The sequence below is a fragment of the Magnolia sinica genome, chromosome 2 (assembly GCF_029962835.1).
Source record: "Magnolia sinica isolate HGM2019 chromosome 2, MsV1, whole genome shotgun sequence".
Taxonomy (NCBI): Eukaryota; Viridiplantae; Streptophyta; class Magnoliopsida; order Magnoliales; family Magnoliaceae; genus Magnolia; species Magnolia sinica.
In genome coordinates this window covers 6,571,356-6,643,444 of record NC_080574.1, presented here as the reverse complement: position 1 = coordinate 6,643,444, position 72,089 = coordinate 6,571,356, and the positions used below count along the sequence as shown (strand labels likewise).

Sequence of the window (72,089 nt, the reverse complement as noted above, 5' to 3'; positions counted from 1 at the left end):
ATATAAGGCCGTAAGATTAGGCCCATTTAATGCATTCTAAGGCCCACGGTTATGGCTCATTGCAATGCACATAAGGCCTATTGGTGTGGCCCATTGTTGTGGCTCGCTGATGAACATGAGGCCCATATGATACTAGCCCATTTGATGTATCAAGGCCCAATGAGTTATACCTAAGGTTCATTGCAATGTGCGATCCCAATATGATTTATGTAATGATGTTTATGTCGTATGCCTTGGGAGCAATGGTGGTTTCGACGTCCACATTGCAAATATAGTATGGTTAAATGTCCGCATTATGACTTTCCCTGGGCCCATTGTTAGGCTCGTGAGTCTGATGTGTAGGCCGCCTAGGCCCATCTTTGTTATGATTAGCATCCATCCCATATAACATGTTTAATTCCATGATTCATAATCATATGCATCATACGTATGCTTGATATGAGAAATGCCTCGATCATAGCATATGCCTTCGGCAGATTGTTTATGGGCTCCCGTACAGGGGGTGTTGCCTACATGAGCGCACGATACGCGCAGGGTTGCTGCATGACTGGATAAGGTGATTCATGCATTCGCATTATGTGATATGGTTCTTGTATGCCCTAGCGACATCGTGGATGGCAGGCTCCACACACGTATCGTGGTTAGTAGGATTGGATACCAGAAATCTTGTTCTACATGGGGTGCTATGGATATCCCTGGGAGAAAGTTCCTAAACCCTTATGGTACCAAGAAGTTGCTCCAACGTCTAGACTGAGTGGGTGCATGAATGCCGAATGTCGATTACCAGACGGTTGCGCTTTCCACTGTGTCGTGGTCGGTTGGAAGGGGGTGCGGCCTTACCCGCCCGAGAGGAGGGGACAAAGCTAGTGATATTCCAGATTTGAGCCGTATTGACATGTTGACTTAGATGAGGATTTGTATGCTTGACTTGCATTTCTCATTGCATGGCCTTGGTATGGCCGACATCATTCTTTGCACCGCATGGCCTTGGTACGGCTAATGGGATTCTTAGCATTTATCAGCATGTTCCACATTACTCTGATATTGCATAGCTACATTACCACCTTGAGCATACACTTTCACCACCCTCTAAGCTTTCTATAAGCTTATGCACGACCGTTGTGTGCAGGTGACGTTGGACCGTGGGCGCGTAGCTGATCTTTTTTGGAGCTTTTGGTCTATCTTCATTGTATTTCCCTTATGCTTATTGTACTTGTAAAGTTTTTGATTATAGTGAAAATGTGATGGAGTTTTTGGTTGTTGTTTGTGGGTTATGCCTTTGGTTATGCTGATTACTAATGAACTAATGTTGAAAATCCTCCTTGTAGCATCCCAGATCGGAACTCGCGAATGGGCGCTGGGAGCCGAGAATGGGGTTTACGGAGGTTTGGCGCCGGATTCGGGGATCGGGAATTTTGTGAGCCCGGTTTTGAGTTTGGGGCGTGACAGTACAAAGGGCTCGCCACCAATCAATGCACGCCTTTCATGCCTTTACTACCACAGATCGGCTCGTCACCTCCTTGCGGTATCCAGGTATGCTCGAGGTCACTACAAAGGGCTCGTCACCAATCAATGTAGCCGACAGAGCACGAATATAGTGTCCCATACCACCATAATCGGCTCACGAGTTTAGTTGCTCACCGGTCACTACGGGGAGGCTCGTCACCCCACCGCCCGCTCAGCAGATGAGAGCTGATCTGAGATGTTCTTATTGTGGGAAGGTGGGGCACTTGGACCGTTTCTGTTTTTTCCGTATGCGAGCCGGTGGTTTTACTCCACCGAAGAGGGTTAGTCGTCCGATGCCTCCGGTGATTTCTCCTCCTCCTCTTCGATCGGCGCCAGCTCATCCATCCTTCAGACTGAGTCCTGGTTTCAGGCCACCTCATCGGCCCATGGTTCCTCCGCCGAATCGTCGAGCAGGCTCGTGTTCATGCGCTTTCAACTATGTCTGACTTGGTGCCGAGGTCCTTTGTGGTGACAACGCATATTAAAGGTATTCCCGTTCTGTGTTAGTGGATACAGGTCCACTACTTCTCTTATCTATTCGTGTTTTGGCTTAATCTATTCCATGTTTTATGTACTAATACCAACATACATTCATCATTAAATATGTTGCATAAGTGATGTTTTGGAACTCGGGAGCCGAGTTATGCTCGACCCCCGAATTTCGAAGTGAATAGGAATGATGCAGGACGAGATTAACTCTTTATACAAGAATGAGACATGGTTGCTGGTGAAGCTTTTCGTTAGGCGTAAAACAATCAGATGTAAGTAGATCTATCGGAAGAAATATGATATATATAAGGCCAGACTGGTTGCGAATGGTTACGCATAGAAAAAGGGTATCGATTTCAATGACATATTTACATATGTGGTCAACCATGTATCTATCAGATTTATTTTGGCGCTAGTTATCAAATACAATATGAAACTGGAATAAATGGATGTGAATACTAATTTCCTATATGAGGAACTGAAAGAGCAAATGTACATCAAGTAACTAGAGGGACTCGAGATACATGGGTTACAAAATAAGATTTGAAGGTTTAAGAGGTTGTTGTATGGACTGAAACAGTTGCCTGGGCAATGGTATAAAAGATTTAATTCTTTCCTAGTGAGTCAACAGTTTACCAAAAGTAAATATGATCATTGTGTTGACTTCAATACACTGAGTGTGAGGCCCGTATCCTAGTCCGTACTATTCCGTAGGCTTCCACGGTCCTCCTGGTCGAATTTCGGTAACCTGCAATGCGTAGACAGCAGTTGCGCACAATCCTAATTCGTATCCCATATATCTGAGTCGGCTTAATCTAAGACTTGTATTATTGCGACCGCACCGTCGCCGCAGTTCGAACATCGCGTCTTACATACCGATCTGATACCCTGGCTAAGAGATATGGGACAACGTTTAGTTCGAAGAAAACACCGTGCGTTTGCAATCCGAAGAGAATCTTTACAACATATCTCATCAATCAATCAATCAATCACATCATGTCAAGTACAAGAGCAACCCCAAGGTCAACTATCTCCCTCTCTCTCTCTTACACACCCATACATGTCAAGCTTATGCACGATAGATGCGTGCAGGTGATGTTAAGTTGCACTAACGTGGAGCTTGGAGCATATAGCTGACTTTTGGAGCTTGATTTTGACATATGTTTTTTTCCTTTCAGCATTATATTCAAATGTTTATATTAGTGGATATTGATGATGATGTTGCCTTTATAATTTGGGTAAACTTGTGGTTATACTTATTACAAGATAAATGTACGTTGGAAAATTCTCCTTGTAGGATCCAAGGATCGGAATCTGGTGTATGCGCGCTGGGAGCCGAGAATGGGATACTACCAAGGCTGTCGACAAAGGATTCAGCGATCGAAAATTTTTTGAGTCCGATTTCTTGGTTTGGGGCGTGACACTGAGTGATAGAGAATTCATTATACTGGTATTATATGTTGATGACATGCTTATCGCTAGACATAACATTAGCATGTCTGAGATCAATTTCTTAAAGATTTAGTTACTAAGGACATTTAAAATGAAAGATTTGGAGATTGTAAAGAGAATTCTCAGCATTGATATACACATAAATAGGGAGATGAGTATATTACAGTTGTCTCAAGCAGAATACCTTGAGAAGGTATTGGTAAGTTTGGGATGAAGAAGGCTAAACAGGTTAGCACACCCCATATTGTTTACTTTTAGCTTTCTTCATAGCAGTATTCTATTATAAATGAAAAAAATAGTTTATGTCCCACATTCCCTACTCGAGCATAATTGGCAGTTTGATATGCATCATGGTCTCTATCATACCGGATATTTCACTTGCAGTTGATGTTGTAAGCAGATACATGTTAAACCCTGACAAGTAACATTGGGAGATAGTGAAATAGCTGCTTCGATATCTATGAGATACGAAGTGTTACGTCTTGAGGAAAGCTTTATTACTCTTGAAAAGATCCACACGAGCGTTAATCAGATAAATAAACTTACAAAGGTGATTCCCGTAGAGAAGTTCAACTGATTTTGTTTTACTTCTCTGAGCTTGGCAAATGTTTGATGAAGATGGAGTGTGCATGAAATGTGACAACGATGTTGATGTTATGATGGAGACAGTTAGAGATGGAGGATAAAGTTGGAGCTGCAGATCATGATGATTGAAGCTATGATGTAGATTGTTATCTAGATGTCTTTAGTCTATACATTAACAAGAAATTTCGAACAATTGAATAGACTGCTCGATCAATCGAGTGAACCCAGATTAAATATATTATTCTCTGGACAGTTTTAGATAGGTTCGATCAATCGACCTTGGAAGTTTGAGCAATCAAGATAATTTGAAAAAATCTTATTGACTATTTGAACACTTTTGAACATGTTTGATGAGCCAATTCGATTAATCAAATATAGGGGCTCAATTAACGTTAATTGATCGATGGTTAGATCAACAACGCACGCAGTTTTATGTAATCGTGTGATTTATTTCCTATTCTAGGTGTAACACTATATATATATATGTAAAATGGAATTAGGATAAAACAAGGAGAACAAAATCATTTTTAGAGTTTTTGGAAGGAAAATTTTTAAGATTTTAATATTTATAAGTTCATTTAATATCTTATACTTTTGTTTTCACGATGGATTGTTTGTCGCTTTATGCTATAGTTTTTTTTTTTCTTTTTCTTTTTCTTTTTCTGTAAGGACATTTTTCAAATAAATTCATATATTTTCTGATTTGCTTTGTTTGTGATTATCTTTCATTTTTGTGATTTGATTCAAGATTTGCTTTCAAGGCTCCCAACACTAGCATAAGACCCTCCCTAGTGGGGCTTACTGGATGAACGGCTTTCAACATAGAACATGGACACAACCTAGCTAGGCTAGTTCAATGGTTTACCACAACGTGTCAAACAATGTGCTCGCCTTAAAAAAGCTATTGTATGGAAATCATGGATATTCAATCCACTGCAAGTGGGAACAAACATCCTAATCAGATGACAGCCACCCGACCTATAGGATCGAGCCAGGCTCCAAGACAACGAACAGTCATCTGGAATTGCTCCTGCTCGGCAAGCTTTCCTTCAGATGTTTGCTCGTCATGCCGATCGATAGATGACTCATCTGGGCCCACCATCCTAGTGCTTCAATCCAGTAGAGAATTATAGGGAGCCGTGGATCAGTATAATGTCCTGGTTGGGTCAGTCCGTATCAATCGGGTCGATTTCGTCGTTCTTCTAGACCGTTAACATGATGCAACTCTCACGTGCCCCAGAAGTTCTTCCAGAGTGGAATATCCTAGCAAGTCAATATTCAGGCCTTTTACGTATCTCTCCATCGCCTTTTTAGGCCGCTGATCAAAGGTTAGGATCTTCAGATCGACGGTCTGGATCAGTAAAGCATCAGGACAATTCTCGTCCTGATTGCATCAAGCTTCAAGCCTATGATTTCTCCTCGATTAAATATCCAGGGTCTAGACGCTATATTCGGCCCGGTTTATTGATGTCGGTATCTCGTCGATTATTTCAATTTCTCGTAACGAGTCAGCAGATAAACGGAAAACTGCCACCAGACCTGAGGGGCTGGGCGTGGGCCCCAGACAACGAACGCTCGTGTCGAGGAGCCACGCTCTCCGGCCTCATTTTCCTTTGATGTTGACCGGTCATGTTTCCAGATGACTCATCATGGCCCACCATTGTAAGTGCTCTACACGAAACCGAGATCTTCCCCAACCTGGAAAGGACGCGGATTGGGTACTACCCTCGACTGTTCCCAGCTCGGAACATGCTGGGGTTCTGAGGGCCCACTGTAATGTATGAGTTTATCCATACCGTTAATCCATTTTTTTAATATTATTTTCATGTTTAAATCCAAAAATTATGCATATCCAATTCTCAAATGGACCACACATTGGAGATTAATCTATCACCATTAAAAACTTTCTGGGAGCCACAAAAGTTTTGGATCAAGCTGATGTTTGTTTTTTCCCTTCATCAGGGTATTTTTGACCTTATGAACAGGTTGGATGTAAAATAAACATCATGGCCGGCCTTAAGAATGTTTCAACGGTGGACATCTTTATCAACGCTGTTTCATGTGTTGGGGTTCACCTGAGCTTGGAACTGTCTTATTTTTTGGTTTTTTTACCATAAAATAATATAGAAAAATGTATGGACAGTGTGGATAAACCCATACATCACGGTGGGCCCCTCGTAGCCACAGCCTGTTCCGAGGTTTGAACAGGCGGAGTTAGTACCCGATCCGCGTCCACCTTGAAAAGGCATTCATATTTTGGGAGTTATTTGATATACTCAGACAGAGTAAGGCGCTTGATACGCAGGCACCTAGGATTTGCGCACGTGGCGTACACTACCTCAAATTAAATTGGATAAATTGTGGAATTACTGTGGCCTAAAATGAGATTGTTCGAACTTCTGTTTAGTGGTTGATTGTTTGTTGAAATAGGGCCAATGGATTTTTTTCATCTCTAACCGTCCAATAAATGTCCATAAATCCGACCTTCAGATGATAAATTAACCTTAATTTTTTGTTCATAAGACATGTAAGCTGAGAACAATAATTCGGACAGTTTATTTTGAATAATTTTTATAACGTATATGCAATTTCTGAGTGCCTGCTTATCATCCATCAACCTCTGCCAGAGTATCTAAGTTTTACAGTTCAGTATGGACGTATGGTCCGTGAACTTTCAGTGCAATGCTTAAAAGAAGAGAGACTGCAAGGTCCTGATGAATTAGAACATCAAGTGACTTGGCTCCGTAATCAGAACCATTGATCTGGTAGCCTTAGTCATCGCGATGGTTGGTGGACACCCATAAAATGTCTAAATCATCAAAATCCTTGCCGTTTTTCTGGACCATTTATGTATATATTCTGGCTTCACGGTCTATTTGTAGGACTCTGATATAAAAAAAAAAAAAAAAAAAGTATCTTCAGATTAGGATAATTTTTGCACGGAAATCATCCACAAAGGCATCAATCAGATCAACGGTTCAGATCACATAAAAATGGGTCCTAATCATACAAAGAGGCACATCAGTATAGTGTTCGCTTTATAAGCGTAAGGTTTCTCGTATAAAAATAAAAGGAAAAGGACTAGTAGTTTGCAGGACCACTATCCCTCGTGCATGGGACCCACGTTCCATTAACCGAAATGTAGGTCCTGTAGATTCCAATCCGCCCATGATGTGAAATCCCACTCATTCAATGATCCAGAAGGTTTAAGCATGGGAAAAAAACTACTTAAAAAGCCACTACTTCACATTCTATGTGCCAAAGGCCCAAAGTCCTTTTAACTGGATTGACAGATCATCCAACCGTTGAAATTTTAGCACACCGTTGAAGAGTCATTAGATGAATTGTTCCGATTACCGAGGACAGGACCCGAGTAAATGAATAATACAATTTAGACTATTAAACCAATCATCCATGTAAAAAGTAATAGAGATTGAGAAAGGGAAGAATATCTGACGCGGATTGCCTGCGACCCTGACCGCATAAACTTACTGTGGTCGAAGCTGTATGGGGCTAACCGTAATGTTTGTGAGGAATCTACCCCATCCATACGTTTTTCCAGATCATATTAGACAATGATTCAAAAAATGAGGTAGATCCAAAACGCAAGTGGGTCACACGATAGGAAAAGGTGTGGAGGGAAATGCATGTCGTTGAAACCTTCCTGGGATACACCGTAATGTTAGTATGCCATCCAAACCGTTCATAAGGTCATTCCCGCTGGGATGATCTGAAAACACAAATATTTTACTGATACAAAACTTCTATGACCGCACAAATGTTTCAACGGCAGGAATTTACCTTTTCACTTTTTCCTTATCGTGTGGCCCAGTTGAGTGTTGGATCTATCTCATTTTTATGTGCAGTATCTAAAATGAACTGGAAAAATGGAAGGACCGGGTGGATTTCTCACAAACATCACGATGGGCCCAACTAGCTTCGGACCAGTGAACTTTGGTGGCCTCAACTTTTTATCCGTCAACTTTTTTTATCACATCGGCCACGTCCGTTACTTTTCTTTCGCTGGCTGGACTTGGCTCCTACGATAGATCCCACCACCACCACCACCTGGTGATTCACCTTCCTCCCCTCATGGCACACATTTGCAGTTATCCATACCATCCAAATTGTGGGTCCCATTTTGGAGACCATCTCTTTGACATCTCACTGATCAAACATTCCTAACCAAATAATTGATGGCTATCAGATGGGTTATTAAAATTTAGAGAAAAATCAGGCTATTACTGCCATATTATCAGAGGTTTTTAGCTCATACCCATCCAAAAAATGGTAAGTGATTTGGACGGTTAGGATTGCCATACAACTATGCCATGTGTACAGTTGAAGAGTCACCACCATTTCTTAAATAGTGATAAACGATCATAGGATTCTATCGGTTCTTTCATCGTTCTTTCTTTTTAATATTTTTTAATTTCTTTTACTTTGAACTAAGTTCTACTAATCATGCATCTACAACATGAAATAATATTCTTAGAAATATTATATTCTCCAAAGCATGAAATCTTGCTAAACCAAAATGATTAGCTACCCCCAGTTTCCACTGCTTTTAGAAAGTAGCAAGATAAAATGGGCGGAGGCTTCCTTTTTATCATTTGTATATATAATTGCGAAGAAAACGTGGTTTGATGTAAACCCATATCTAGTTAGCTAATAAGCCAGATCACTACATATTAAGCTAAAGTACATATAATAATGGGTGACACGTAATGCTTGCGAGACTTCGTGTTGTTTTCAGTCTGATACTTTGTCTAGTAGATAAATAACGTAATTAGGGTTGTAAAGTTTCTAGGCCCAAAAGGATGGGACGCAGTGGTGTCGTCAACACCACCTCATCACTATGCAGTGGTGTGTTGATGTGATGGGCGCTGTTGGGCTCAATGTGATGTATGTTCATCTGCTTTTTAAGCTCATTTAAAAACAAAGTAGATCTAAAGCTCACTGCGAATAATGACATCTATCATTGAAATCTTTCTAGGGCCCACGGTAATTTTTATTTGTCATCTAACACATTTATAAGGTGATCATTTAGACTTGGATGAAGGGAAAACACAAATGTCAGCCTGATCTAAAACTTTTGTAGCCATTAATTAAGAAGTTTTTAATGGTACGTGTGGAATTGTCATGGTTCCTTATGATGTGGTTCATTTAATCTTCTAATCTGCTTCATTCAGAAAACACTCTGAATATAAGACACATCACATTGGGCCGCATGATGCCCAATGCATCAACACACCATCACTGCCTCCAAAAGGATATGGGTGGATGAAGTAAGAAAAGATTTAAAGGTTTATGATTTAACTGAGTACATGTTGATTGAAGGAATAAAATGGCATAATAGGTTCATGTACGTAGCAGACTCCAATTGATTTGGATAAGGCTTAGATGATGATGATCATGAAGATCAGCACTAGTACCTTATGACATCTTTTTGAAGCTAGTTTTAAAATTGCTTAGCAAAAGTTCAATGACTAGTTGCTTACTTGGCATTAACTTTCTTTATTTATCTAAGCTCAACATAAACTATGGCATTGCTGTTAGACAAACATTAACCAAACTATAAATCTTAAAAATTAGATTACGACTATGGAATCATAGGTAAGGTGGTTCAAAAAAGTATTCATGCTTAAATAATTTTTAATTTCAAATTTGAATCATAGTTGGTGTGGAATTGGAGAATAACCTCAATTTATTGTGATACATTTGCATGCGTGTATATATAGAAATACTCATGTATATCGAGTACATACATTCGTTGTAAACCTTGTATACATACATTTATATGCATGTATCCGAGCATACTTGCAATGCAAGTATATGAACACCTAACAATAGTCAATGTCTTGGAATACCAACTTACATATATTAGCATTTGACAAATGAAAGTGAATATGATTGCCCCTTGGGTTCCATCTCGATAATGATTTGGGGGGCCGCTTGATGATCTTGGCACTTTATTTAGGCAGATAGACCCACCAAACCCTAATATTAAAAGGATATTCAATGTTCCATATGACTTGATTTCTTCCTAGTTGCAATTAAAATAAAGAAAATGGGAGGAGAGAACTCTTTTGCTCCATACAAGCGAGGCATCTTGAGAAATCAAATCCCCCAAATCTCAGTTGATTGAATGCATATACCCAACCTTTTCTAGTGGCTGCTCTAGAGCGATGAGGTAAGTTATTGAGAAAAGTGCAGCCGCCACCCCATGTGTTTTTTGCATCCAAATGCACCATTAGGGCGAATGAGGCTCGAATCAGATGACAGAATCTATCTTCTTTCTCAACAATTCTCAACGGAAAGTATTGCTAATGAAAGCCCCGGAATTTCACTCTTTGATAGCAAGTCGGCACGGTGGAGTTCCACGTGGCAATATGGAATGACGGTTTTGATTGGCTGGAGCATATCATGTGGTAGGGCCACCATGACTCAAGTTGCCAAGTAAAATCGAATCATCCCCACCTCCCGCATGTAAATAAATAAGAGAACTCACTTCATGCATGCAACCGTACCACAACTTGTGCTACTGTGCCATCTTTCCTGCCAACATGCAACTTGTGTAGGACATCAGTACAATGAAAATGGTACACCCCAACATGTAGATCTCCTTTCTCTAAAATCAAGATGATCCACTCACTAGGTGGGCCATGCCTGTATGTTGAGTCAAACGATCAGTTGTTCATTTATTTCAACGGTCCATTTCAGCTTACGAAAATGGCCCAATTTTTGTCCTAGATAATCTTGATGGTGGGGCCTACTAATTTCATGGTACTGATATCCTACACAAGAGGCATACATGTTGGTAGTAAAGAAAACTCACCATGTACAGGCAAGGTACCGAACTTGGGTCCCATATCATCTTTGCTTCCTGCATGCCCACTTGTATACTATCTTGAAAATAATACTTCCCAGAGGTGAATTTCATCTATAACAAAAAAATAGAAGGGTTCGGTGCATCAAGTGGGCCACGCTTTTAGAACAATTGCCAACCGACTATGATTCAGCATACTTGTTGGCCCACCTTGTGAGCGGATTAGACTGATTCCTGAGAAGGTCGATCTTTGTGGTGGGGCCTACCATTTCATGGTAATGATGTGCTATACAAGTGGCATTTAGAGTGGAAGGTGGTACAGTACCACAAGTGGTGTGACCGGTGCCTTAAGCAATCAATTCTCATATAAATAAAATTACTTCGAATATTTAATTCCAATCTGATCATAAAGTAAGCCATAATTCATTCCTAAAAAGTTCTCTTTCTATCCATATCTGTTCACCCAAATTTTTTTAGAATATTTAGGAAATTTTAGTTTCAACAAGTGGGTCCCAAGGTTGTTTCCAAACCTTTGGTGCCACATTCTTTGGGTGATCAATGAAAACAAGATCTCTTAAATGGGACAATCATAACCTCAGGTGGCCTAACTGATAAACAGCTAAGAAAGAAACAAAGCTGTTCACACTCATTCAAAGCAAGCACAAGTACCTTATAGATAGGATCTTCCAATCTTGGTGATTTTCGTGCAGTCCACAGGTCTTAACCTATCATAAACAGTATTTAGACCTGATTTATGGGCCTGATCAGTCATGCAAACTGAAATAAGTGCTATAAAGAAGGAAATGGTAATTTAATCATCAAACTCAAAGTATTATTTCAAAATTAGGATCTTTGTTTGGATATATACAAGTGAAAAGTTCAATTTGATTAGACAATAGTTACCTTATTTTTTTTGCTAGAATCTATTACCATGGATAAGTGTAATGATATTATATCATCTAAGTCAGATTTTTTTGTCTATCTAAACAGCTCCCACCATGTTGTCAAGTAAATCCAATTTCTTTTTCCCGTAGATTTCAATTTTCAAAACAAACTTACGGCTTGTTTTGATAATACCTTAAGAAATAAAAAAGAAATAAATAAATAAAACACTTTCTTATCCAAGTCGTTTCAATACATTTGGATATTAAAAGAGTAGTGAATTCTATGCAACAATCATTACACATTTTTAAACCTAACTTCCCTAGCACTGGATACGAGGTGAGCAGTATCTCCTAATAATAATATTTCCACTTAATATTAAAGACCTTTAAAATTGAATTCATGAAAATTCATATTTGAAGCATTCCCAGGGAGATTGGTATTGTATACGTAGTATATATTATTTTCTCTTCTATAACTATCCAAACAGGTTCTTAATGGAATTTGATTGCATAATTATACAATTACAAGTCTGCACAATTGTATATGAGTTAATATTATTCTAATAAGTGAAGCACATAGCTCATTAATCCATAACAATGTTCTTAAATTGGGTTCATCACGATTTACAGTCAGTTAATGAGAAAAACACATCACTGGTCAGCATTTAACTGAGGAAGCCATGGTATTGATCGTTGGGAAATTTTCAAATTAGGGGCATATTCATCCATGGGTAGATGCAACAGGTCAATGGTTTTGATTACAGAACAATGGGCCTCACATGTTAGAATCAAATACCCACGTAACCCATGCAAGCATAATTCTTTAATTTGATTTCATACCGTTCTTTGTATAGAGAAGAAAGAGGATGAATCACCTGCCACCAGCTGCAAGTTAGCTTCACCTAGACCCATTTTCACAATATTTTTTCTTTAATATGTGATTCTTTTATTCCAATGGGTGATATATTCAAAAGCAATAGTGGAAAAAATTAAAAAAATATATTCAGAAGGTATAAAAATTGTACATACTTTCGGTCGTAGTTGATAAATTCAAACATGTTGTCTCACGTGAATAAGCGTGATAACCAAGATGACACTTTTGAAAAGGTAACGGAAATATAATGGCAGCATTTCTTTGTAGAAATCCACAGTCCATGAACATTGATGGGTAATGTACTTTCAATGATCATAAGGGTATTTTTGACTTTTAGACAAATCCTCGTAACCTACTTTGAAATTGAATAAAATCCACAAATAGAAAAATTGTGTGGACCTCTTTTCTTCCCTTATATTCCTAAAGTATGTTTGATTAAGAGCACTTTTTTTTTTTACAACTTTTTAAGTTCGCCAGCATCAATGTTGTTTGGTGGGATTAGAAATTTCAATGCAAAAGGGCTACGTGTTGTGCAAAGGAGTGGGACCTACCGTGAAAAGGACAAAATGGTCAGTTCACATAGACGGACTGTGTGGTGTGGGCGGTGTTGTACCGATGCGTTGGATACTATGGAGCCCTACGTCATGTATTTGCTTTATTTCCACGCCATTTATCTGTCTTGCCACCCTCATTTTAGTGTAAAGAAGAAAATGAAACGGATCTGAAGCTCAAGCTAACTATATCATAAGAAAAAGTGGTGGTTGAACACCTACCCGTAAAAACTTAGTTTTGAATCAGGCTTATATTTGTGTTTTTCATTCATCCAACAGTCTAATAGCAATACAAACGATGACAAATAAATATTTCAACCGGTCTTAAAAAGGTTTCAACAATGGGTGTTATATATCCCACTATTTCTAATAGTGTGGTCCGCTTGAGCTTTGAATCTGCTTCATTTTTCATGTCCGAAAATGATCTGAAAACACAGATGAGTGGCATAGATATTAAATACACACATTGCATCTGGCCCCACAACACCCAGCACACTCATCTAATTTGCGTAGATTTCGTATAAAATCATTTCAATAGTTGCAGGTGTTACATGTGTGTCACTGTATCCTATCATTCTATTGGGCACATGGCCCACTAATGATGATCAGTACCGTCCAAACATTGTCAATGTAAATCAGCACCGTCCAAACATTGTCCAACGCCGTCCAAACATTGTCCATGTAAACCAATTAAAAATCATTGGTTAGTCACTCAGACATGATCTTGTGCTTGTGGGCCATCCCAGACTTGTAATTTCATCATTTTTGGGCAAAGCATATATTCCAGCCCTTGTGTCAAAAATTACATATCTCACTAATTAGAGATATTAAAGTTGATTCAGTAATTAAATTCAAAACTCTGCAAATATACCATGCATAGGTACTTTCGGATTAAAGTTGATTCACACTCCAGGGTGCCAAACACACTGGGAGGATTACAAATCCAGGGGGTTTCAAATCCAGGGGGTTCCAAATCCACGGTCCTAGACAGGTAGTGGGGCCGAGTCAATCTGACTCAGCTGAGTCGTAGCTTGATTTAGGATCAAACGAGTCAATTGGACTCATAGTCTTAAAAACTTCTCCACACAATAATGTGTGTTAGTACTTGGTAACAATTCACTAAAATTTGACAAGTCTTTCACATCAGCAGTGCGCCGCATTCACCGACCAAGACCTTCCAAATCAGGACCCTCGTTCTAGATGCAGATTCAGACCTAAATCAAATTGATCAGACGGTCCTAAGCATCCAATTGTCAGTGATGAAATGAACAATGGATAATAATACAGCCAGCTGTTAGTCCCTGTTTGGGAGATGTTTAATTATGTAATAGAGATCTTGATCAAGATCTCTACTACATAATTACTGTGTTACATGAACTCATTGTATATTAGTTATCAAGATCTCTATTACATAATTATTATTATTAACTAAAATGAGAGGCGTCTACGGACAAATCAAATGGCTAAGATCATCAAACCAATATGGCTTTTGGGCTGTACTGGGCCGGTTCAACGGGACCCCTTGATTCTTATTTATCAGCCCTAAAATCCAAGCCTGGATCTGTGCATGGACCCATTGTCTGAAAGGCGCCAAACCTGTTCCAAGGCCAAAAGGCCCAATGGATCATCTGGGCCCAATTCAAGCCCGGTCAAGATCCAAAGGAATATCTTCGGGATCTTACCTGAATCATGATAGTTAATGTTCTCTAAAAGTTGTAGTTACATACCTAATGACTAGCACGTGACCACCTGATACAACCCAACCGCCTCCCCAGAAAGGCTTGGGAAAATAATAGAAAAAGGGTAAGTATGCTTTGGTTTGCTTAATGGCGAGGTTAGGAATCTTTTGGAAGCCCATACAGTCAATGAAGGCGTGCTTAAAGGAAGGTGTTTCACCTACTCGATATTGGAGCAAGAGGTAGAAAGTTTCTTTCTAGAAATCTCATGTATCATATTGTTTATTATGTCCTTGCCAAACTTCATTGCCAAATCGTTGTTGTTGTTTGTGCCGGTTTTGGAACACTCTTACGGAAATGTAGATTCAAATGGGACCCATGCTCTCTAGTAGAGTGGTAAATATCAAGTGGTAGTAGAGGAAACGCGTGGTGTGGCCCATGTGCATGATCTGGGCCGTTCATTAAGTAGGCCAGACTCAGTATGTGATGGGTTGGTCTGGTGTTCTAGTGGGTCACTCTTGGACATTGAATCTGGGTTGTTTGTCTCCCTCTCTTATAAGAGGAAGAATGTTTTTAAACCACAAATGTATGTTGAGAACTAATAACAAGTGTCTAAAACCTGTTGTGGACCACTCAGTGTCTGGACTAAGCCAGGTTGCACAATTCAACATTAACTCAGATCGGGCCCTGTCCCAGCATCAGGCCTAGATTTCAGGCATCTGCCGGGCCAATTTTTAGTAGCCCAAGCCATAGTGCGGCACAGCCCATTGCCACCCCTAAATCTTGTGATATTTACAATGTCTGACTGCAGTTTATGTAAAATAGTTATTTTTTTAATTGGTATTGATGAAAATTTTCGATTTGAACACTCTTACTTATGGCCACAAATTGAACAGCTACGATCATCAGCTGAGTGTTATTTTTTGGATCGTGATCTATCTATAGGCCGCTTAATTTTGATGTTTTGAATCGACTAACATATACTCAACATATGAGTCATAGTCTATAGAGAATCAATTCAAGTTTCTTCATTTGTATTTTTCATCCTCTTCTCAACTTCTTACTGTGATTAATTCTCTTTAAAATACATATCTTCTGCATAGAACATCATTCCCCTTTCATTTGCTCTATTACATTCAGACATATCCATGAATGGTCTCTTTGGCATGTAAAATATAATGATGAATGGTGGTGCACAAAAGGATCCATTGCTGGGGAACACCTGAATGATGACAGGAGCAATTACTGTAACCATGTCTAGGGGTGGGCCAGGCCTGGCATGGTCAGCATCAGCCGTTTAGAAATTGGACCTAAAAGTCAGGCCCATGAATGGGCTGTTTAGTACTGGGCCTTTGATATCAGTGTCAAGCCTACTTCATAAATGGGCCTATTCTCGAGCTTGCTTCAGGTAATTTTTTTCATTCATGAATTGGGATTCAAATCCTGGCCGGCCCGTATTATGAGCCCAGTGCCTCACGTCCTTCCAGTATTTGGTAGCAAACCCATGTTTTTTTAAATAGTGGAGTGCATGGTGGATAGAGCATAACATGAAAGTCAAACTGATCAAGCAATGCTAACCATCCACTTGATGGATCATACAGAAGATTAGGAGTAAAATAAGGAGTGGTCCAAATTCAATGGGCCAGTTCAGATGATTAGCGCCTACTGCTCGGTGTATTTTTTGAGAAATTCTCCATCCAAATTCTATGGGTAAGATCAGATGCTTCTAGCTAGGGGTGTCAGTGGGCCATGTTAGGGGGGGCCAAGCTCTGCCGAAGACCAGCCCACATTGTTCAACTTAAGCCCAAACCTCGGACGGGCTAAAATAGTCCAGCCTGGGCGTTGCACGGAATACTTATGTAGGGCCCGAACTGAGCCCAAGCCCAAAAGAAGTTTTGTAAAATGCAGATGCGTTTTGGTGGGCCCCACACCTACCTTTGGCGTGTTTCGATTATGAAATCCAATCCGTGCATTTTGTGGGCCCTGTAGTGTAGAGAGAGAGAGAGGGGAGAACCTTTTGGAATGGCCAAGATGCCGCTGCTGTAGTGGCCGATGGGCCCACAGCTGCAATGTCGGCAAGGGCTTGATCAATTGGATCGCAGAGAGATGAAAAAGGTGGGTTAGAGGTGAGAGATAGACTGAGAAAAATAGGAATGTATGGAGATGGATTGTCTGACAAATTACTTTATTTCAGCATTTGAATATTTCCTTTAATATTCTAGCCGAATATTAAGATTTTGGAATTGGTTCGGTCAGTGTGGTTATTTTTTCGTTGGGTTCATGTTTCCTCAATGCCAGCACAATGACAATGGCCCATGATATGCTCTCTTGGTGCATCCAACAAACCATCCTAGCCATCCAATGAATATGCTTCTTTCTTGTGGAATTGACGTTTTAGTTTCAATTTTGATTTTTATATTTACTAGTTTTCTCTTCATCTTCTTTTTTCTAGGGCTTTCTCACCAAATGCCTCTGGTAAGACTCAATCCCCGCTGCTGAAGGAGAGTGGTATGCTGCCAACTTGGATGACGAAATAGGTGCACTTGGGTTGGGTTTGGGGTCAACTTGAAACAGGCCAAGAACTATAGCCCAAACCCACCCAAAGATATTACAGTTAGCCTAACCGGACCTGACCTATCTAATTGTAATTTACTTGTGTTTTAGAATGATACGTGGGACTGAAGGGATGCCCCACTCCGCCCAATTACTGGATACATATCTACAATGATATATACATCACATATGTATTTATACTTATCATCATATGTTTGAAAATTAGTGGATACATATACAGAATGATATATACATCAGATATATACTTATCATCTATTGTTACTTGTCTGAGGTTTTCGATCAGGTCATATGGCCTGGCCCACGGATAACCATTATGGGTAGGACGGGTTAGGTCGTCTAGGGTTCAACCCGAACTCAACCCATTTACTTAAATGGTCCAGGTTTTGTATACCTCCCTATTTCTCTTGTATTGCAAATAATATAGAAGTCTGAAACTGAGGATATGCACAGTATGCTCAGGTTCCCCATGCAGTGATCCAAACCACTGATCTAGCTAGTGGGCCCAACGTACCATGTACCATGCCCCAAAAATATCCTCAGCATGGCAATCCTAACTAGCAATGAGAATAGAAAAATGTAAAAACGCCAAAGATTGGTTGATAGGAAATTCCAAAGTCATCTAGAAGAGGATCCTACTGTTCCTCCAGGCTAGAAAACAATACCATGCCAACGAAACCACAATGCTCAGCCCAAAATTGCCCACGATCCATTTGGGTCCAGTACTCGTTGCATGTGGAGACCAGTCCACCTTCTTAGTGATCCAGACCATTTCACATTGTGGTAAAGTCCACAGCAAAACAGTCAGTGGACCAAAGTGCATCCGAAAAACCATCCTAGCCATCCAATGAATATGCTCACCTTGATTGTGGTACTGAATCTACTGATGAGCAGCCAGTTGCTTGCAGTTCTTACAGCACTGAATCTAACACCTTATGAGTTAGGCTTGCCACTCCATGCAAAGGAAGTTTCAGCAGATCAATGAAGAAAGTAGCAGCAACGTCAACTAGGAATTGATCTCTATCATTTTATTAATATGATTTCATCCTTTGATTACATACTGCTACCTACCATCTTTTCTTCTTTGACTCTTTGAATGTGCCTTGAGGAATTACACACCATGCTTTACATGTGGGGCCCGTTGCTTTGTGATCCGGACCATTCATCTGAGGGTGCTCATTGTGGATGGAACAGCCCAAAAGATATCTCTAGTTAGTCAATCTTAACAGCATGTGCATCCACTATACAATTATGAACAAAACAAAATTAGTGGGACTTCTTAGATTTGGCGCATCCATTGATTTTTAGTAGTCCAGGTCTTTAGCTGATATTGGCTGCAATTTTTTAGTGGGCCATGTGTGTTTTTTTCTTTTTTCTTGAATGGTTTTTATTTCTAATTTCCATCTCTCCGGTGTTTGTTTGGGGAAAGACGAAATAATTCCCTTCTTAAAAGGATTGGCTTTTCCATTTGATTTAAATAATGGATTCTCTAAACTAGTTTTGCTAATGCCCATTCCATGTCCATCCTGATATCCCACGCCGACAGGTGTGGCGAGCATTAGTGGACCCTACCGTTACATTTCCTGGGAAAAGGGGCAAGTTGGTCCCTTTATCGCATGGGTCCATAGTGTATGAAATAAATTGATGGCTTAAATGTGTTTTCATGTTTCATACACTGGTCCATGCAATGAGTGGATTGACCTGAAATTTGGGAAGGGAATCAAAATGAGAGGTCCACCTGAACGATGGCTCAGATCTTTTGCACATGTGCCAACATGTCATGTGTGTTGGCACTCAATTTGTTTTTGTCACATGTAATGTGTGCGGGTGTTCACTTGTATCCTAAGTCGAGGGTTGCAATGTAATAATAATTTCAGTGAGTTCGAGGCCTAACTCATAGGGACTGGATGCATGTGATATCTTGAGTTACTTTATGATTAGAATCAATAACTAAATTTGAAAATTTAAGAGAATGTTGAAATAAAACTATCAATGTAATGGAAACTAGAGTGCTAAGGATCCACTTGCAGTTATTTTAATATAGCATTGATTCAATCAATGCTTTAACTAGAATCAAAGTTTTAATTTATCCAATTGGATAATAAAGTGGTTAAAACATCATAAACATGCTTAAAATAGATTTTGAACATTCATAACAACAATTTTTCATATGACTGTTTTATTAAATTGATTGTGGAGAGTTTATCTACCATGCCCATAATCAATGATAGATCAAAGAATTTTACAGATCAAACAATCACATGATAGAAAAGAAAACATTTATGAAATTTCTAAGCATCCACTATGTCTAAAATCGACCATAGATCAAATGAGATGCACATCTCACCAACATAGCAGTTTGAGAGAATGCTAAATCCTCCTTACTGAAACTAAGGGCTCAAAATCTAGATGTAACAAAAACAGCTCGAAAAATTACAAGCTCTAGTCTTGTTTTCTGCATCTTGAAACATAATACAGCATGCCCCCTTGGCAAACGGAGCACAAGATATGGATGTGATGAGAATGTCTGTCATTTGTTACCATCACATTCACACTAAGAAAGAAAGACAATGCCAGCTCCCATTTTTTAGTAGATTCAAATAGGCCCTAAATCTCAGCAAACCTACTCTACTTAAAACTTCAACTGAATCCATGCCTAGTCAACCGGACTTAGCCAATTCTCAAGCCAATCAGTGCTATCAATAGCCCAGGTCCAAGCCGAGCAAACCAATAGTTTGAATAGTCCACTTGAGTCAATTTTCTGGGTACTTACCCAGCATCTCAACATATAAAATACATACAGGGTCGACCTAAGAATATCAGAAATATCCGGGTTTTCAGTTTGAACAAGTGGGGCCCCTGGTTTGGTGATACAAACGGTATGTCACATGCCTAAAAATCTCAAAGATGGAGTAATAGGAGAATCCAACCACTTCAATTAGTGGCCAGGAAAAAAAAAAACCTACGATTTCATTTATTTGCCATCTATTCTTAATTGAATATCCTTATTAGTTTAGTGAATTATTGAGCTAACATTAAAAAAGAAAAGAAAAAAGAAAAAAAGTGAGCCACATCACAAGAAATAGTTATGATGAAAACATCACCCATTGAAATCTTCCTATAGTAGACCATGATATTTATATGCCATCCAAACAGTTCGTAAGGTTGTTACCACTCATATAAACCGTTACTACAAATATTATACAAAACTTGTGTGACCCTCACAAAATTTTCGATAATAGGCATTTAATCTCCAACCTTTTATGTGATGCGGCCCACCTGAATTATGGATTTACCTGATTTTTAATTCCTTAAGGAGTAGATTTGACATGGGCATATCTATGGTCCCACATAGCTTCTGACCATGGAAACTTTTGGGGCGCCGATTAGATATGAAAGGGTCAGTAGCCAAATCGCTATTGAAGTGACGTTATTAATCTTTGTGGACCCCACCATGATGCATGTGTTGTATCCATACCGTCCAAACCATTTGTAGAAATAGTTTTATGGCATTACAAAAAGAATGAGATAGATCTAAAGTACAAGTGGACCTACCATAGAAAACTGTGGGAGTAGTCACACTCATCGTTGAAACATTTATAGGGCCCACCGTGATGTGTTTTTGAGATCCAACCTATTCATAAGTCAACATAGAGAAAGATGAAATTAAAACAAAAATATCAGCTTGATCGGAAACTACTGTGGCCCCTAAGAGTTTTGAACGGTGGTTGTCACTGTCCTCATTGGTTTCTATGGTAGGGTCCACTTAAAACTTATGTCTATCTCATTGTTTTTTTAATGCCATAAAATGATCTCTCCAAATGTATGGAGGGTATGGATACAACACATGTATTATGGTGGGGTCCACAGAGCTTGGTGACGTCACTTCAGTAGCGATTTAGCTACTGACCTTGTCAGTATCTAATCCGCGCCCAAACTTCTGTGGCCTGGGTCACAGGCAAGTCGCGTCCCTAACCGAAGGAACTTCCTCCGCTCCCGGCAGAGACACCACCCGGGTAGCATTTAATCCGCTCTCGGCCGAGCTAAGCCAATCTGGACGCAGATCGAGTACTACCCCGCCTGTCACGAGCTCGGCATAGGGAGGGCCTCCGAGGGGCCTACCATGATGTATGGGTTTTATCCACACCGTCCATCACAATTTTCATATCATAAAAATATACAAGCCCAAAAATGAGCCAAATCCACGGCTCAAGTGGACCATACCACAGGAAGCAGTGGTGATAATGATACCACCATTGAAACCTTACTAAGGCCCACCGTAATATTTAATTGTCACCTGTTCACAAGGTCACATAAACCTGGATAAAGGCAAAAGGAAAATATAAGCTTGATCTGAAACTTCTGCTACTCACAGGAAGTTTTTAATGGTGAGTGTTTATTCCTCACTGTATGGTCCACTTAAATCTGCATTTACCTCATTTTTAAACTTATAGATATGCAAAGATAGATGAACGGTGTGGATAAACCCATACATCAGTGTGGGACCTGAGAACCCCAGCCTTTTCCGAGCCAGGGACAAGCGGGAGTAGTACCCAATCCGCGTCCGGCCAAACCCTATCCTCGTGGGATCGGGAGCGGATTGCATGTGACCCTGGGCATAAAGATATCTCTACCCGGGGTTGTCTGGGTCTACGGAGATATCTGTGACAAATGCACTCCGTTCATCTGTTCTGGAAGACCAAAATAGGGCCTGTTTACAAAAATCAGGCAGATTAACACCAACAAAACAGCAGGAACAGCATCGTCCACCGTTGAAACTTTCCTAGAGTTCATATACAAGCCATCCAAACCGTTCATAGGATTATTACCATTCAGATAAACTGTAGGAACAAATATCATCCTGATACAAAACTTTTGTCATCACCAGGCGTTCAATCCCCACTGTTTCGTGTGGTATGGTCACATGCGTTTTGGATCTTTCTGGTTTTTAGAATCTGTCTTCTTGCTAAACAGATGGACGGAGTGGGGCCCACACAGACCCCGGCACAGGGATATCTATGTGCCCGGGGTCACACGCAATCCGCTCCCCGCGGCATATCGGTAGAGACTGTAGAAGGCTAAGCTAAAATAGAAAATATTCAACGGTCTTAATTCAAAAAACAGATGCACACTGATATTAGATTTTAAATTAAGCTGATAAATATTTATTTATTCTGTATAACTTATTTACAGTGAGTCCCTCCCTAGATTTGGACGGGTTGATTTGATTTAAAAGGGAGCCACGTATACAATTTAGTGCGCATGAGTACGAAGAGCGATATTCAGCTAGAGTATCAAACTTCCCCTTTTAATTTGCAATGTTGAGACAGGGGAAGGGAGAGAGGCTGCGGCGACCGAGAATCATCCCTCCTTGTAAGGAGAGAAACCATACAAGGGAAAGGGGAGGAGGTGACGGACGGAAATCCTTCCCTAATTCGCTTGATCAACGAGCGATTAAACTAAAATTGAGAAATCTAAATATCAGGCTTGAAGAAAGAGATCCTCTCCTTCTCTCTCCGTCCGTCAGTTAAGATGGACGGGATCTTCAACAAGTTCCGCAACCTAGATGCGTATCCGAAGGTCAACGAGGATTTCTACAGCCGTACGCTATCCGGAGGTCTCATCACTATCGTTTCCTCCATCTTCATGCTGTTGCTCTTCTTCTCCGAGCTCAGTACGTCACCCTTCCTATTTCCATCTCACGTTTTTTACCATTTTCTTTTTCTTTTGGAAGATTTATTTGATATTTGGGAGAAAAGGGCGTTTTTTTTTTTTTTTTTTTGCTATAAGGTGTCCTTACTCACGTCTCAGTGGTAGACTTGTATTTTCTGCGGATAGAAATTACCACGGAGTGTTTTCCTTGTAATTTTCTAGAAGCTGATGGTGTTTTATATATAGGGTAATAGATTCATCACAGACCAAAACAGGCTGCGTTTGGATTCACTATTGAAATGGATTGCAATAGCTAGTTCAATGTTAGAGGAAATGACCAAATTTTGATTACATTCCTTAGGATTTGTAGCAAGGAAGTAGACATTATGGATTGCAGTTATAGTCGAGCTTGAAAGTAACATAACCGCAATTTGAAGCCTTGTCCATAGGTATGAGTCCTGAGCAGTGTTTGAAAACTGGACAGGGTCATCCCGTATAACCTGTTTCAGTGAGAACCAAAGCACTTTCCAGTTCAGTGACTAAAACCGCGTAAAGACTCAAAAACAATTCAAATCAGATTGAAACACTGGTTGAACTGGCAAGAACCAGTTTGAAACATTGAGTTTCATAGAAAATATGGAATATATTGGTTATGACATGGTGATATTGTCACAGCCAGTCCGAACTGAGGGCTGGACCAGTTTGGCCTGAAACAGCATCTCAGCCAGTTTAATCTCCACTTCATTTTAAAAATGTTGGCAATAAGGGAGGTAATTGCAATTTGGTCATTCTTTTCCAAGAGGCGGTATATCATACAATGCTCAGGATGAGAGTTTGTCCAGTAACACACTGGTTTTTTTTTTTTTCTTTTTCTTTTTCTTTTTCTGTTTGTACAAGTTAGGCGCATGGTTCACTGATCCAATATTCTAATTCATTGATATTGTGAGCTTCATATTGGACAGACTATGTGCTGAACATATACCAGATGAGAAAATCGTAACCCTTCAATTGGTAGCCAGCAAATAGACTGTTAAGAAAGGAAGCAGAAATGTTAGATAATCAATCGCTGGGATCATCCACTCTTGGTGATTTCAATGAATGGGGCCATCGACAAGGATGCCCATCATATCAACCGTGGCCCAGTGACCTACACATAGAAACTGACAACTTGAGCACACTATGAAAGCTTTGGCCCAAGCACTTACCTTGTTAGCAATTTAATCCGATACTGCATCCAAATGCAGCATAATCAGCTCATTATTTGTGGAAAACCAATTTCATGGCGTGACACACATTGGTGTGTCCAATGGGGCATATGGTCAGATGTCATCTCAGTAGATTTTGCGTCTGCATCATTGAATTAACTCATAACCCATTGGTTCATTGAGTTCTTCATCCATCTTGACTACTTGGATTTCCTGCATGCTGACCGTCGATGGAACCAACATGTTTTCATTCTGCTCCTGTGAATTTGGGGTAGCAGAAACGTTTTCATTCTACCACTAATCTGGATACTGATTTGGGTGGATAAAGATATCCTGCTTATATTTCAATCATAAATTGGGGTGCAAGGTGAAACAATGGGTTTGGTACTTCACTGTGCATTTGGAAGCTCTTGGTTCACAGTTCTAGAAGGCAAATGACATATGCTCCGGACCTTCCTTTACATACCTGACTTCCAATTTGCAGTGGAGCATTTACAAGTGAGAAAATGGAAGCCCACTTCATTTTGTTCCTTTTTGCACACTCTTCCAAACACAATGCACTTTGTTCGCTCATAAGGCCCCCCCAAACCATGACTTGGCAGCATATCCAAATGCTGCGTGGGAATTGGTTGACCACCTGTTGAGGTTGTGCTGACTGCTAATTTCCCATCGTATTTTGTGGCACATGTGAAATGTTTTTTTTTTTTTCCTTCAAATGTTTGGGGATCGTTGTTGTAAATCTTGAATTGAGTACTTAGTATTTATTATTTAGGATAGATTTGTTTGGGGATGTCAAAGTTGTTGAGAAATCAAGGGTAGTTTAAGCAATTGTGTTCTAGCTGCAAGGGTTTGGAATTATTTGTATGTCCAGGATGTATATTGGGTTCTCCTTAGTTGTTGACATGTGCATAGGTTGCTTGGTCTGATGGTCTTTCATGTACTATGCATTGCTTCCTGAATAGTGTCTGGAGCTCTCTTTTGCTACAAAGGGGCTTTGGAAATTTGAATGCTACATTTCAAATTCCTTTCTAGGTCTTTATATGTGCATTTACAAGATGGGATTTTGTCTTGAGTTAATTATAGATATTGTGTCCTAGTTATATATTGAGTTCATTGTGGTATTGTAATGTAACTCTAAATCAATGAAATCAAGTTAGTTTGAGATCCCTTCTTCTTTTCTTTGGTTTGTTGGTTTTGGTTGTGTTCTTGGGCGTGTAGGCAATTTCATATTGGATTTTGAGGCACTTAGATGTGAGGCTGAGGCCTTTGATTTCTCTGTGTAAACTGGTATTGAACAAAAATATAGAAGAGAAAATAGAGAAAAGAAGAAGAAATAAGAGAAAGAAGGAGAAGGGAGAAGAAAAGAGAACTGCTGGACTTACTTCAGCTCCCACATGTTCCAGCCTCTTATTTTATTAGGGCTTCCAATAATATGCTGAAAATTACATAAATACCCATTTTACTTAAGCAATGACTTAAATGAGTAGCTCATGGGCCCAAACTCTATTAACACCCAACCAACAAGCCCACTACAAATAAAAACAATTACTCTAATGTTTTTACGGATTTAACACTCCCCCTCAAGCTGGATCATAGATATCTTACATGTACAACATGGAGATACGCTTTTTGAATTGAGACTTCCCAAGGGCTTTGGTGAATAAATCTGCAACTTGATCGTGAGACGAGATGTAAGGAGTGTGGATCTCCCTCTAATATATCTTGTTCCAGATGAAATGACATTGGCAATCGATCTCTATATGCTTCGTTCTCTCAGGGAACACTAGATTATTGGCAATATGTATTGCAGCTTGATTGCCGCAGTGTAAAAGCATTGGAACTTGAACTGTGAACCCCAACTCTTCAAGAAGAGACTTCAGCCAAATAAGTTTACAAGTTGCGTGAGCCATTAACCTATAATTAGCTTCAACACATTTTGCTTCTTACTTTTCCAAGTGAGTACATTACCACCTAGGAAGGTGCAATAACCAGTTGTGGATTGCTTATCATATCTTGATCCAACATAATCTGTATCTAAATAACCAACTACCCAGAGATGGCCATGAGACCTGTATAAAATACCATTCCCGAATCCCAGTTGAACCCTTTAAATACTTGAGGATCCTCATCGTTGCTGCTAGATGTGGTACTCTAGGACTTTTCATAAACTAACTAAACACACTAATTGAAAAAGCTATATTAGGTCTGGTGATAGTTAAATAGATGAGCTTCCCAACGAGCCGTCTGTACATGACAAGATCTTCTAATAATTGTCCTTCTTCAAGTTCAAGTTTGAGTTGAGAATCTGTTGGTGTATCTATCGGTTTGACATCTAACATACATGTCTCATCCAATTAGTCACACATATTTTCTCTGACTTACATTTATTCCAGCTTTAGATCATACCACTTCAATGCCCAAAAAATATCAAAGAAGACCAAGGTCTTTAACTTGAAATTGAGTTCGAAGATGGATTTCAACTTTTTGATACCTTCCAAATCATCACTTGTCACTATAATATCATTCACATGCACAACAAGTATTTTGTAGCCAGAGGAAGAGTGTTTTGAGAAAATCGAGTGATTCACTTTACTTCTTTTCAAACCAAACGACATCACCACACAATTGAACTTCTCAAACTAGGCTCGTGGTGATATCTTCAATCCATATATTGACTTGTTTAACATACACACTTTAGATGACTCCCCCTGAGCAACATGCCTAGGAGGGTGCTCCATGTATATTCTTTGTGCATTTCTCCATGCAAGAATGCGTTCTTCACATTTAGCTGGAAGAGAGGCCAATCATAACTAGCAACTATTGATATAACAACCCGAACAGAATTAAGCTTTGCAATTGGCAAGGTGTTCCAAAATGGTGATGGTGGCCGTAACAGTCACCACCGTTACCATTATGTTATGGGCCATAACGTCCTTTACGACCATTTTTTATTTTTTGAAAAAATCATTATAGTCTGTTACAAGGTCATTATGGACTGAAATGGGACCATTATAGGGCCTTTACGGCCTACTTTTTCTGTAACGACCGTTATGGCCGTTTCAACCCCGTAACGCGTAACGGTTATGACCATTACGGTTACCTAACGGTCGTTACGGATGCTAGGTAACTGATTTTGAATACCTTGGCCACTGGTGAAAACTTGTTCAAATAATTTACTCCATAAACTTGAGTATACCCCTTGGCAACTAACCTAGATTTTTAACGATCAATTGATCCATTAGGCATAAATTTTACAGTGTAAACCCATATACACTTGACTAGAGTCTTACCCAATGGAAGATCAATCAGTTTCTAGGTATCATTGGAGTACATGGCTTCCATCTGTTCATCTATAACTCTTTTTCAATTTTTATCCAACAATGCCTCTTGGACTGACATAGGAATGGAGACAATGGACAAAGTAAGAGCAAACTTAAGATAATTTATGGATAAGTGACTAAAGGTGACATAATTAGAACTTGGATGAGTAGCATAAGAACGTTTACCTTTTCGGACCGCAATAAGTGGCTCATTGGCAACATTAGAAGACTCAGAGTAACTAAGAACGTCAGTGGGTGCAATAGCCAATTGTGTATACTAAGGAGGAATAGTTTGTAAAGCTTGGTCTTTTCTCCTTTTTTTTTTTCTTTGTAATATATTTGCGTGAAATATTTCTATGGTGGTGACACTCCATCAAAATCTAAAGGAAACACGTTAGGCAACAGAACTTCCACGGACGTGGTTTCGAACAATATGCTCATTTTTAGCATAGAATGGGGCATTTAAAAAAAAGGTAACATTAGAGGTTACAAAGTGTTTCGTAAGTGTTGAAGAATAGCATCAGTAACCCTTTTGAGCATGAGGATATCTCAAAAAAGCACATTTAACTGAATGAAACGTAAGTTTATCTTAACTTGATCTGAATATATGAACCAAACAAGTACAACCAAACACTTTAGGAGGAACAAAAAACGATGATCGGTCAGGAAATAACAATGAGAATGGCGTCTTATCATCTAAAACTGATGAAGTCATTCTATTGATTAAATGACACGTAGTAAGGACTGCATCTTTCCAGAAAAAACTATGGGACATTCATTTCTAACAACAAAGTACAAGTAACTACAACTAAATGTCCATTCTTATGCTTGACCATCCCGTTTTGTTAAGGTGTATAAGCACATGAAGTTTGATGGATAATATATTGACTTTGCAAATAGGTTTGAGTATCCCGAGAAACAAATTCCAATGCATCATTTGATCTTAAGCATACACAACTTAGCCCCAAATTGAGTTTTTATTTCATTATGAAAATTTTGAAATACATGAAAGATTTGCAAGCTATACCTTATTCGATATAACCACGTCATCCTAAAATAATCATCACTAAAACGAACAAAGTACCTGAAACTTATCAAACTAGGGACTCAAGCCAGTCCCCACACATCACAATAGATTAATTTAAATGGAATGTCATTTCGTGAATCAGTTCTATATGGAAAATGGACTCTATGATGTTTATTCAGCTAGCATGCTTCACACTCCAAATTTGAAAATTTTCGAAGGGATGAAATGAGAGACTCTAGTTTCTAGGGAGATGAGTGACCCAAAAGACGATGCCATTGAATTATTGAATCCTCAGGAAGTACTACTGCACCTACTGATTCCCTCTCCAAGTAATACAAGCCATTCCTTTCATGACCTCCACCAATCGTCTTGCCTGTCTTGAGGTCCTGAAAGACACAATAATAAGGAAAGAAGGAAACAACAATTTAAAGACTTTGTTAATTTATTTACAGATAAAAGAATAAAAGGAAATTTGGGTGCATATAGAACAAAAGACAAGGGCATTGACGCATTAGGCTGAGCAATACCAAGTCCAACAATAGTAGATGACGTACCATCAGCTAATGTAACATGCATATTTGATGAGACACGATCAAAGGAAGAAAAAAGATTGCAACTATTAGAAATATGATCTGATGTCCCGGAGTCGATAATCTAAGAACGAGAATGAGATGATAAGAGGGACACTTTACCTGACTAGGCTAAAGTGGCTGTAGTGGTGGAAGGAGTATTATTGGACGTAGAGCTAGTAGATGAGAGAAACTGTGCATATTCATCTCGTGATAGCTTAACACTAATCTGATCACCACTAATATTAGATGAAGTAGAAGTAGCGGGTCTACCATCTTTAGAAGCATCCCAGCCATAAGTGCTTGATTAATCCTTAGAGGTTTTTCATGAAGATCCCAACAAAACTCTATAGTATGATTTGTGGGGCCACAATGAGTACACATATGGTTTCCTCAACTACCACAACCACCTTTACCTCCTGCAAAGCTACCGCCTCCGCCACCACAGAGAGCGTTATGCCCAATACGACCACCACGGCCTCCGTGTAAACCATAATAGCTAGTAGCAGTGGCCAATGCAATTTTATCAGAGGCATTAACATGAGCATTGCCAGATTCATTTGCAAGAGAGACTCTTTGAAGCCTTGCATAAACTTCAGCCAGTGAAGGAATGGATACACTTTCCAAAATCTGATCTTTCATTGATTGGTATTCTTTTGGTAATCTAGATAGGAGTTTCACGACTTTCATATCTTCCTATTACTTTTTCATAAGAATGACATTTGAGGTAATGGGATGATATATGGAAAGCTTTCCCCACATTCCAGTCAAATTTGCAAAGTATTCACCAAGGGACTTATATCCCCCTTTTATAACGAAAAGATCTCATATAATTGATATACTCTAGAAATATTTTGTTCCAAAGAATACATCTTCCTCATAGTAACCCAAACATCTTTTGCCATATTTAAGAACAAATCGGAACTCACCTCAGGTTCCATGCTATTCGACAACCATGATTGAATTTGAACATCGTCACACATCCATTGTCTATATTTAAAATCGGATTCCTCTGTCTTAGGTTCCGTGAGAAATTGATCCTTTTCAGGGGTTAAGAGAAACACCTCAACTGACTTAGCTCACATAAGATAATTTTTCCCATTCAACTTCACAAACGTTATTTATGCATTAAACGAAGATTCAAACATTTCTCTAAGTGAGGTGGGTCCAACATCCACACCTTTGGGTTTCATAGTTACCCCACTATCAACTTACTTCAATTTATATATAAAAAAAAAGGCCGACTTAATAAATGAGAACCACAATTACCTATGCATCCAGAACAACACCACAAAAAAAGGGCCATCATCACTAGAATCCGCATCAATATCATTCACACATCATACATAATTTTACGGATTGAAATAGTCTCCCAAAAATTGCTTCCACTTTGTGTAACAAACACAAAATCAATTTTAAGCATCACCTTATAAGAGAAATCAGCAAGCCTCCATTTTCTGCCAGGGCTTCTATGCTCCCTTTTGCGAGCGATTCTTTCTACTTGACAAATAACGCAGAAAACATATTGTTTTCTGCACAAAGAAATGACGAAACAGATTTCCTTAAGGTCTAATCAGTCCTCTATAGTTGTAGGAGGCCCTCAATACTTGATCCAGCAATTAGGGTTGAAAAGAAGAAGGTTGTGGGGCCCGAATCACTCCCAGATATACTCTGATACCATATAAACTGGTATCGAACAAAACTATAGAAGAAAAAATGGAGAAAAGAAAAAGAAATAAGAGAAAGAAAGAGAAGGGAGAGAAAAGAGGAGAACTGCTGGACTTACTTCAGCCCCCATATGTTCCATCCTCTTATTTTATTAGGGCTTCCAGCAGTATGCTGAAAATTTTATAAATAGCCCTCGTACTTAAGCAATGACTTAAATGAGTAACTCGTGGGTTCAAACTCTACTAAAACCCAATCAACAGGCCCACTACAAATAAAAACAATTACCCTAATGTTTTTACAAATTTAACGCTCTGCCCCACTAAAATAATTGAAATGAGACGGATCCTCCTACTTTCAGCAGGCCCTGTCTAAGTCCATATACTTGTCTAGGTTTTATCTGGTATGGCAATTGTTTTGGTATTCCCTATGGTTCCGTCTTCTCCTAGTAGCACTATGGGTTGTGCTTTGGCCTTTGAGGCTTATTACGCATTTAAAAAAGCATACCAAAGCCTACTCTTAATGAGCACACTTCCAGCTTTTGTTTTATTTTTTGATAGTTAAGCTGGGTGTGAACCAGGGACCTCATTGTTGAAACACACCTTGTCTACCATTGAGTTACGAGCTCCAACCCACCTTTTTGTCTGCCAATGCAAGAAAATACAGCCTTCCATGTGATTATTGGTATGAAAATTGTAGTGGTAGGAAGATTATAATCATCATTGGCAATAGTAGAAAGGTGAAAGATGAAAAGGAAATAGGACTCCTGTTGGGGCATCTGCAAGTCAGTAGAATTACAATATACTCTTTTGCTTGGTGAGCTTGTTTGCTCTGTGGTTCACTGCCAGTTAAGAGTGAAATTGTATCCACTTACACCAAAGAAAAGCAATCGCTATGTTTTTGCAATGTTCAAATGAAGCACCTTGGAAGTATGCTATCTTTCTTTAGCCATTTAATGGAGTTCTGAGAGCCCCATTCAATCCAAAACCTTATGATGGCTGGTTTCTCCAAAAGCTGAATTCTACGTTGAAGGGAACATACCTCTGCCAATTTTGTTGTTGTGGTTAAGTACTTCTGGTTGGCCCCTAGAACAAAGATTCATGGCCACCTTCTTTAGAGAACATCCCTCCAAGCCTTCTAGGATCACAACTTCACTTGAACTTAGGCTAGGCTTGCAGCTTGGTTAAAGTTTAGCTTGATGAAGCCCCTAGGGGGGTTTCCCCATATAGTAGGAAGGAAATACTAACATCACTCTGCCCAGCCTGCATTTAGCTTAGAGAGTAAGTCCCTTTGAAGCAAGGTTGAAGAGTGGTCCATACCAAGACCTAGGTTCTTTGATCTGCTGAAGGGCTCTTTGAAAAGATCCTTGGATTCTATTCCTAGCGTTCTAAATTGTTGAGAAGAGTTCCACTGTCACCTTCAGCATCTCCTTTTCCCCGTGAAGATTTTTCTACCCATTCCAACAGCAGGTATGGAGTTGGCCATGTTTGAATTTTTGTGTGTATTGGAAGTACTAAACTTTAGCACCTCACAGAACAAAAGGTCCTTGTTCATCTAGTCCTTCTAATTGGTTATCTATTTTAGGTTTGCTAAGCTCCCACATGTACAAAAAAGATAAGACTTTATGCTATCCCAACCAGTTATATGATGGACATCTTGGTGCATTGGAAGCAAGTTGCCTGGATCATGGTTTGCTTCCGTACGGGGTATGGGGTACACTGTACACTACCTCCTCCAATACATGGTATGCTAGGGGTAGGGTCATGTGCAAGGTATTCCATAATGGTAACGGTGGCCATATGGCCACCGCCATTACAGTTACAATACGGGCTGTGACAACTTAACAAAAAACCTATTTCGGCCTCTTTGCAGACCATTTTTGGGCCGTTATGGGAACATTATGAGGCCATTATGGGGCAATTTCTATAACGGCCATTACAAGCCCGTAACATGTAATGGTTACCCCAACGGCCATTACAATCTTTATGTGACTGTTTTGGGACATTTTTGATCATGTGTGCCACTCCAATGCATACATTGCATATGCAGTATAGTTTTTATATGAACTCATATTGCAGTTTATATATGAATTATAGACCCCGCATGCTTAGTGTTATATCAAAATTAATAACTAAATAAATAAAAGTATAAATCTCTACATTGTAAATAAGAATATTGATGTAAGATGATGGAAACTAACTTAGTATGCAAGATGAGAGATCAATTACACGTTAATTTCAGCAATCAACATATAAAATCAAACATATCTACATAATAGATTTGGAAATTCAGATTTATAACATGAAAGTCCTAGGTTATCACATACGCGGTACACGAAAATATAAAATAATTCAAGAGTGGCCCACTTGGAAGTAGCGACTTCCAATCTAGCATGGGTAGTGCAACTACCATGTTGATAGATGATGATACAATCAAAATTCTGATTTAGAGAAAGTTTCACAAAAAAATTCAGATTTTCATTAGGGTTTTGGATTAATGGATGGGGATTTAGGAATGGGGTTTCTAGATATTCAAAGGATCTAGGGATTAGGGAGGTTTTGAAGGAAATCAAAGAGGGAAAATACCAATGGGGGCCCACACATGGCTGCCCGTACGGACACATGTGTGGGTCTGCACGTGGATAGGTAAGGGGAAAGAGGGAAGGTGGATTGGGTTGGGTTTTGATGTGTTGAGAAGGTTGTAAGGGAAGGGAAAGGAAGAAGAAAAGAGAAAAAGAAGAATACCTTGTTGGAGAAGAGAAAGAAGAAGAATGTAACTTGGGGAATCCACCACCAATCCAGCCTCTACCCTTCCACAATTAAATTGGAATGGAGGGTTTCTCAGAAACTCTGGAAAACAAGGAGGAAAATCCCTTCACACAAAATAGCTTCTTTATCTCTCTCTCTCTCTCTCTCTCTCTCTCTCTCTTTTCCTTCTCAAATCTCCACTAGGGTTGGATGTCCACCCCACGTGCTTTTATAATAATAATTCGAAATAATTACTACTATGCCACTCACTTATGCGAAATGGCTTATCATTCAAAATAAGGAGACTAAAATACTTATTATCAATCTGAACCATCAAATAAATCCTAAAAATAACAAAAAAGAAAAAAGAAACAAGATCAAATTCCAGGGGGCCCAGATCTAGAAGATCTGGAGGCCCGATGGCCTGATTGACAAGATCCAATGGTCAGATCGAAACGAAATAAAACTCCTATGGCTAAAATGGTCTCGTAAGCAGCCCACATGCATCATCCCAAAGTGGGTTCTTCCTAGTGCACGTCCAATGCATGTGGAGTATTCAAAATGGCCCAGCGGGCCCCATTTGGAACTCGTCTTCCATCCACAAAGAAAGCCGTGCTAATGTAGGTGGTCATCTCCCTCTCTAGTACACCCGAGTAGGTCCTCTGATGCCCCCATCAAATATGCACAATAGCAAGAATAAAGAGCCATAACTTCGGGTTACTAAAAATAGTGATCTGGATCGCAGATGACCCATAATTTGGAATGCTCAATCCGGAACAAAAAAACGTGGGGATTTTGTGTTTTCAGTAACATTGATCAGAATATCCTAAACTTTCTATCATTGGGACACAAAACAATAGTTAAGGAGACATTCATATTCAAAGGAAAAATAGTTATATTATTACTTTTCTTTTGGTACGGCAGGTGAGGCTCATCATATAAACAAATTGGTTTGGATTAGTGAAGCATGACCAAATATCCAATGGCTATGGTCACATCGTGTCCTATAACAATATGTTGGGACTGATCGAACCAAACCTCTCAATGAACTGCACATTTACCATCTTTCTTGGAGGAATCATAGAATTCTCAACTGTAGGGTTTCCACAATGCTTGATTTTCATTTCTTGGGCTCACGGTTAATAATATGGACCATAGACCATTGGTCTGTTGCTTACCACTTGCATGGATTATGCCCCCAAAAATTTTATCAATCAACACAATGGTAACACCTCGTTCAGAAACTACAAATAGTTCATTAAGAAGAGAATGGTTACCGTTCAGCTTTAAAAAGGTACAAAATTGGTGACTAGGGTCTTCCGAAGTAGGAGAGTTTGGTGCATGTTCCATCCATGGTGAAATGTAGTAGAAAAATGATGTGGATGGGCCATCCATGGGCTCAACTTGTCAAAACTAGAAGGATCTACTGTTCAAACCTGTGCCTTAGGATCATCCAATTCTTGTGTTTCTAATTGTAGAAGGGCTAGATTCCTGTGACAGTTCGTCACTTTTTTGAAAAATAGTGGTGACTCATCCTCCTTACCCGTGGCACTATGTATGGCTATCTAGATGGTCCAAAACGAGGCCACATTTTGATGAAGCATATCTCTAAAATTGCACTGATCAATAAATTCTTGGAATCTTAATGAAGGATATCAAATTAATGTTTAAAAGTAAAATTGTGGATGGTCAAATTCCAAGGGAAAAAATGTGATATCAAATTAGTGTTTAAAAGTAAAATTGTGGGTGGTCAAATTCCAATGGAAAAATGCCCCCAACAAAGAAAAAAAAAAAAAAGAAAAGAAAAGAAAAGAAAAAAGCCAAGGGAAAATAGTATAGTTACTATCATCTTTAAATTGTAATTTTTTGTGTCTAATCTCCACCTGCAATTGTATCAGTGATTTGGATGGTGTGGGTTGCCCTATAGCTATGCCATGCGTATGGTTGAAGAGCCACCACCATTTTTAAATGGTAGTGAACTGTCATACAGGTATCTTATAGTTAGTTTGATCTAACTGCAATCGAAGACCACAGGCACGTGTCATTCTAATGGGTCCACAGCCCAAGACATGAGAGGGCCTTCTATATAGATGGTTTTTAGAAAGGAAAATTGGGTTCTTTTACATATATTGCCTCATTTGGCTGATCCTATCTGTGGTAGAAGCTATAGATTGCTGGCACGAAATAACCACACGGTCATTTGAATTTTTCTCAATGATGTCTACTTCATGCTTGTTTTTTTTTTTCTCCATGTAGATGAAGATTATTTTTATGATCCTTGTTTTTGAATTACAGTTATTGAAAGCCCTTGTCTTGTTTAACTTTAATTTTTTCATCTATTGACTTGTGTTTCTTTTAATTGCAGGACTATATCTTCACGCAGCTACAGAAACAAAGCTCACAGTAGATACTTCAAGAGGAGAAACTCTTCGTATCAATGTAATTTCACATTTCGCTGGAGGATATTCTTACTTTTTAGAACCATGTCAATGTAACTTACTGCAGCTAAGTATTTTCTACAAAAAAGAAGCAGCAGGTATCTGTATTTTCTACAAATAAAATTTCCAGGATTCCAATATAATATTTCCAGATAGCGGAAGTCCTGATTTTGAGTGTCGAATAATTTTCACGTCTGTTTGTTTTCTTGAACTCCATTTTCACATTAAGTTTACTGGATGCTGTTTGTCACTCCTAGATTGGTTTCTAGCATCATGAATTTGTGAAAGAAACTGTTGCAGGTTCATTGGCATATTAGGAATTTTAACCATGGAACCAATTTGATACACAGTTGCATGGGAACTTCCGTACAACCTGCCCCAACTGTACATGTGGCGGAAGGGAAGGTGGATGGGGCTGTGCACATGCACATGGTGTGCCCATGGATGGCCCACAGTTAAAATTTATACCTAGCTACCATTTCTCTAGGCTGACTCTTGACTGCTAACCTTTTTTTTTTTTTTTTGGTTTTTTTTTTTTCTTTTACCATACATTTTAAGGCCACCTGGATGGGTATGTGTTTCTGATCAGTATGGTTTTCTAGCTGTGGTCCATCCACATTAGGGCCCATTAAATGGATGATCTTGACCCACTTTCATACTAGATGTATGGGGAGATGTGGGCTGTATGTAAATTCCCATACAACGGGTGTTTTATATCATTTCCCTTAAATTCTGTTTTGGAGTAGTGATGTAGGACAACTAACCACGTGCTCTAAAAGCTCCAAGTGTGAAAATGCCCCTACATTAATCACCCCCGGTGAGGAGTCGAACACGAGACCTCTTGCTTTGATACCACTTTGATGTAGGACAACTAACTACTTGCTCTAAAAGCTCACACTAATAGAGCGTAACGAATCAATCCCTTTATCTCATAGCCCAGGCCCCACATCCCATGGGTTAGGTCCTCGGCCAAACCCCCCTCGTTGGCCCCACATCGCATGTGTTCCGCCTCACACGGGCCGCCCAACCCGAGTGTGCCCCTGCATCCCACAGGCCACCCCACTCGAGCTTGGTGTGAAAATGCCCCTGCATTAAGTTGCTTTGCCACTTACAATTTTGTGGGACACTTTGGTTTTAGCAGAGTTCTTTCCCCTTCTCCTTTGTGGTATTTTCTAATGGGATGGGATGGTATATGAAGATTGTTCTGGCTAATTGATTGTTGTCCTTGAAAGTGCAGTTTGACGTCACCTTCCCCGCCCTTCCATGTTCTATACTCAGTCTTGATGCAATGGATATCAGTGGAGAGCAACATCTTGATGTAGTACGTACCACAATGACAGTAGCTTCTTGTGATTTTGTGCTCATAAATCCTTGCATTGCTAACTAGATATTGTTAGGTCCATGGTGTTCATTCTATAAGAAAAAATAGAATCTAGCAGAGCCCGAATCCTATTTGCATCTAGCTTTTTTTTACAATTTTTTTTTTATTATTTGAAATTAAAATTTTTTATTTTTTTCTCCCCTACAATTTTCAAGTGTGTTGCATTTTTCCTATTAATTGATCTTTCTACTCTAATTCACACCTTATTTTGCTTTCAGAGGCATGATATAATCAAGAAAAGGATAGATGCTCATGGCAATGCAATTGAGTCTCGGCAGGATGGAATTGGTGCACCCAAGGTTGGTAGCTTGCTAACTCCTATTGCTTCCTACGTATATGTAATCTAAATTTTTGCAGACATGGTTGCTCTGCATATCTCTGTTGTCTGCCCAAATCCTTTTGTTTAAGTCAACCATCTTTATTGCTGCTCATTCATGTTCTAATGATCTGGAATCTGAGATCAAACCAGATTGGAGAGGAAAATTCATTTTGCAACAAAAGATTTCTTCAACTCCACCTTGTGTAAGATTGGAGCAGTACCTGCCTAGCTTCATTCTGATCATGCATTCATTGACGGCTTAGTCATGGAATGATGGTGATAATCTCGTTGCTGCAATTTAGGGCCTGTTTGGATGGTGGGAAAAGAAAACTGTAATGATTTTCCAAGGATAATTTCCCAAGATTTCCCATGAGCATGATTCCCATGGATTCCATTTTGGGGGTCTCGTTTGGATACCATGTGAAATCCAAATAAAGCTCTTAAAAAACTCACCTTGTTTTTCGTGTGTGAGAATTTGACTTTAGTATTTGGATAATGATTGCATTTTGAAACCCAATGTATCCATTGCAATCCAAGCATGGTGAAATGCCACATCATGAGAAAAATCACCGACTTTCTTTTCTTTTTCTTTTCCCACAATCCAAGTAGGTCCTTATTGTTCTTTTTAAAAACATGTGCTGGTATACACATGCGTAAACGTTCTTGCATGTGGGATTTCCATGAGATTGCAGTTGTGCAGGGGTTAGGCGTTTGCATGTGGCCACCTGTATGCATTTGCATGCATTCATATGTGCCTCTGGTGTAGGGTTGGCAGGGGAAAAAAGTGTGTTGGGAATCCTGGTTTCTTCTAGGGAGCAAAGTTCATCAAAGCAGATGCCTATGAAATACTGTATTCACCTGTCTTATTAATACTATTGAATTATCAGGCTATAGCTGTAATTGCATGGAGCTAGCAAACTGATTTTATAATATATTTCTTTTCAGAAATTGCATGCAATGTCCAGAGTTAATCAGATATGACTCCTGATATGTGTTACCCGGGTATGGCAGGAGCATGGCATTTACAATTAAAATTGTAAGTGGGGAACATGGTTGCAGTGCCATTTTGAAGTGCCCGGGTAACATGAGTCCAGGAGATGGCTGCCTAGTAGGAAGCGATTTTCTTTTCTTTTCTTTTTCCTTCTTTAAAGTTGTGGTTCCAACCTGTTTACGATTTGGTTCTGGTGGAATGCACAGTCCGTCAGTTGATGTGCGAAGCAAAACTACGCCTTTCAATCAATGTTTTAAAACCAGACTGGATGGCATGGTTAGACCCTTTTGGGCCACAACTGGCCAGGAAAACATATTGGATCACCTAGAAACCTTTTGTTTTTTTGTGGGCAAGAAACCATTCTAACTATCCAGTTCAACTCGTCCACTTATTCGTGTTTTCTATTTTGCCTTGCTAGACTGGTAGGTTCTACTGTTTGTGGGTAAAATTTTGAATGAGTTGTGTGGCATTTGGAGCCATGACCAAATTTACGAACCAAACACACCACCGATGCAGCCGTTTAGTTGCTTAATTTGCTACCATTTTATTTGTTTATAATGCCACAGGTCGAAGTCCCCGATGGAAACGGGTCAAGGTCTGGACCTGGTTTTAAAACATTGCTTTCCAGGGCTATTTGTTGGTTTCTCTTCTATGCATCACAATCCTTGATTTCTCACAGCCTGATTGCTACTCTAGATGCTTGCCTCAGTGATTGCTTTCAAGGGCTCTTACGGGGGCACCTCCATTACCTTTACGATACGGGTTGTAACGGCTGTTACGGCCCCTGTAACAGCCATTACGGTCTCTTTTTTTCTTTTTCTTTTTTTATTGGAAAAAAAAAAATCTGAAAAACCTGCATCTGTCCTGTAATGTTGAAAAAAAAAGTGTGAAAAACCTATATCTGCCCCTTAACAAACCATTACGGGGCTCTTATGGTCTTTACAAGGGACATAATGGGTTGTTAACAGCGGTTACAAGTCATTTTTTCTATAACGGCTGTTACGACCCCATAACGTGTAACGGTCGCCACCATTACCTTTATGTAACGGCCTTTATGGTCACGTAACGGCCTTTACAGCACACCATGTCCCTAATGCAACATCAAGAAGAGCTTCATGGGGCATTGGGAAGGGCTTTGGTAGGTGTCAACTATATCTATCTTCATGTGTATACCGCTAGTTCAGTGTAGTCAATGACGAAGGTTTCATCTTTTGAGGTGCCTGTGAAATGTGAAAGCTGGAGGAGGAATTCATCAGAATTCATCTCCTTCTCCAAGATTCCCAATAGTTGCAGCGGGTGATTGCAGATGAAACTGTTTATTGATGATCTGGCTTGACCTCTATTTGTTGTAGGTGGGTGAATGGGTTTGAAACGGAGAGGCTTTTTGAGTTTGGGAGGAGGGTCTCTTCAGCTGATACGGTGGAGCAATGACCGCTGCTTCTGATCATTCCAATTAGAGAGGCAATACATGCCACCTTAGAAATTTTGTGAGCATCGGAGGCTTTGGAATGGGTAGAAGACAAATGGATAGAAGTGGAGAAAGTGAAGGCTACAAAGAAAAGGCCCAAGAAACTATTTAGGCTTTTTGAGAGAAGAGAGTGAGGGGTGGGTAAAGTTATTTTGTGGGACACGACACGTTCTAAAGCAATACCAGTGCAACACCTATCCTATTTTCTATGACTTCCTTCTCCAGTGGGACATTATTAATTCACAAATTCAAAATGAATAAGTTAAAACTTTTTACCTTGCATTTTGTCATTCTGGCTTGATTTATCTTTCCTTGCATTCTGTTGTAGTTTCTGGTTTAAGAAAGCTATTACTTTGGTTCTTTCACATCGACTTTTGTTTTGTTAGTTAATTAATCATGTTTTTCTTTCATGCAGATCGAGAATCCTTTGCAGAGACATGGTGGAAGACTTGAACACAATGAGACATATTGTGGTTCTTGTTATGGTGCAGAAGCGGTATGTTTTCCACAGTGGCTATGAGTGTTTTAGACTCCCTATGCTAAGTTTAAGTCCCTATGCTAAGTCTAAGTGTGATAATACACTGGAATTTTTAGGCTTTTAAAGCGATCATAAATTGGCAATTTCTTATTGGAATATTGAATTGGCATTTCCAATTGGAATCAGTGTTCGAAATATCGGTATCGCGCAATGTATCGCACCCTTGGGTTACAGATACGTGTTGGTTATCGCACGGGATATATCGTTTGTATCGCATAATTTATCGCACTTTTGGGAAACATGGGGAAACATTGGGAAAATTGTTGAATTTTTCAATGAAACTTCAGGGATTATTTAAAAAGACCCTAATACACACTTTTAAATCATAAAATCTCAAAAAAGAAATGGACATAATAGGTTACCTTTGTATATTGTACTAAGATATGCGCTGTGCGATTGAACTAAGACAACTATATTCAGTATCCACCCCATCCATCCGTTTTTTCATATCATTTTAGGACATTATCCAAAAAAAAATGAAGCAGATCCAATAATCAGGTGGACCATACCATAGGAAACAATGATGATTGACCATTAGTAGGCCACAAAAGGTTAGATCAAGCTGATTATTGTTTTTTCTCTTCATTCAAACTTATGTGAAGTTATCAATAAATTAAGTGCCTAATAAAATATAGGGAAAATCAAGGTGCACCCTAAAAAGTTTTTAATGGTACTGTGTGCAACCACCATTGTTTCCTTGAGTATAGTCCACTTGAGACGAAAAATAAGATAGATCTAACGATCAAGTGGACCACAATGAAAAAAGTAGTGGGGGGATTGAACATCTGCCATTGAAACCCTTTAGGGGTTCACGGAAGTTTTGGATCAATATAAAATTTGTTTTTCCTCTTCATCCAGGTCTTTGTGACCTTATGAATAGATTGGATGGAAAATAAATGTTATGGTGGGCCCTACAAAATTTTTAAAGGTGAAAATCATTATCTCCACTACTATTAGTGGTGTCGTCCAGTTGATCTTTGGATATGATTCATTTTTTGGTTAGTACCTAAAATGATCTCTAAAAATGGATAAACGGTGTGGATATAATAAATACATAATTGTGGGGCCATGTACCTTTGATCTCCTTTGAACGGTTCGTACAACTTGGAGCTAGAGGAGCGCCGGCGCTCGTCTTCGCACGAAACGTACCTACTCCAGTTATGGATGCGGATTGCGTACTACCCCTGCCCATCCCTAGCTCCAAACGGGCAGGTTTGTGGGCGGGCGGGCCCACCGTGATGTATCTCTACATCCAAACCGTCTATTCCTTTTCTCAGATTATTTTAAGGCATCAAAACAAAAATGAGGTAGATCCAACGATCAAATGGACCACACCACAGATGACTCTTGCATTTAATCCAACTGACATTTAATGCTTAATGCATTTTAATGCAACCAAGCTTATTATTTGGTGTGGTCCACTTGAGCGTTGGATATGCCTCATTTTCGTGTTCATGCCTTAAAATAATATGATAAAAGGGATTGACGGTTTGGATGTACAGATACATCACGGTGGGCCCGCCCATAGACCTGCCCGTTCGGAGCTAGGGACGGGCAGGGGCAGTACGCAATCCGCGTTCGCTAGCTGCATAGCTGATGTGTGGTACACCAGCGAATCCGCTTCCTCTTGGACAAGATTCAAAGTTATATGGGCCCACAATAATATATTTATTATATCCACACCGTTCAACCATTTAGAGAGATAATTTTAGATCATGAGCCCAAAAATAAGTAATATCCAAAGCTCAAGTGGACCACACCACAAATAGCAGTGGGACAGTGATTCTCACTGTTAAAACATTCGTAGGGCCCACCATAACTTTTATTTTCCATCCAATCTGTTCATGAGGTCACATAGACCTGGATGAAGAGGAAAAATAAATATCATATTTATCCAAAACTTCTGACCTCAAAAGGGTTTCAATGGTAGACGTTCAATCTCCTACTGATGTCTGTTGTTTGTAGTGTGGTCCACTTGATCTCTGGATCTCTCTTATTTTTCAGCTCAAGCCTTACGACGAGCTCGCCAAATGGACGAACGGTTTGGATATAATGCATACCTTATGATGGGACCCACAGAACTTGATGACGTCAACACATAAGTTCGGTGGTGTGCGGTACACCACCCAACCCAAAATCACTTAAAGAGGGCTCGGACGCCCTTTTTTTCGACGTAGAGAGGGTTTCGGCCTTTCGGAACTCTAAAATCTCGCCCAAATCCAGAAAATTTCAGATCTCACGATGATTTCTCGAGATTTCGGAGAGGATTTTGCTTGGATTTCTTCGGACGTCTACAGATTTCTCTCTTGTGACCCAGAAATGTCGACCACGGCCCACCAAATTTAGTAGAAAGCTCCGCTCTTAGGCATATTGAACAGGTAATAGATTTTTTTCTATATATTTTTGGAATTTATTGATGGGATGCGGATAAAATGTCGTGGTATGTCGCGCGGATACAGTCCTACGCAAAACTCTGCCATATCAGGCATTATCGTGCAATATATCGGCGATATCGCCGATACATCGTGCGATATTGACGATATATCGTGCGAGATCTAGATTTTTGGTTTTTTTGTATCTTCCGGGGGTTATCGGACGGGTTTTGTCTCGCTGGGGGCCGATAACAATAATATCAGCCGATATATCGGCCGATAGTATCGATACTTAAAACACTGATTGGAATAATAGACTGGGATTTAGCTCTTCAAAACTTCCCTTCAGTAGTCTATTCTGAAGATGTTAGGCACATTACATTCCATAGTCCATACTAAAATGTCAGGCACAAGACAATCTAGAGTGTTCTCTGGTATTCAATGGCTTCACTTCTGCTGGCTTGTGCATTTCCCTTTTTTTTTTTTTTTTTTCCCGAAAGGTTGGCCTGTGCATTTCCATTTTCTCGCGTCCATCAGATTAGGCCTAATTAATATCCTGGTTGGATCGGGTGATCGTCGGGTACCTCGAATAATATATATCAATAATATTGTTCACACACACACACATGTGCATAAACATGTTTAACAAAATGCTATTTGCTTGGTCCTACCCTGACATTTTTAACATAACCCCTTTCCCTTCCGTTTCTCCCTAACTCTAACTGTCGAGCTGACATTGCTAGCCGCTCGTCCTCTTCGTTGTCATCCAGTAATCTTCTTTATTCTTCTCCACAAACTTGATCATATACCTGATGGTACCTGTACCTTAATCTGACATCCAACACCTCAAGTATGGTACGTGGACTTGAACCTGACTCCCTTAGTAAGGTCTAGATATGGGTACACCTATATGCAACCCGTTGACTGCGACTGGACTCAAGTCTGGTCTGGTCTGATTCTGCCTTCCCTTTTAGGCCCAAGCCTGGGCTATTATGCAATTTTCACTTTTCATTTTTCATTGATATATATATATATATATATATATATATATATATATTAATTATAAATATATTAATGGATATAGTTATTATAATGGCTAGCCTAATGTGGCTTAGTCTGATCTGACAGGTTGAGCCTCCACCCAAGCCCATCTAATTAGCAATCGGGCCTGAACATTCAGACGAGGCTGATGCAGGGACATGTAATGGCCTAAACCTGGATGCATGTATAATCAGGATGACGTGATTCAAATAAATAAATTAATCAACCAATTGTTTTCAATCAAAGGGATTAAGCAAATCTCAACACAAAGATGAGATCATTCCATTAGGATCATGCCCCTTAGTATAAAATTACATAAACAGTAAAAAGGGAGGACTTAGGGATATGAGGATATCGCAGATCTAGCATAAGTCAGTCTACGGTCAAGTTTGAATCTGATTATACGGACTAGCCATCCATCTTTTTCGTTTAAATCAAAAGGGAATGTCCAGAGGAACGAAATGGATGAAGAATGGAGGGTTCGACATGAAGAAAGTACAGATCCTTTATCATCAAAAGAAAAGAATGCGGATGATTCTTACCATTTCCTGCACCTCGAAGATCTAGGAAGAAAGAAACCTGAAACCGGGGTGGAATCCTCAACACCCAAGGGCCAATCTTGAAACCTTAATCTCTTTGATATAAGAGGAAAAAAACATACGAATTCTTATTCATTATATCAAAATAGGGTTTCTCACAATGTATATATAAGTCATGGAAAAAGTAAAAGTGCACTAAAGCCCTTAAAAACAAAGAAAATAATAAAAAGATGAAAAAATAAAATAAAAAGTGTAATAAAGCCCCTGAAAATAAGAAAAAGAACAAAAAAAACACCTAAAACTAAAGACACCTGCATGACAGGGTGTGAAATCTGACCCATGGGCCTGCGGTTAGAGTGCAGTCATGCTGCTCTTGCACTCGTAGCACATCAGAAAATGGGTCTGATGGACCCAACGTACATCCACATCAACTCTTCCACTCTGGTACTCTGTCGGCGACGCCTCCTCCTCCGGTACACTCTAAAGGGTGCACTACTGATGTCCGCCTCAGAGGCTCATTCCACCACACTTAAGAGTTTGAACCTGAGCCTGACTCATGATGGGCCAAAATAGATGAGCTGCTTGACCCTTTGATACCCTTAACCAAATATGCACTTTTTGCTTGACAATTCCATCTTTATTTTGTGTTCCTTTTGCAGTCTGATGAACATTGTTGCAACTCATGCGAAGAAGTTCGTGAAGCATACCGAAACAAAGGTTGGGGGCTGTCGAATCCTGATTTGATTGACCAGGTTTTTCTGGATGAAACCCATTATTTTCTTTTCATGTTAGTCCATAAAGCACTCATTATATAATGTTTTCCTGCTAAACTAATCTGAGTCCAATTTTTTTGGTGCTTCATGTATACATTCTTTCTCTACTTCTGCATACGCTTTATAGTTTATACTGATTTTTTTTAATGTGTAAAACAAATATCTTACTCAGACATTTGGATTCAACACCAAATTCTATTCAAAGCAGCCAAATGAAAGTCTTTTCTTGTTCATTTCCATGTTGCAAACTTGGATGCGTTGGCAGGGAAAGGCATTCCCTTCTTAGATATCCTACCTTTGGCCAGACGTACCAGGAAGCTTCCTGTTTGTGCAATCAGATGCAGTATCAAATTATTGCAATTACTAGTCTGATAAAGGGGCATACCAATCTGTATTTCCCTCGTTAGCATTAATGTTGATTGTTGAGTGTTTAGGGTCCAATTGCAATTATGTTACTCTAAAGCTAGACTTGAGAGATACAATTGTAACTATGGTTCCTCATCATCCTCGCCTGTTTTCATCGTAGAGTTTTCTTGGTTTTAATAAAATCCAGGTGACTGTTTCCCCCAAAAAAAGAAGAAGAAAAAAAAAAGAGAAAAAAAAAAAAGAAAAAAGAAGAAGAAGAAGAAGAAGAAGAAACGAAAGCAATTGTAACTAGAGGGCTAATCCCTCATGAGACATACTAGAAAACACTTTCTTTTTTTTCATTTCCTCCTGAATTGCCTGAATGCTCGCAATTCATTTCCCTTGTGGTTCCCTATGCACCATAAATGTCACTATGACTTGATAGTCCTTCTAAGAAACATGGGTGGATGTTCAACTGAATCAAAGAAGTCATCTTTATAAGTGTTTTGGAATCAAAAGCCTAAAGTCAGCTATCCAGTGATGCCATGGCATGCCTTTCTGTGTTGCCACTAAAGTTAGATTTTATGTTCTACGATAATTAGACAAGTTATAGTGCATAACACAGCAAAGCTGGGTGTATTGGTTTAGTCATTTTGCTCATTATTTCGTCATTATAATTATATTTTGTATTTATTTCTTATTTGATTTGCTCAATTACTGAAAGGGCGCCATGGGCCCATGAAAGAGAGGATCTGACCTCCAATAAACATATATGTTTGTTTCAGTCATTCCAATTTTTAAAAAGAAAAGAAAAGAAAATAAAATAAAAATATTTGCTTAAAGAATTAGAGCAAGGAGCAATGTATTCCAAAATGGTTACATAACAGTAATGGTGGTAACCTTTACGTGTGACAGGGTCGTAATGGCTGTTACAGAAAAAATAGCCTGTAATGGTCTACTATTAGGCCGGAATAGTGTTTTTTTATATAAAAAAGCTGCAATGGCTGTGAAGGCACCGTAACCATTATGGAATACCTTGGTAAGGAGTTTAAAACCAAAGAGAACATTTCGTGGGTCTCTGAATGAAGAAAATCCTGTCAACTTAAAAAGAGTTGCATTTTGTTCATTAAAAGACTATTACCTCACTGTGGCCATGTTCATATATTCTCATTATCCTAATCAGTAATCACAGCTATGGAATTACTGGTGACTAGCTGGACACACTTGCCACTTTTTATCTTCGTAAAAGCATAGCAGTAAAACATTGAGCCCAACATTTGTTCTTTCCTGTGTCATTGACTAGCTACTGATCTTCTTTCTGTAATCCCATGGGAAAATAATTGTTATGGGCGTTCATATTTTTGTCAGTATAGCAGAGATTCTAACTTCAAATGAATTCATGATTTTTCAGATCTTGTAATTATATGTTTAGATGGATAGTGGTGATGTGATTAAGATTTTTGTGACACTTTAGTGCAAAAGAGAGGGTTTCCTCCAAAGGATTAAAGATGAAGATGGCGAAGGATGCAACATCTATGGATTCCTAGAAGTCAACAAGGTGGCTGGAAATTTTCATTTCGCCCCTGGAAAAAGCTTCCAACAATCGAATGTTCATGTACATGATTTGTTGGCATTTCAAAAGGATAGTTTTAATGTAAGATCATTGCCCAATCCCATACATGAGATTTTAGTGTAGTAGAGATTTTCATTTCAATAAAATTTGATGAACATCATTTTCTCTGTTAACTTGCAATTTTCTCTTGGTTTTCTGAATAATCATATTTTCAATTCATTTTCTTTGATAACAGATCAGCCACAGAATCAATAGATTAACGTTTGGAGAATATTTCCCTGGTGTTGTCAATCCTCTTGATGGGTAATGTCTCTGGCTCATCCCAGTAAGCCACAACTGATTGAAAATCAATCCCTGAATATTAAGGGCCCACCTTTGGCACACAAAGGATACACCAAGAGTAGGAACAACTGTGGGCAGTAAGTAATCCACTGTGTTTCAAAATGGGATTTCAATACTGTTTTGAATCATGTTGTGGTACCTGCCTGTTGTCTTTAACCTTGGGAGATAGGTGTGCACTAACTGTCCATGCACATTATGTTCACAATCTTTTCCCATATTGTAGTTCTCTTCCCTTTTGAAGTTGTGATCGAGTTAATTCTGATATATATTTGATTGTCAAAACCTTTTAGAGTTCAATGGATACAACAAACACCATTCGGGATGTATCAGTACTTCATCAAGGTCAGTCTTCCCACAGCTGTCACCATAATTTTCTCTTGTTTCATTTTTGTATAATGGTCTTTCCGCAAATGATTGCATTCATGTTTATAGTAGAATGGATGTCTGATTAGGGACATTTTATTTTTCTTGACTGAACTTGTCGATCATGTGGACTACTTGCAAAGATCAACAGAGCAGATTCTGTTTAGATCAATATGATTTTATTTGTGCATGTGCCCCATGTGATCAGAGTAGCTAATAACATCCCTTTCAGAATTTAGGGACCTTATTTGGTTTGTTTCTCATTCAGGTGGTTCCAACTGTCTACACTGACATAAGTGGGCACACAATCCAGTCAAATCAGGTACAACTAACACATCTAAACCGAACCCTCTTCTTTTTCTGCCCTTACCATTTGACAAATAGCTTTTTCTGCCTATTATTTGGCCACAACTTACGATGTGTTGGCACTGGATCACGCAGTTCTCTGTAACAGAGCATTTTAGGAGTGCGCAACTTGGTCAAATTCAGTCTCTTCCAGGAGTCTTCTTCTTTTATGACCTTTCTCCTATTAAGGTGAGCAACTAACAATCCAACTCTGAGACAAGGAAATTTGAAATTTGGTCCCATTGATGGCTGTATAAAGGTACCATCATCATCACTCATCACCTTGTAGGAATTAGAGGGCCTTGAGGCTGAGCACATGTATGGTCTTCTGAGTTCCCAATTCAGACTTGCGCCATGGGTTGGTGATTCAGACTGCTGATATGAATGTATTCGACATGGATGGGGGTCGTCTCAAAAATCTCCCAGGTCAATTTTCGGCCTTTCAACTGTTGCTGTTTAGGCCACCAATCAAATCGCTAAGCCAATATGGTAGATTTTGGGGTTTCCCTCATTCATGATCAGATCATTTGTCTGGATTGCTTGACCAGGCCCCCCATATTAATGTGGAATTGGCAGCCTCAGAAAAATGTACATTTGTGGAGGTCAAGGATCCCTTTGGTTCTTTGGTCATTGGAATCATTGTTTTCATCGATGTAGTCCCGATGAAGTTTCTTTCTGCTGTTACTAGATGCATCCTTTAAAAAACGTATCTTGCAGTATGGTATTCTATTCAGTAGGATTTTGAATTGATAATATTTTAGTAAACTGAGTTCATGACTTTCACAAGGTAGACGAACAGGTGATCTTGATTAACTTTAATCAAATTATGGTTTTTTTTGTTTTTATTTTTATTTTATATTTTTTATTGCAGGTGACATTCACAGAGCACCATGTGGCATTCTTACACTTCCTGACAAATGTTTGTGCTATAGTAGGAGGTAATACTATCTTCTTCTTCTTCCTTTTTTTTTAAATTTTTTTTTAAATTTTTTTAAATTTTTTTAATGAATGGGTGGGAGGCAATACAATCTATAGCCCCACTGCCTTCAAGGAAAAGAAGAAAAAAAAAAACTTGTATGGTTAATTCAACTCCACATATACTGTAGTTTTAAATATTGAAAACTCAATTGTCTCAAAAGTTTGTCAAGTTGGGTCAAGTAACTTGGATGAGTTTTTTCAAGCCTTGAACACCAAGATTCGGTAATCTTCAATCTTCAATATTTAAAGTTTATAAATATTGTAGTCTTGGCGATGTGAATCATGTTTTTTCGGGTTTTATTGAGTTTTGACAAGTAGAGTTGATCAAGTCTATTGAGTCATGTACAAATTTAGTATTTTTCCAAGTTTTGATGAAATATGATATATTGATATCTGAGTCAAGTCAACTCAGCCTTGTCGAGTCTAGTTCTTTTGAGTTTTTCAAGCACACAACACACACTTAGAAGCCACACACATGCCTGCACAAACACTTGGGCATGAACGCAGACACATACCCACTATTCAGTGAATTGTTCTGAAAGTAAAAAAAAAAAAAAAAAAAAAAACAAAAACAAAAACAAAACAATAAAGGTTCAGGGGGTTGTTTGCCATTTCTCAAAATTTGAAATTTGTGATGGTTCTTGATGCAGACAAAGCACTACATATCAAAAGTTGTAAATGTGTCATACAGTAACCCTTTTTCAACCATCCAAATTGTGGGACCGAATGTAGATAAGTCATCATCCAAAATTAAGATTGATTATCACTATCCTAAACTCTGATTAATGGGCATTTGGTTATTGAATTAGGAACATTGACTATTTTTTGTTAGCGTCATCCATTAAATGTCCACCAATCAACCAGTTGTGAGGTTAAATCAGTGTAATTTTTGGTCTACTGCAATCAAAATTTGGACCCCAGTATTTGGACAATTTAGCTATATGTGCAATCTTCTAGTACCTGCATACAAACGATCACCGTCTGCCAGATTATCATTGCTATTCGTGTTGACGAACAAACCTTGAAGAAATATCCTTAGTCTCAGCAAAGGTGAAATAAAGTCTTAGCAGTGAATGACGGTTTTACATTTCCTTCAATCAAAATGGGGCTTGGGAGTATTTGGCTTCTATTATGAACTTGGTTTAGGGCCAAATGACATCCGAATAACACAAAATCAGTTCGATTGGAAAGCTTGTCCAGCTACTTTCAGAAAAGAAAAAGACATTTCCAATAAGCTCAAGATCACACAATTCAGAGAATAATTGAGCAAGTTATATCCGATTTGATGATGGCGATGACATCACCAATGAGACCTGCTGATCTATACACCAAAAAGGGTCAAAGACCTGTCGTTTTCTTATTTAAGGATAGTTAGTTCATTGTTTTTCCTCTTTTGGGATTCTCATGGGTTTTGTAGGCTACCAATTTTGGGAGAAAACTTAAGGGCTCATTTGGATGACACCCTTAAAATGATCCTGTCGACGTAGTGGTGAAGGTATACTGGGTGTGGTGGAGTCTATGGGGTCAATGTGGGAGTCGCTGCTAGCCCATTTCTTTATTCCTTTCAAGGAGGGCTAGAATCCTTGCTAGTTTCTCAGATCCAAGAGTGATCTCCTAGATTTTGAGGAATGAACTCCAACTGGGTCTCCGAACTCCTCTTCTGGATAAGGACCATAGTTATGGAGTAGGAAGGGGTAATGCACCCTACTCCACCTGCAAAGATATGGTCTCTACTTGGGGAGAAGGGAATTTCACTGATTGGAATTTTGACAAGTGGTCAACTTGCACCCTGAAGGTAAAATAAAAGAGAGAAGAAAAAATTGGAATAGAGAAGGAGAAGGAAAGAACAGGGAGGCTTGGGAAGGTGATGAGTTGATCGCTTGCTCGTTTTCTAGTGGCTTGGATGAGGATTTGATCTCAAATTCTTGTGCTTGTGGCATGAGTTTGACTCCCTGGATTGAAATTGCACTTTTTGGAGGGTCTTGCCTTGTATGTTTTCTAAGAAAAGTGACTAGGGTGAATAACAAGTGAATTCTTATCCCTCAAGGTTGCCAATGCCTTGGTTCACCTCTCCTAAAAGTAGGGCTGTACTCTATGGCTTTGGGGGAGATGGAATTCCCAAGCTCTAAACCTCTTAATCATCTTCTCCTCTCTGTAGGATTTTTAGAATTTATCAAAAGTTTTGTGACTGGGCTTCTAGAGATAGGCTATGGGGAGGCAACGACCCTTCCCTCGTGGCAAGAGGCCTCTATTGATAGAGGAGAGGGATGGCAATGTTGTGAATTGTAGAAAGGTTGAGGGTGCTCTAAGGAGTAAGGCTAATTCTGGATGGTTGACAAGTGGCAAAATCTTGGGGGTGAATTGGGTATAAATTGTAGAGAATTGAGGGACAATTGGGTTTAGGGAAGGTTCTAGAAGGCTTCTAGAGGTTGGAAATTGAATGGTTTACACTTGGGAGTCTCATGGTTTGAAAGAGAGATAGTTTTGGGATTTCACTACCTAGGTTGGTTAGGCGGGTAGTTTTGAAAAAAAATGTGATAGGTTAGGGTCAAACTAAGGCTCTTAGTGGTGTTTTGGTATAAAGGTGGGCCAAAAGGTCAAAAGGAAAATGGAAATTGGGTTTTGGATTTTGGATTTTCTTGCAAGGACAAAATGGTAATTCCAGAAATTGTTTTGGGATTTCACTACCTAAGTTGGTTTGGTGGATTGTTTTGAAGAAAAAAAAAAGAAAAAAAGAAGAGGTGATAGGTTAGGGTCAAACTAAGGCTCTTAGTGGTTTTTTGGTAAAAAGGTGGACCAAAAGGTCAAAGGAAAATGAAAATTGGGTTTTGGATTTTCATGCAAGGACAAAATGGTAATTTCAGAAATTGTTTTCCTGTTCACAGTCCAGCATGCGAACCTCTTGGTTTTTCTATCGGATATCAGTTATCAATTGTTGGATTTGGGAGAGAAATTCCTAAGGATTAAGGAGATGTGGGGTCCACAAGTTAGGTCAAATTCAGGTTATGCAACTGTCAAACAATCTCGCGCGCAATTCGGTATTTCAACCGTAGCTTCGCACCCGATGATCAGATCGAGCTGAAATGGGGCTTATCAGAAAGGAAATTTGATAAGATGGCCAACAGATCATAGGGTTTGAAAAACTTTCCTGCATTCAAGGCCGCTTTTGTGTGTGTGTGTGTGTGTGGTTTTAGCCCTGGGACCAAGGTTTTCCGTATTGGTAACGGTGGCCGTAACGGTCACCACCATTACCAATATGGGTATTGGTATCGGCTGTAACGACCGATACGGAGACTTAACGTCTATTATGACCACCTTAACGGTTGAAAATTTTCTTTTACCAGAAAAATTCTGAAAAAATATTTAAAAATTCAAGAATAATGTAAATATTCCAAATATGTATTCATTTTTTGTTTTGGACATGTTTATGGTAGTGTAACGGTCCACTCTTTGGTAGGAGTGTTGTATCGGGCTGTTTAGTGAATTTGTGAACATGATTATATGTATCTAATGTTTACACATCACAATCAAGCATTAAAACTAGAAATAAGAAAAATTGCATAAATACTACCTTTTCAAATTTTTTGAAAAAAAAAAGGGCCATCGGAGCTTCTATTCGGCCAAATCACTTCAATCTACGATCTTAATATTTAAAACTATAGTAAGAGTGGTCAAAATCTATTGTAAAAATGATTTAGGAGAGTTTTTGGAATGAGAAAGGTATAAAAAGGGGAGAAAATGGATTTAAATAGAAAGAAAGAAAAAAAAAAGTGGCCGTTTTTCGATCATTATGGGGGTAACGGTCGTTATGCCCCGTAAGGGCCTTTACGTCCACCGTAATGGCCGATACGGTCCCAAAAAATCAACTGCCCCGTTTCACCCCGTATTGCCTAACGGTCATGACTGTTACCTATACGTATTGGCCTTTACGGGCGTATCGTAACGGAGATGGAACACCTTGCCTGCGACACGGTAAAAGTTTTTCCGGGTCATAGGATTCTCCAAAGAAAAGAAGGTGTGGGACCCAGTGGCCCACTTTTGTGTTAGGATGGGTCCCACAACATTTTGGTATCTTTGGTTTCATTTTCTTAAATTTTCTGATTTGGATGTGGTTTTTTAGGCTATAGGTTGGCTTGCTATAGGCTCTAAGGTGAGTACTCAGAGAAATTCTGCAGAGATTTTAAACCCCTTTTCCATGAGTGGGTTGATTAGCTTACACTGTTGAGTGGGGTGTCTATACACCGCAAATAATTTTTAACTGACAATTGCAACCATGTGAAAGCTTGTCTGAAAACATGACCAATGGTTCAGATTACTTTTGTGGCCCACTTCAATGGTGAATGGGCCTAATGTTTAGAGTTAGGGTATGATCACGGTATGGCACACTTAATGGGATGGCTTGGATTACTCCCGCTTCTGATGCATTTGCACAGCCTGGCTTGTTTCATCCCTCTTCGCGGACTCATTTCTGCACAATGGAGCTAATAGCTATTTTCCCAGGGAATCAGTCTAGATAATATCAAAATTTGGGCAGTAACCATTTCCCTGGATTTGGGGCCATCATGCAAGCGGATCCTAACAGTCTTTTGAGGTAGCTTTTATTCAAATAGAAGTAGTGGTGTTTTAGGACTGTCTTCCTTGTTGTTTATTTCTATTCTAATTTCCAGTAACGAAGTAATTAGGTTGTTTTAGGTGGGTTAGGGCACAGATAGCAATCAACTAAGGGCTATGATTAGTTTTAGATCAGGGACTGAGATTAAGGCCAAATATTTTATTTGTGATGTCAAAAAAGTGCATCAACACCGATAAAAAAGGAGGATGTACTTTCTTGTTCTTCTTCGTCTTCTTTTTCCCTTTCACAGTGATATTCTTCTTTTTGCTTGAATGCGTGCCAGAGTGGTCCTGTAGTTTTCTTCAAGTTCTTTAGGTGATATCCTTGTTTTGTTTTTGATTTCCTTCAGTATTCTAGATAGTTCATGAATTTTGCAGATTGGTGTGAGTTTTCTAAGGAATTAGAGGTGCAAACTCAGCACATGGTTAGATCCGGTTCTTTGTCACCCACAACATGATAGAAATTAAAGAACAACAAAATTAACAGCAGTAGTCCAAGATCTTACATCTGGCCATGATGATCAGTTTTATATTTGTTGATGGTTGAGATCCAACAAAGTTGATAGTGCTTCATTGTACCGCACGATGCAGAGATCAAAACACTCTTCTATTTAGAAAGAGAGTCCTAGTCTGTTCAAGAACCTTACGCATGGATTAGATGGATAATCACAAGCTAACACAAAGTGTTATCAATTGCTTATTAGACTAGGGACTGTTGTATTTGATGACTTAAATCTAATCAGATTCTGCGCAAATTTTTTGCGCAACTGCGAAAGTGCGGAATTTGTTTCCGATTTCGTTTATGATTTTTTATGATTTTGTTTGGGATTCTTTCTAAAACTATATATATGGATGTAAACGGGATTGGGAGGTATTATTCTAAGGGATTCTAAGGCTTTCTAAAAGGGTTCTAGGGTTTGCAAAGGGTATAGCAAGGGTGAGATTCAAGCTTGTTTGGATCGGGTAAGTCTTTTCTCTTTGTAATTTCTGCTTTCATAGTGAATATCTGTCGCTTTGTGCCGTACTTTTTTCCCGAAAGGGTTTTCCACGTTAAATCTTTGTGTTATCTTGTGTTTGCTTGGTGCTCTTGGATTGCTATCCTAGATCCATCTCTGTGTGATTCCGCAACACAAAACCCAACAGGGACCTTCCAACATTGAACCCTTTATATCTTCCCTTCCATCAAGGAAAGTTGTAATCACATGGACATCATGGATGGGTTAGTTATCTCCTAAGATCCTATAACTATGTGAAGTGGGCTGACATGGGCTGTAACTATATGTAGTGGGACAAGATTTGGGCGAGCGGCCATCACCATGGGTTTGCTCTCTACAGGTGTGGTTTCGACTCCCCTCCTCGACATTACCCGATACCGTGGTTGCGCGTGATTGCGTGTATCCATAGGGAATAGTCTCCCCTCAAAAAGGGGCAGGGACACCCTGTTTTGTCAAAAAAAAAAAAAAAAACAAACTATATGTAGTGGGTTGACATGGCAATAACCGTATGTAGTGGGCTGATATGGCAATGTGGGCCCCATCAATCTCTCTAGAGGGAGAGCATCAAGCTTAAAGAGATTCCAAATCTTAAATTTCAGGGTTTTAAGATTGGGGTTTCAACCACACCCTTCATTTCCGTCGTTTTTTTGCTGCTCCACTGCAAATACTGTTTCATGCCTTAATTTTTGTAGGATGTTGTAAAATGGTTTGTGTGTGTTTGGATACGTGCAGGTATTTTCACGGTTTCAGGAATATTAGATTCGTTCATATACCATGGTCAAAGGGCAATCAAGAAGAAGATGGAACTCGGCAAATTCAGCTGATCATGAACTGCGCATGCATGGCTCTCTTCTGGTTGCCTGTTGGCTTTATGTGAATAGTTTGGTGGGAAGAGAAAATCAAACGGCTTTCAGAGTAGAGGATGGAATAGCTTTCTGCCAACAATTAGTGGGCCTCTTATTCCCAACTTGATTGTGCCATTAAATAAGTTAATCCATTAATGAGTTAGTTCTCTTGGTTATTTGGTTTACGCCCCTTTTCCTGATGTTGTGGTATAGCATTTGATATCCATTGGATGGTTGTTTGTTTCTTACGACCATATGTTGGCCGCATCGGAGAATTTTCAACATCCCGACCAGTTGTGGCTTGTGGGCCATGGCACTGTTCTATGATACACATGCATGGGAAGGCCTCTCAGATCTAATAGCATAGTAAATTGAAACAAGGTGATGCAGAAAATTCTACTGTAAATGAACATGGACTGTACTCAAATATCTCGGCCATCTTTATGTTGGGATCCATTTTTCAATCATCCAGGGCATTAGTACATTGGGCCGCACTATGGATGGACCATGCCTCAAAAATATACCAGATTGGAAAGCCATCTGCTTCAATAGAGAATTGGAAGAATATAGAATACCTTTCATGAATCCCAATCCCATCTTGGGCCTTTGTCGGTTGGATGGTGACAATACCTTTCAACAAGTGTTTTTTTTTTTGGTTTGTTTTTGTTTTAACTGTGTCCACCAATGTCCATTTGAGCTTTCCCCTTGTCTTTTTAGATCCTTTAACTCATACCAACTCGCTTCTAGCCAGCTTAGTTCATGGTCCCCGTTGCACATGATCAATCCATCTAAGTTTAGCTTCCATTATCTTGTTACCTATCAGAGCTACTCCTAAATTCCATTGAATACATTTATTTCTAATTCTATCTTTATCATGCCATCCATCCATCATCCATCTGAACAACCTCATTCAAACTGCACACCCTATTGACGTGTTACTCCTTAATTGCCCAACATTTTGCCCCATAAACCATGGCTTTCCTTTCAGTTTTGGTGGTACATGACGGTGACATTAAACTCCAGAGGCACATCTTCATTTCTTCTGCCCCTCTTGAATCGATGGGCAACATCCTTCTTAATCTCTTTACTCATGAATTATCAACCTAAGATATCGAAAGTGGTCATTTTGAAAATTTTCTTGCTTAGTGATCTTTACTAATTATTTATTCTCACTCATATTGTTGTTAAAATTGCAAAATAATAATCTAGGTTTGTATTTATGCCCTCTCATGTCTTGTCAATCAAAACTATGTTATTTGCTAACAATATACTATATGGGATCTCTTCCTATAAATACCTCTCTATGACCAATGTGAAAAGGCCAGACTCAATGCCAGCCTTGTTGCAACCCTACCCTAATTGGGAACTCATTTTTTCTCTCTACTAGTGATTTTCAACATTTGATACGTCTTCATATACAGTTGGGGCCCTTTATATGTGTGGATTTGATTTGCACTTAGTTGCACAATGTTCCCCTATTAAGTAGGCTACCTATTTGTAACATGTGAGATCCTGTCTGTCGATCGGATAATAGAAGCTTACACCAGTTAATCGGATCCAATTGGGACTCAGATTGGGTAGTGTAGTACAGTGCTGTGTGGTGCTTGAAAAGCTGTGGGCCTTGCGTGTTTGTTGACACCGGTCATCTATTTGGCTTCCTCATTTTAGGATATGAGACCAGCGGATCTAAATATCAGATGCACCAAACCACAGGAAATAGTGGTGATTGAACGCCTACCATTAAAAATTTCCTAGGGCTCACTGTAATGTTTATTTATCATCAATAAAGTGAAAACACAAATATTGGATTGATCCAAAACTAGTGCCTTCGATAAGTTTTCAATGGTTAAAGTGCAATCCCCACTGCCTCATGTGGTGTGGTCCACTTGAGCTTTTGATCTGTCTCATTTTTGGGATGGGCAAAATAGATGGACAATGTCGACAAAAAACATACATCATGGTGGGGCCCACAGCTTTTCCGGCACCATACAACACAACTTTGGAGCTGTGTGCTACAGCACGCAATCCGAGTCCCAAACGCTGGAAAGGACTTCCACCCATCCAAATGACTCCTGACTATCCTGTCATTTCATACATACATGGCCTAATCCACTGGCTGCAGCGGCGAAGGCATTTACATGGGTACGCAGATTGGGTACTACTGTCCCGAGCTTGGTACAGGCAGCGCTCTTGAGGGGCCCACCGTGATGTATGGGTTTTTTCCACATCCATTTTTCCATATCATTTTAGGGTGTAAGCCGAAAACAGAGTCAGATCCAAGGCTTAAGTGGACCGGGAGCTGTGAAAGCTTTCATCAAGAGTGATATTTGTGCTTTCCCTTCATCTAGGTATCTGTGACCTTATGAACAGGTTGGATGGGAAATAAACATCTAGGTGGGCCCTAGGAACTTTTCAACAGTGGGCGTCACTATCACCACTGCTTCCTGTGGTGTGGTCCAACTGAGCTTGGATCTGCCTCATTTTAGGGCTTGTATCCTAAAATGATACGGCAAAATGGATAGACCGTGTGGATAAAACCCATACATCACGGTGGGCTCCTTAGAGTGCAATATCTGTTCCTAGCTCGTGACAGGGCGGGGGTAGCACGCAATTTGAGTCCTGTACACGGTGGAACCCAGCAATTGATGGTTGCAACGCAGACGTTATGGTGGCCATTACTTTTTCAATCTCATTTTTTAAACAGTCTTTTCAATCTCAAACATTCCACACCATGCTAGAAAATCCATAGGCTATCTGGCTGGACTTGTCGAGAATTGCACGCGACACTAGAAAATTCTGGGATCCGTTGGATGCCAATTACCGACGGCCGAAGCCGTGTAATAAAACGCTGCGAGCCCACTAACCACTGTTATGTCTCACGCGGTTTGGCTAGTGAACCCAACACCAGCTAGGTAGCTGGTGTCAAAAACTGTGGGCCCATCATGATTTATGTTTTAAAAGAAAAAAATTAATTCACGGTCATTATTTTCTGGGCTCATTTTAGGGCCTGAACCAAAAAATAGGCAAATCCAAATTTCGGATGGATCGCACCATAAGCAACAGTGGTGATTGAATGCACACCATTAAAAATTTACTAGGGCCCACTGGAATGTTTATTTGCTGTCCAACCTATTAATAAGGTCACACAAACATGGGTGAAAGGAAAACACAAATATCAGCTTCATCGTGACCTGGATGAACTAAAAACACAAATATCAGGTTCATCTAAAATTTATGTGGCCCCCAAGAAGTTTTCAAAGGTAAGCTTTCAATTCCCCACTGTTTCCTGTGGTGTGGTCCATTTGAGGTTTGAATCCGCCTCATTTTAGGCTCACGCCCTAAAATGAGCTGGAAAAATGGAAGGATGGCGTGGATAAAACACATACATCATAATAAGGCAACAGAGCTTTGACACCAGCCAGCTGGCTTGTGTTTGGGTCACCAACCAAACCGCCCTAGACGTCTGTGTGATATCACCCTGTGCATTCATTGGGCCATTTCGTGCTAGGACCTGATTTGAAAAGTCATGCAGATGCGAAACCCAAATGTGCCACCACAAGCAACCACTCTGCATTCAAACCTTATTGGCCCAGCAAAAGCTTTCGGGCTGATATTTGTGTTTTCCCTTCATCTTGGTGGCAATCACCACGGAACATGTATGGCTTATAAATAATATTAGGCCCTTCAATTGTTGGCGTTTTCATATGCACGGTATCCTGCGATGTGCTCTCTTTTGGGCTCATGCACTATAATGATTTGGCAAAACTGATGAATGGAGTGAAAATCACAAGGACAAAAACAATAGTTCTCTTCTTTAATTTAGCTAGGAAAATTACGGGTTCTTCTCCTTCTTATTTATTTATTTTTGAATTTTACATACATTACATGGGCAATCGAATCCATGACCTTAGTGTTGAAAGACTATCTATCACCGAGCCATGGGGTTAGAACCCCGGATTCTACAAAGTTATTTATCAAATCCATCCACATTTGATTTTTTGCTCTTTATATATATATTCTGGCACAAGATAAAGGGAACTATTGCCTAATAAATATGGAAATTCATATGATTTTTCCTTACTAATAACAAATGACACAATTTCTAGAATCCACTCTTTTATCATGGCTGTAGAAATCATCATTACAATTTCGATTTCTTTTTTACTTCATCTCATCAAACAGGCCTTAGCCTAATCCTGATTTAGGGGCTCCCATGCTTATAGAAAACATATACAGCACCCGGGCTTTGTGGGCCCACCATGATAATTGTGTGACATCCACTTGGTTCATAAATTCGCGCCACATCATTTTTCACCATAGATATCAAAAATCATCTCGATCCAAAATTTAGACAGGCCACAGAACGGTTGTAATAACAAATTGCACCTAAATACTCTTAAATTCTCTAGCTGTGGCCACCGCTAATTTGAAATCAGAATGAATTCTGGAATTCTCCTTATGCACATGAATCTCACCTGATGAAGGTTTCTATAGTGGGTGTGCTTCTCTGCTCTATATCCATGGCCTAACTCACCTTAGTTCTGGATAAGCCTACGGTGTCAGGTCCTGACATGAGTTTTCTGATGGATGGAGTGAATGTGAAACACATCATGGTGGGCCCATTGAACTCGGTTGTTGTACCCTCTCCCTTATCCTCCACATGGGTTGGCGTGGCTTAACCGGTACTTTTTCCTCACTTAATCATAGTTTTGGAAGTTTTCAAAAGGAAAAAAGTAAACATGAAAAATAATACTGATTTGAATCAGAAAATAATACTATGCTTTGGATGGTAATCGTGATTTGTGGGATCCCAGTCCAAACAGAGCCTAAAGAAATTCCAGCTTTTACTTGGAAAAGTGAGGAAAGCGAACACGCTTAGGTGAAGAAAAGTAGAGATTCCCAACCAAGGTTTAAAATATAGGCCGAAACCAGTATGCATTGGCCGATACGTACTGGCGTCGCCCATGAACTTTAAAACTTTGTCCCTGGCTCATCTACTCACTCTAGCTGAGGTGATCGTTGCAATGACAGGTTGAAAAGATGGCACATGCCAAGTTGGTGCACGCGTGAGATCCAACTGTAATCAGGCGGGTGCCACCTTGAACATGCTATGGACCGGAATCAGTTGGCTCCGCTCATCAGGTGGTACATGCATGTACTTTTGAACATGGACCTTTAGTTTTTTTGTTTTTTTGTTTTTTTTTTAAATAAAATAAAATTTAACCGTCCATTTCTCTCAAGTTAAAGTTGCCAAATTGATTATGGGCCAACCTATTTTTGGGCCAGGGCACATCCACATTGAACTAGACTGCTCATTAGGTCTAGAGAAAACATTTCAAGGGTATCATCCAAATATGATGCCATTCTGACAAATATTAACCATTTGATCAATGGACTTTAATATAAACCGCCGAGACCGTATCTACAAAAAATAGTTCCTCATCAACAATTTAATCTATCTAATTATTAGGGCTTATCATGGATTGCTTATGATTTGATGTAGAGTGGGTTGCAGACACTTTTATGTCCAAGATGGATTAGAGAAGGAGGCAGAAGTCATAGAGACCGTTAGAACATTAAAACAGTCATATCTCACTAAATGAAATGAGTTATTAAGGACAAGCTACTTTAACCAACCAACCATATATGCAGGTTGCCGACGCAGAATTTGTGAGCTCCATTAGATCACGATTGAAAATCACTTTTATTTTCGTTTCTACTATCTATAGTAATTTATGAGTTTGATTATAACTTTTTATCGTTTGAGCTTCAGGAGTTGTAGTAAGTTAGGAATTTTAGGGAGTTGTAGTTGTAGTTTAATTGCGAAACTTCTTCCAGGTTATAGGAAGAATTTAAAGTAGTTATCTTTAAGGAAGATGGTAATTGACCTCGTCATGTTCATCCCTGCATCATAATTCCAAATAAGCATATCATTCTATCCATGGACTGGAAAAGGGATGGCTATATAAAAAGACCAAACCAGGAACGGATTGGATTATCTGATCAATGCAATTTTTGCATGATAAGAATGTTCTGGACTTAATGGACGGTTCAGATTGATGGATCGGACCGTGGAAGTAAAGCTTTGCAACTAGTAGCACTGTAGCTTATAGTGCTCCGATTGTTGCTTTATAGGAAACTTTGCGTACGCAGGCCATCCGGAGAAAGAAACGGAAGACTTGAGAAAGAGGGTTTGCTTAATGGGGAATTCGAGGTGGGCCCCAAGTGGCTTCTTGAATCCTGTGGCCGTGTGAACGTATCTTTTGGATGATGGGCTTATAGAATAGAGAGAGGAATAAAGGCGTGAGGTGCCTTGCGTTTGGCCATACCTCCAAATTCCTTATCTCAAGAGATCACAAAAGTTAAGAAATGGACAAGACGTGTCAATTGGGTCCTTTTCAGGATTGCGAGAGAAATCTTCCTTTGGGAGGAGATTTCATATCTCTCCTCTTCCTATACTTTGACAAGCCGCCTCCTTCACAAGTCCTTGTAGTTTAAGTTTTCGGGTAGAACTTCTGCCTGTGGGCCCCCATCAGCATTCAACCTGACCAGCAGGGTGGCCCCAATGATCAAGCAGATCCAACATGTGAATTTGGAGATTTTTGGATTGGTTGTCCTTGCTTTTTATGGTATGGCCCACTGCACTGTGTATATGCCATCTCACCCATGTATTACATGATCCCCACCATAACGAAGGGATTCCCCCAAAATAGTGCCTATACAATATCATTAGGTGGGACACACCATAAAAACAATGTACAATCATTCAAAAACCACCACCAAATTCACGTGGTGGTCCATTTAACGGTTGGATGGTCTTGATTAGGTATCCATATTTCATGGACAGGTTGGACGCCGCAACTAGAATCTTACCAGCCCACACGAAGCACTGGTAGAATAAGCTTATTGTACAAAAGGCTCAGTGAGTAGCCAGGCTCTTCACTTGTGGTGAAACCAAACACGCGCCATTTTCTTCTGTGCACACGGTTTGGGTGTACCGACGTCGGGCTAAGCCAATGAAGGGATTTTGTAGAGCACCGTCCGTCCACTAATGGTTGGGAGAGGAAGGGTGTGGACCTTGAGAGATGGGCCTCATCATATCTGTGGTTGCCTGAGTGGAAAAGCTGGTAGCTTGTGCATGGAAAGGATAGGTCCACCATCAAGATTGCCTTTCTCAAATATTAGGCTGATCTGCTTGCTTAGTGGGCAGACTGTATTTCAAGTTAAAATGTTCGTTGTTGGTTATTTCCAATACTGTAGTTCACCTGATGAACACTTATCCAGATTTTCTTTGTTCGGAGTGTGGTCCGCAGCCGTATCGATATTGATGTCTTAAACAAATGGTATGGTGGTGGGAAAGATGGTATTGTACCACAAGTAAAAAAATTATTAGAGCGGATTTACAGGTTTTGCGACATGAAACAGGAATTTATAGACTATCTTTTATTTGGGTGTTAGCTATAAATGATTGTCCTGAATTGAATTACCTGTAAATTGTTTATCCTATGAATAGAGAGCTAATCTTTATAATTCATAGCGGCTGTCAGGCTGTAAATAGATAATCTTTAAAAGAAATGATAACTTTAAAAAAAAAAAAAAAAACCTATAGATGATTTATAGCCTGTAAACCATTTATAAGTATTTTTCAGCATCCAAACACAGGACGGTTACCTTTAAATTATTTACCATTAGCCTGATTTACAGGCATCCAAACGACCCTAAGGTTCACCAAGGTGTTCATTAATTCCTATCACAAATAGCCCGGAAATATCTTAGTGGGTCGAGAAATTTCTTAATTGAAAATCTCCCCAGAAATTTCTGGGTCGAGAAATTGAAGATCTTAACCCTTCAATTAATGTCTTAATGGTTAAGGAAAACACATCAACAGTCTAGGAGAGAGGTTAGAGATCAAATAACAGCGATCATCTAATCTGGGAAATTTTTTGGAGAAACCCCAATCCACAGTAAGAAAAATCATACCAACAGTCTGGATCACCAAACGTGGATTGTCTCTTGTTTAATTAAAAACTGGGCGCATCGAGCTTCTAGAAAACCTCTTTATTTTGGAGATCTAGTCTCGCACGATACATGTCCACGTCTCAATACCATTCCACCCGTGAAAATATCACAGGTGTCAAATACCACACGGCACTGCTTGGAAAGGGAACCGATCACCTACAGGCGACTGCACCACAAGTACAGGGCGTGCCCTGTATGCACCTCTCCTTGTGGTACAGGCGCCTCAAGGTGATCAGTTCATGGGTGGAGCGCATCTCGCACCCTTTTAATGGATGGGGATTGCATTTCACCTACCTAACCTGCATGAAATCCACCCCGTCCATCAGATGCGCCACCCTTTGTAGGTGATGGGATTAGCTCTCTATTCTTAGGAAAAACAATTTACAAAGATTAGCTCTCTATTCATAGGATAAACATTATAAAATATTCCAAAAGGGTTAATTCAATACACAGGTGCGCTGCCCAATCAAATTTCATGGAAAACCTCTAAGCAAGCGTGGGATGCCACTTGACCTTCTGGAATATTTTATAATTTTGGGTAATCTTTTCATTTGATGAGTCACATCCAATGGGTTGGATTACATGGAAAACTTCTAAGCAAGCGCGGGATGCCACTTGACCTTTTGGAATATTTTATAATTTTGGGTAATTTTTTCATTTGATGAGAGTCACATCCAATGGGCTGGATGGCATATAAACACCATGATAGGCTCTACACAAAACGACTGTAATGTAATTTTTGGATAAATTTTCAGTTTGATAAGGCACGTCAGATGAATGGGCTGGATGGCATATAAATACTATCATGGACCATACACAAAACTAATGATGTATGGCCAATCCCAACTCCCTCCTGAAATCGGATTGCGTACTGAGTTACTCAGTAGGCTCTTACCATACTGAGTAAACTCCCTTAGGCCTACTGGGAATGTATTTGGTCTATCCATGCCGTCCATACGTTTTTCCATCTTAGTTTAGGGGTTGAAACCAAAATTTAAGCATACCCAAAGATCAAGTGGGCCATACCATTGGAAACAGTTGGAATAATGACTTCCATCGTTGAAACATTTCTTGGGCCCACAGTGATGTTTATTTCTCATTCAACCTGTTCATAAGATTCGCACAGACATGGATGAAGGGAAAACACAAATACAAACTTGATCCAAAACTTTGTGGCCCCCAAGAAATTTTCAATGGTAGATGTTCAATTTACACTGTTTCGCATTGTGTGTTCCACTTGAGGTTTGGATTTACTTCATTTTTAGGCTCAAGCCCAAAAATTATCCATTAAAATAGATGGATGGAGTGGATAAAATACATAAATCACGGTGGACCTCACAGAGTTTACTCAGTACGCTTAGGGCCTGTTTGGCTAGACGGATCTCATAGGATTAGGAGGGATGGAATGGATTTTAAGGTAATGATGGTGGTGTCAGTGGATTGGTTTAAGATCCATGGGATTGCTATATCCCAGGACAAGTGTACCGAGTTTGTTTGGCACGCCCGGCATATCCTAGAATTTTACCTTCCAATCTATCCAACCAAACACGCCCAGGTATGATTGAACAGTATTAGGAGAGATGGAATCAATTTTAAGGTAATGATGGTGATGTCAGTAGATCGGTTTAAGATCCATGGGTTTGTTATATCCCGAGACAAGTTCATCGGGTCTGTTTGGCTCATTTGGCATATCCTGGGATTTTACCATCCCATCCCTCCTAATCCCTCTTAATCGGCCTGGCCAAATAGGCCCAGCCTACTGAGTTACTCAATATGCAATCCACTTCCCTCTCTTCTAAGGTGTGTCATACCTGAGTTCAGAATGGTTCGCCCCTAGAATGTAACCATGTCCCACCCCACTTTGACAATGAAGGGCTTTGTGGGGCCCATCGTGGTGTATAAATTTTATCAAAGCTCAAGTGGACCACACCATAGGAAGAAATGGTGATAATGATGTCCACCATTAAAACCTTCGTAGGGTCCATGTGATATTTATTTGCCATCGACCCTCTTCACAAGAGTTATATAGACTTAGATGAAAGGAAAACACAAATATTAGCTGATCAAAAACTTCTACAGCTCTCGTGAAGTTTTTAATGGTAAGTGTTCAATCCCCACCATGTGGTCCACTTAAGCTTTGAATTTACCTTATGTTTAGGTCCATACACTAAAATGATCCAGCAAAATATATGATCAGTGTAGATAAACCCATACATCACGGTTGGCCCCACATAGACCTCTCTCTATGGCCGACTTAATCCATTTCAAATGGTAAAGGGGAGAGAGATTTAAATGAAGAGAGAAGGAAAAAAAAAAACCCTTGTTTCTATTGAAAATGAGTTAATAGAAAAAAGTAAAAGTTATATACATGTGATGTGGTTGGGCAATTCGTATAAGAAATTTATTTTCTCGATACAGTAGGATACCTTTTAAGCATGTAAAATATATAAAACAATTATTTTTTTGTTGTTCATCCCCATTGTTGTCAATTCTTGTGAAAGTTAATCAGAGTGAGATACATGTGATCTGAATGGATTTACGTGTTATATTTGGAAATCTGTAGAGATATACTAAGAAGATTTTACGATAGTACAACTGTAGCACATCAAGCGATACCCATGATATTACCTAAGCAGACAATTGAAAAACAATAATGTAAAAGCGGTTATAGCAACTATCATAACATAGGAAGCATCCAAAAGCAAATAAGGCCAAGTACTGTTCAACAGCTATAGCAACCGTCAAAACATGAGAAGTCTCTAGATGACCAAGGTAAGACTATAAATAGTAGAGGAATTCAACAAAAAAAATTTTCTCAAACCAACCCACTCAAACACAATATTATCTTCCGATTATCCTTTCAATTATTCATTATTTACATTCCTTAGTATAATCATTTTACTTTTCTATTAGTCAATTACGTTTCTAATGTAATATTTTACTTTTCACTTGTTGTTTACATTCTTTAGTGTAATCCGTAGTGTTAATCAAGTAACTAGCAATCTTAACTGTAATTTGGATATACGCTCATATGCTGGATTCAGTTATTTATTCAGAAAGTTTCACAACCATTTTTCGTGATCGACAGTAAGAATCCATTTCTCGTTTACCTTTTATATATACTGAAAAGTTATTTTGTACAGAAGTCAAAGGTGTAACCCATCATCAAAGGACAACCCTACTCTCTAAATATCTCTTGATCCTATTTACACATTAAGAGAGTGGTTGAATAGGCGGCTGTTGCGCAGCATGCCAACAACGCAGTGAGCCTAGATCCAAACTCAGGCATCACCCACAAATGATAAACAAGAAGAAATATAAACTAGAAACAGATCAAAGCAATCCAAACAAACCACAAGACAAGATATAGATGGAAAAATTTCAAACTAGGGTAAAAAACCACGGATGCAAACTTCCACTATGAAGAATAAAGATTACAAGGCAATACACTAACTGTTCACTCCCTAAGTATAGGGTTGTGATGTAGTAATAAACTCGGTGAGACCGAGGTCTAATCCATAAGGACTGAAATCTATACGTAATCTGAAATTAAGTAGAACTAGAACTAGACTAAAATGTAATCTAAATCAAGCGAATATGAGGGAATAATTGTGAATAGATTAATTAAAAACTAATAAAAATAAAGGTGGGAACTAGGGTATTAAGGATCCACTTGTAGTAATTGGGAAGTTACCTTGTATTGATTCAAGGACACAACTAGAATCAAAGTCCTATCCTATCCAGTTGGTAAGAAAAGATTTGTCAGATCCCTGAATGTCTCATGGATCTAATCATCAACAGATATGATTGGTGTAGATTTGGAAGTGATTCCGTCACCTAACCGTGCCTAGGAGACTACGGCAAACAACAGCAAGTTACCAAACCCACAGCCAATCACAAGAGAATTGTGAAAGTTAGGAAGGGTTCCGTTACCCAACCATGCCTAGGGGACAATGGTGAACAACATGGCCTCCTAAGTCGACAATCTCATAATGAAAAGAACATAGTCAAAGCTATTGTAGATCTACTATAATTTGAGTCACAATAAACCATTAAAAATTAAAAGTGTTCCTTATAATCAAACTAGAATCTATGAGAGTTCATAAATCAAAGCAAGGCTACCATCCTAATCACGTTACAGCTTCACCTCTTAGCCCCAGCTAAGAGGTTTAGCCAGTCATCAACATGCTAAAATCTCATAAAAGCATTAAAGGAAAAACAAAGAAGAAAAGAGATGGAAAAACTCTAGGGCCAGAGTCGCCTTGGCTTCCATGTCTTCTTCTACCCTCCACGGTTGCCCAGATCTCATCAAAGGAGGCCCCCTCTCTTTTCTCTTTTTCTTTCTTTTATAGGCCAAAAAGGACGTCGGCTGGGAGAGAGCGGAAGCTCCTTACGCACGTTACTGCGTATTGCTCTGTTTCTACGTAAGCCTGCTTGCGTTTGATCAGAATATGGGACAAAAGATTTTCCTTTTTTCCTGATCTAACTTCTTGGACAGAGTCAACACTCCCTTCTGGATCTTCTGAACAGTTCAGATCTTGCATCTGATCACATACAAGGTCGCACAATGGGCCGTAAAAATCGGACGGCGTCCGGACGTTTCCATGCACACAAACCTGCGCTGGGATGCTCGATGGGCCTGATAGTGCTGTTTTCGGAAAGATCCACCCCGTTCATTGGATTCATGGCGAAAAATCAGTTGGAAAAGAGTGATTTTTATCGGGTTTTGGTGCAGTCCACTGTATAAAATCAATTCACCGTTCATCCTGTGTTTTTCAACGATCCACGTGTGTATGTATGTATGGGGTCAAAATGACACCTAGAAGAGAGTCCAGCCCATCCTCTGGTAACATTGGACGGATCTAATCATTTATTAGGATGACTAGTGGGGCCCACTATGATCAAACGGCGGTCGCAGTGCGGACGTTGATGCGTTTTGAGATTTTTTTAAAAAAGAAATCCTCAGTCAGCACTTGCTGACCGAGTTCTTGAATTGTGATGCACGGCTGGACCACGTGTACTGTGTACACGCGCTTCAAGCGTGGGGTCCACTGAGATGAATTCGAAAAATCTTCTCCATCCAACCTGTTTACCATATAATTTAAAGGGTTGATACCAAAATTGAAGCATTTCCAGATACCAGGAGGGCCCCAAATTAGGATTTTAGGGGCTGATCTGTCCTTTGGGCCACTTTCATAAGGATCCAATGGATAAAATTTGACGTGTATGGTTAATTTCTGGTCCTTAGGCCATATATGAAGTTTCGAGCCGAATAGATGGTGAGAGCCCTGTGATCTTGCATTCTGGCTGACTTTTAAGCCACTTGAGCTTCAGCTTCTCGATTTTCTCAGATCTCTGGCGTGTAAATCCGTCGATCTTGGTCCCCTGGGGTCCTTCCCTTGCCTTGGTGAATGCTGAGCGGTAAATCCATGCATTTAGCATTTTTTCAGTCCACGCTTATAAATCCACCTTGCAGCATAAATATGATTAAAATAGACCGTTAAACAATATCATGTTCGTAAAATCTGGTAATAACTAGGTCTAATATGTAATATTTGACCCTCAACACTAACCTATCCCTTGGAAGAATATAGAAAATCTCTTGCCCACACCTTAGAATAATTCTCTAATATTCACCTTAACCTTATAATAGCCCTACGGACCCCAATTTATAGTTTTGCCAACTTCCTTTTCGCACCCTTACGAAAGGCGACACAATTTTCCGTAGTCCGCATCAGATTCGAAAACGAATCTGCGTAACTACGACCGGTCGAGCGAACCCCACGACCGGTCGTGCATGGCCCACGACCGGTCAAGCACCTCGGACCCAAAAAACTGATGCTCGCTAGAGTTCGAGTTATACCAGTCCACGACAGGTCACGACCGGTCAAGTAGGGGGCCACGACCGGTCGAGCAAGGCCCATAACCGGTCATGCGGCCCCAAGATATGGCTCCACATCTCAACAATCTCCCACTTGGAGACACATCACCATAAACTTTTGTCTTCTACATCCGAAGTGCATCACCTCCCCGTTTTCAAGCCTGAAGACCTATCAAAGCTGAACATAGCTTCAGCTTCTCTCGTGTGACCGCCTTGGTCAACATATCCGCAGGATTCTCACTTGTATGAATCTTCTCCAAAGCAATCGATCCATCTTCTAGTAACGAACGTATGAAGTGATATCTAATGGCAATATGCTTGGTCCTTAAATGAAAGGCTAAATTCTTAGTTAAGTGTATTGCATTCTAACTGTCACTGTACAGCTTGCAATCTACTTGCTTCTTACCCAGCTCTTCCATGAAACCTTGTATCTATACCATCTCCTTGTACGCTTCTGTAGCCGCAACATATTCTGCCTTTGTCGTTCTGATAGATACTATCTTCTATAACTGAGAGAATCAATTGACTGCAACACTACCTAGAGTAAAGACATAAACTGTAGTGCTTCTTCTGCTGTTGATGTCTCTTGCCAAATCTGAATCCACGTAGCCTTGTAGCTTGATTTTCGATCCACCACAGCACAACCCTACATCCTTAGTACCTACCAAGTATCTAAGGATCTACTTCACAACTTTCCAATGTTCCTTCCCGGGGTTGTTCATTAACCAGCTAACAACTCCCACTGCTTGAGTAATTTCTGGTCTCGTGCTCACCATAGCATACATGAGACTCCCAATAGCTAACGCGTATGAGACTTTAGCCATGTAGTCCCGTTTCTCCTGCGTCTTTGCACCTTGCTACTTAGATAGCTTAAAGTAGTTGGCTAATAGAGTACTAACCAACTTAGCACTTCCCATATTAAATCGATCAAGTACCTTAGCTATGTACTCTACTTGTGATAAAACCAGTTTCTTGTTTTTCCTGTCACGCTTTATCCTCATGCCTAGGATTTGTTTTACAGCTCTTAAATCCTTCATGGCAAATTCTCTAAACAGTTGTCTTTTAAGATTTGAGATGTCCTTTATGATTGAACCGGCCACAAGCATATCATCAACGTACAGAAGAAAGATGATGTACGACGTATCAAACTTCTTCAAATAACAACAGTGGTCTGCATGATATCTCGTAGAACCGTTTCCCGACATGAAACTATCGAACTTCTTATACCATTGTCTCAGGGGCTGCTTCAAGCCCTATAGACTCTTCTTTAGTCTGCACACCTTGTTCTCCTTTCCTGGTGCCACGTATCCTGTCAGCTGATACATATATATTTCTTTTTCAAGGTCCCCATGAAGAAAGACTGTCTTAACATCTAACTGCTCTAGATGTAAGTCCTCTGTAACCACTATACTCAAGATCATGTGAATCGTAGACATTTTCACCATAAATGAAAATATTTCAGTGAAATCGATACCTGCCTTCTGTCAAAACCCTTTCATAACCAATCTAGCCTTGTACCGTTTCGAACCATCGTGCTCCTCCTTCAGTCTGTAAACCCACTTGTTATGAAGAGCTTTCTTACCCTTGGGTAGAGTTACTAGCTCCCATGTACAAGTGGACTCAAGAGAGTCCATCTCCTCATCAATGACCTGCTCCCACTTAACCCGTATATCTGACTATAACGCCTCTTCAAAATATTCTGGTTCACTATTATCTATCAGCAGTAGATAATGTAAGGAGGGTGAGTAACGGACCGTGGATCTCCTCTCTCGAGTAGACCTCCTTACAACCAGTGTATGCGGATCTACCTCATAATGCTCCTGTGCATGATCATCCTGTGGTGCTGTAACACCCATGTCCTGTAATTCTTCCAAATCTACGAATTATTTCTCTTCGACCTTATTTTCTTGTACACTGTCCTTATGCATCACTTTTTCATTAAAGACTACGTCCTTGCTTCTGATGATTTTCCTGTTTTCTGTATCCCAAAACCTGTAGTCAAAATCATGCTGCCCATAACCTATAAACGTGCACCGCCTGGACTTCGCATCCAGCTTGTTTCTGTGCTCTGCATCAAGTAACACCCCGTACTTTCTAGTACTCGAGTGTTACCATGTAATTTAATTTAATATAAATACAAAGAATAATGCAACCTAAATATATATACACTATGAAGTGTATATACTTTGTAAAGATTTAAAATTTCATGCTAAAATGATTCATATGTATTTAATGTATATAAGACATTATGAAAATAATATTATATTAAATAAACACAATGAAAAATAATTTCACAAGATAAAATCAAATTTTAAATAATAATGTAGCAG

At 39.5% G+C, this 72,089-nt stretch overlaps 1 protein-coding gene across 4 annotated transcripts; it reads left to right on the top strand.

Annotated features, from left to right (window-relative positions):
- Positions 1 to 22,738: 22,738 nt before the first annotated feature.
- On the top strand, positions 22,739 to 56,035 carry LOC131233086 (uncharacterized). 4 transcript variants are annotated; one of them, XM_058229698.1, is made up of 14 exons: positions 22,741 to 23,091; positions 35,968 to 36,041; positions 37,278 to 37,361; positions 37,640 to 37,720; positions 40,615 to 40,695; positions 45,349 to 45,441; positions 47,282 to 47,461; positions 47,616 to 47,683; positions 48,013 to 48,064; positions 48,354 to 48,407; positions 48,527 to 48,619; positions 49,302 to 49,368; positions 55,305 to 55,354; positions 55,747 to 56,035. In XM_058229698.1, the coding sequence occupies exons 1-14, from the start codon at positions 22,950 to 22,952 to the stop codon at positions 55,771 to 55,773; spliced, it is 1,146 nt and encodes a 381-aa protein (XP_058085681.1). In that variant the 5' UTR covers positions 22,741 to 22,949; the 3' UTR covers positions 55,774 to 56,035. The 4 variants fall into 4 exon arrangements, with proteins under 4 accessions (XP_058085692.1, XP_058085681.1, XP_058085686.1 ...); XM_058229691.1 differs by lacking the exon at positions 55,305 to 55,354 and having other exon boundaries at positions 22,742 to 23,091; XM_058229709.1 differs by lacking the exons at positions 48,354 to 48,407; positions 48,527 to 48,619 and having other exon boundaries at positions 22,739 to 23,091.
- The last annotated feature ends 16,054 nt before the right edge of the window (positions 56,036 to 72,089 follow it).

Coding starts and splice junctions, on each gene's coding strand:
- LOC131233086 (XM_058229691.1), top strand. CDS start 22,950: ATGGACGGGATCTTCAACAAGTTCCGCAACCTAGATGCGTATCCGAAG. Junction 47,462..47,615: donor TTCAAAAGGATAGTTTTAAT/GTAAGATCATTG, acceptor CTTTGATAACAG/ATCAGCCACAGAATCAATAG. Junction 48,408..48,526: donor ACACAATCCAGTCAAATCAG/GTACAACTAACA, acceptor TGGATCACGCAG/TTCTCTGTAACAGAGCATTT.